Here is a 71,592-nt window from a genome sequence, read left to right as displayed (position 1 = left end):
TTTTCCAGATCAAAAGCCCTGGTTCAAAGTGGAAATACATATGAAGATCAGGAAACACTGCTCTCAAGCCACTGACCCTAATGAAGTATAAGTGTTCCTGATATGAGCTACCAAGTTCGATTATTTTCTGTAAACAAGGAACACTCCCAAAGGCTTGAGAGCTGCTACATGGATAACAAAACACCGTATGTGACATGTCTCACATTAAATACAGGAGAAACAAGAACAGGACCAAGACCCAAGGCACCACCCTGTCAGACAACCTCAACAGTTGACAGACTGACCAGAGGCATCCTCTCAAAATCCCCCTGTAGCCCCGGAGACTGCACTGCAGGTGACACACATGTTCTTAGAGCTCTGAAACATTTTCCACAGGTTTTCAGAGGTGTTCCTGAGCCCATGTAGTGATTTCCACTACAGATTTGTGTCTTTTTTTAAAATGCAGTGCCTCCTGCGAGCCTGAAGATCACGGCCATCCTATTTTGGTTTACAACCTTATCCCTTAAAGGTGACTTTGAGATGTACGCTCAAGATCTCCAAGGAAACTCTTCTCTCTCTCTTCTCCTGAATGAGTATGTTGGTCCAAAGCCTCGACTTGTACTGGACGCCTCAGTGTTGCTGCCTTTGTGATGCTTTATTCTGTTGTTAATTTCATAAGAAGTGGCATCTTATTCAATCTATGTAGCCTAGCCAATTACTGTTCTGATAAGAGTTTAATCAGTTCATCAAAGCAACAAAAATGAAATAAATGAAAAACAAATTAGTAAACTCGTATTTTATTGCTAAATGGACCTTGCATCTTTCTTACATAATACAGTGAACACTGAACTTCTATTTAATGTATTTGTTTCTGTTATTTACAAGTGTTCTCATGAATTAAACCACTTGAACTTCTCAGGGATCATTAATTCATTACCTGAAAGCAGAATAACACTTCTCATTGGTCACATTCAGGATTGCGCTGAAGTGCAACTCAATTCACTGTTTACAGGATGTGAAGTCAGCTCTGCACTCCTGTTCCTCTCAATAAATGTATTATTTTAATGGTGTCATATGGCATTTTGATATAAAGCTGTCAACTGTAAATGTTCACACGAGGAGTACTCTGTGGTTCATTATGAAGTGTAGCGTCAGTCCCCATTGAAAGGCCGCCCTCTCATAATCACATGTATCTGACAGTTTACTCTGTTATGCACAAACATTTTCCTGACTGCTCTGAAATGTGACCATGAAACTCTTTGATTCTTACATATTTACCCGGGCTGTGTATCTTGTGACAGGGCAGTGTGAAAGGAGACTTATTTGCTTTTTCTTGTAATCCTTTCCTATTTGATAGTGCTAGTTTCGGCATAATTTCACATTTGATTTATTGCTTGTGAGGTAAGAAACTCATTCCAACAGGATACGAGGCGCGTTGTAGTCCATTTCTAAGGTTTTCAAGTGCTTCTTTTTGGATTTCATCATGACGGATTGGAAAGGAAGTACTCTAGAACAGGTTACAAGGCATGTAATGGTAGTTATTGCAGTCTGAGCATCGATTGATGCGAGGGGAAACTCTTGACATCCCAAGAGGAGTGGAAGTGAAAGCAAAAAAATGGAAATTGAAACAGAGAACAGAGATGCATGCTGATTATGGGCTTGACTAAATGTATAGTGATCTATGAAGCTCTGATTAATGTCTGCTTAGCCATAGTTTCACTGCTACTGTACCACAACACAAACATACATGTCACTGTTAAAGATATACAATGTGAGGAAGATCAGTAGGTAAAAATATGAATTGCATTTCTTTGTTTCTGGTTAAATAGTGAAGAGCTGCTTATTACACTTACACTGAGCAAGTGATTTATGTTGAGGATTCATGGTCGCACAACTGATTCAGTAAAACAGAAGACAATATACTGAAATAGAAAAAAAACATCATTTTTTTTTAAACTATTTGAATGCATGTGCAGTTACGCCTTAACACTCTCCAATGTAAACTGACACCCTTGAACAACCAAAACAAATATTCATTATGTTTCACTGTTTTTGAACTGGCTAATAAGCTGGATGGTCCCTCTCCTCTTTAACCTGGAGGATGCAGCGTCCATGATTTTCAAACAGAATCTCAGATTGTGATCCATCAGACCTCAGGACAGTTTTCCACTTCACATCGGTCCATCTTCAATGATCTCGGTCCAGAGAAGGCGGCGGTGTTTCTGGATCATGTTTCTATCTGGTTTCTTCTTTGGAGAGTTAAAACTCTCCAAAGAAGAAACCAGGTTAAAACCAGGTTAAAACCTGCATTTGTGGATGCAGCGATGAACTGTGTTCACAGACGATGGTTTTCACAAGTGTTCCTGAGCCCATGCAGTGATTTCCACTCCAGATCCATGTCTTTTTTTTAATTCTGTGCCACCTGTGAGGCCAAAGATCACGGCCATCCAATATTGGTTTATAGCTTTACCCTTTGTATACACAGATTTTGTCTTCAATACAGAAGGGTGGGTAAGAGAGGCATGTACTTCTTTTCTTTTTACTTGGTAGCTGCACTGTCACATTCCTCGGAGAAAGGCCCTTTGGAAGATATTGTGAATTGAGAGGTTTCCACAATTTGTTCTTCAGTGCCTTCTATCAAAGCCCTCTTCTGAGTTTGTCATGTTTCCTGACTCCGATTTCTGAGTTTGCAGCCATGATTACGGTTCCCAGTGGAATAGCTTCAGATGCAGAGAGACTGCAGCTGGCCAATAACCCTCTCTGGTTTTCGATGCTCCTCAGAGCCAGAAATATAGAAATAGAAATCTCAGTCTGCTTCTAATTGTAGCTGCTCAAAGGCCTGCCCAATTCACGGCAATGCAGGCGGAGAATCAGCGGCATGAGCCAAAGCTCTGACAGACCTTACTGATTAAAAAATAATTACTATGTGACTGCAACATTTTTACATTCCTCCACAAATAGAATGAGTTTTACACTTGCTCATTTCTGTGAATCGAAAAACAGTTTACTTTGATCAGTGTTGTACACAGTGAAAGATAAATGCTGAATTTCAATGTTTTTATAATTGTAAATAGGCTGCAAAACTGAACTAATAGCAGAGATGGCTGAATATGGTTGTAAAGGTGCAGAGCTGCTGTGAAGGTCACCTTGGTAACAAGCTCTAGTTTAATGGCTACAGTGATTTTCTACAGGTGAAGTATAATTTTTACAGTAGAGTGTATTTCATGTTAATGGCATTTAGAGATTTGAAACTTATTTGGCTTTTTTGTTTCTGCTCACGTCAAAATGACCTTTTATTTTTAATAGATAAGTTCAGATTGAGTTGAAAAGTGTACGCCTGACCTGTGCTGCTTTCATATGCTGCTGAGAGGCTCTGAAATCTGAGAATCATGAGAGTTGGCTGCTGAACAGAGTCCTATTGACGAGCTCTGCTGTGGGAGAAATAAACGTAGCAGACATACATTATGGAAACATGGACACCATGAAAAAAGGGAATAAAGGCGGCTTAAAAATCCCACCGAACATGAATTTACAAACAAAAATGTGGTTTATGTGTATATGTATATTTATATTAGAGTTCACTCACCCACAGTTTTCTTAAAGATGTTGTGCTTTTTTTTGAGAAAACTGTCCATACTGCAGGGAGTTTGCCTTTGATTTATTTATATTTTATTTTTGCTTTTAAAACAGTATGTTAGCCCTTTTTTTAATTATTTTTTTTAAACTCTATTAAACATCACAGGAAGAGGTCAATTAAACCACAGGACCCCCCAGACTTAAGAGACTTGTTGGAAAATGTCCTTCACTTGGATTTGATGAATGGCTGTTCGCAGCACTGCTCATTTCACACTGAAGGTCAATTATATTCTGTGATATTATAGGCATAAATTAAAGCCCCGTTCATTCTGTTCACACGCTCTAAAGAGGGAGAGCCGCCATCCTGTGGATATTAAGACCTGATTTAGAACACCTTAGTCTGAAGCTACTGATCAAAGACAACGTTATTATGTACAATAAAAAAGAAAAGCGTTTTGAGGAGAGTCCTTCAGTCGCTGAGCCGAGCATTTCTATCCACAGCTGCCTTCTTAGCACCTTCACACATCAATAGCAGGCTGAGCCAATGTCAGTTAGGTTTGTTCAAGGTGAAAAATGACCAGATAATGTTTATCGTGCGGATAATTACTTCGGTCATTAGCCATGATACAGCGCTCCTGGTGCATCAAAGCCTGTGTTTCTGGCTGTTCAGGCACTCGAACGCCTGCAGCCAAGCAGCTGTGAGGGGGAAAAAAAGATGAAAAGGGAACAGAAATCGATACTATATTACCTCAATTACACCCCCTCCCCACCCCACACACACACCCCTGCTCCACTGCTCAAGGTGCACAGCCTGAAGTGCAGCACACCGGGCCCAAGGTGAACAGGACGTCAGCTTCAGACCTCCATCGACTGAACAGAAAGATGTCAAATTAAAAACGTCCTAAATTAAAGAAACAGATGATCAAAGCTTATCATAAGATTATGACTGTGGGCCACCAGCTCACCAATTTTAGCAGTCAAATCCTTGTTTTGAGAAGAATATGGTCATTTCATCTTTTACTGTAAATCATATTTAAAAACACGGGTCAAATTATTGTGCCTTTTCTCCTGAGTCCATGATAAAACATCACATTATAGTGTAATATTAATTAGTTGAAAAACATTTGTTTAGATTTATGGAATTAAAAAAAGAAAACGAACACCTCTCACATGTTAAAAAGCGCATCCAGGCTGAAAAACTGTTTTGATCACAGAGCCAGCAGTGATTTATCACTGAACTGAACCACACAATGAAATAACTGCTGAAGACGGTCTCCTGTTTACTGCTGTCTGTTGTGTCCTGCTGTGCAGTAATGTTCCCGCCTGCTTGAAACTGTCAATTTTACTTTACCGTGCAATACTGTTTATACCTTTTTATGCACTTCTTTTATAAGTTTTTACGATGCACCTGTTTTATCTTATTACGTACCTTCTCTGTCTATTTTTATTCTGTTATTATTTCTCCCTATGATGAGTGCTTGTGTATGTGTGAAATTTTTTTTGGAGATGAATGGCAAATGTGCAATAACAATAAAGGCATTAAATTCTATTCTTTATATTTTTGAACTTTATCTCTAAGTCCACTAATAACAGGAGTCCAATACAAACACAGCAATGTTCTACATCACTGTTTGATTTATTTTTGAGTGCATCACATATGAAACATCTGAAAACCACATGAGCCTCCAGATACATCACAAGTGAAATGTCCACGTGAAATATTGCTTCACTATCTAACTGACATCTGTCACTGCATGGCTAAGAGATCCGGGGAGAAAACGATGTATGAGGGTGAATATAATGTGGAAAAATGTGCCATTACCAGAAATAAACAGAAGCAATCTAGCACTGGTGTAAGAAAGAGCCAACACGGCAGCTTATTTCTGATCTAGTCTGCTCTAGCTCTATGTTCTGGACCCGGTGTTTCCACACCGGTAAATCTCTGCCTCTCCCACATGTCCTGCCACAGAGCTTCACTTCATACTACTCACCTTTCACCACTGACTTTACAGACCGCCATACCGCATCAACTTTACATTTCCCTTTTGGGTCAACATTGATTTAGTTTAAATCAACCAGATAGCTGGTTACTACTAGCTACTTGTGTATCCTCAGTTTTTGTCATATCTTTTTGAGCCAAGTCGGACTCAACCAGACGACCACTTCTTGATAAGCTAGTGTTTATCAAAGCTTTATAAGTAACATATCATGTAGTGTGCTTGTAAGTCTTAATAAATCATGGGTTGTACAGTCTATCAAGCCTGCAGTTGTAAATGTTAATGAGCAGGTTATCAGTGGATCTCAGTCCAGATGTGTTGCAAAGTGGTCAAACAGTCCACTAATTAATAATAAAACAATAGAACGACGTGCTGAGCTCGAGGAGGATTTTCCAAAACCTGACGAACCAAAAGTTATTCTCATTAATATCTTATAACCGATTTATGAAACATCAGTTAATGATGTATTTATTATTAACCGATGAACAATCACCTAACTTGCTCATTTTACTTTACAAGTTACTTTTTCTGTCCCTGTCAAAATACAAAGAATGAAACAAAACTTTTAAACCTATTATAAATAGTTTCTGATCAGGAAGCAGTCATTGATGATTAATGATGGCATTTTAAAAAGTAGTTTCAATAAAAAAAAAAAAACACACCACAGATTCCTTTATAAGTAAATTAAATTGTTGCCACAAAGAAAATTAAATTATAATAAAACCAAGTCACATGATAAAATGTGTTTTTGGTCCAAACGGAGCCTTTAAGTCGCCCTCTCAGCTCTTAGAGGTGCAGTCTTCTGTTTTCAGACTCACCACAACAAAAGCACAACTGGGATGTGTGGAATTTTTTTTATCAAATGCTGTGGTCACATTCATATTGAATCCTGGAGACAAACAGAGAGAACAGAGAAATGATCGTTGATGAATTATGAATAAATATTGCCTGTATTTAAATGAGTACATCTTATAAAAGAATACAGCCCTCTGTTTACAGTTAATTGCAGCTGATTAATGAGAGTGATTAATGACCAAATAGCCATTCAGACTGTGATAATATTCATCCATCTATTTTTCTAAATATGTGTTCATCTGTAATGGCTTCAGTCTGACTTCTCTTACCTGATATTTGTCGATTTGACAATACTGTTCAACCTCCAACGCTGCATGATGAATGGGCAATTTGTGCATAATGATACATGCTAGAGATTGCTTTGCCTAGAAACACAGCAGAAGTATTACTTTTAATTTGATTTATTGCGCTTTAATCTGAGCATATGTGCGGGCTAGCAGAATCCACACCCACGCAGAGGAGCACCTGGCACACACACACACACACACACACACACACACACACACACACACACACACACACACTTCCTCTGATAACAGCTAACTACAGACAGTAAACTGTGCAACACAACTGTCCAGGTCACGTTTTAATACCCCGTGTGGTCCTGAACATGTTGTGAATATGTGGATGTGCTCGCTGCTGCAGAGGAACACCGTGTTGTGGGACACCAGCTCGCCGCTCGGCCTCCTCTCACCGGCAGAAATGCCGCAGCAGCAGTTTGTCCTTCTCACTGTGGGCCGAGCAGCTTCCTTCTTTATGGGGAAACATCTCCCTCAACACGTCCACTGTCATGCTCACTTCAGCTGCTGCTTGTCAGAGTGATATCCTCCTGGGAGATAAGGAAGGGATGCCCGATAGAACGACAGTCTGTCAGGCCTGCAGGCGGGAGAACAGTGGAGCTGACCAGGAGGAAAATACAGAGAGCTTCCTGCTTCTCTGCCTGACTCCATCTGCCTTTGATAGAGGCAGTGATGGAGCTTGTAACACGCCACATTTGAATATTTTAAAGAGGCTGCTGCTGACTTTTGATGTACAGACCTTTATGCAAATGAGTAGGAGATACAGGTCCCAGCAGGGAGCACATCCCTTTATTCTTCACTTTGGATTTTTTTTTTTTTTTTTTTTTTTCTATAAATCGAAGTGAACTCTTCACACTCCCTTTGAGGACCTCCTCTCCGATGAACTGCAGAGAGGGGAGTCAAACTCTTGTCGCCTCCCACAGATGGGTGAGTGTATCCGCCGCACCATGACTGAGCAGTATGTATGTGCACTCCAAATACACCCACAAGGAGAGAAATCAAAGAGATAATTGTGCACGTTGTCTGAGGGTTAACAGTGAGGAGCAGCATATTTATTGTGAGGTTGCAGGTATGGAGGTTGGGTGGGCAGCGGGGTGACTGCGTTAGTGATAGATGAGTGAAGACATAGATGAGTGAAGAGGTCAACTTTCAGCTCAACAAACATTTCTTGGAGGCTAAGCGGCAGAACTCCCAGGCGATGAAGATCTGCACAAACACATTAAGAAACTGAAGGAGTGGAAGCCACTAGAACAATCAATTTCATGCTTTAGGTATTTTTTAAACATTGTGCAACAATAAAAAAAAAAAAAGTGAATTCTTTCAATGAATCTGGTTGGTTTTGATGCTGTAAATGACCACTTTCACATTTAAATTAGAGATCTGATGGGTCAACCGAACAGTTGGAAATCATCATGACATCACACCCTGCTCGTCACTAGAAATATAACTCCGCCTCCTCAATGGGAATATAGAATTAGAATAGAATTTCATATAATATGTCATATAATGTAGTTTTACTTGTTATAGGTCTATTAAATGACCCCAAATGGGTCATTGAAATCAGGTCTTTTTTAGTTCTTTTTTTTAAACATCTTTGTTCATCCGATATCTTTGTTCCAACCAGACTGAGCTAGCTGAGCAGTTTAGTTTTTCTATGTTCTGTAATTATTCAGTTGGAGACTAGAAATTATCTCTGTTGCTAGGTGGTTGCTAGGGGGCCGACTACTTCCTGGAGTAGAAAACGCTGCGTATGTTACATACCAGTCTACTGACGCCACTGATTGTTTTCCAGTTCTTAGTCATACCCCATGTGTTGCCATGGAAACAGGGCTCACACTAACAAAACTAATACATGTAGATTACATGTTTTATGTAGTTGATCATTTTTTCTATAATCCCTATATTACACTGGAGGGTGTTTTAATGTCATTATTGGCCCGACAGTGATGCGTTCAGGACCGTAAGCATTGCTGAAATGTAAGATGACTTATTTTAAACAATAAGCATAATTCTTTGGAAAGATTTGGGCTTCTTTATTTTTTTCAAGGGAACCTGATCACAGCACTTTACAAATATTTACCAGGCACAACATTCAAAGTAAAGTTGTGTTATCTAAGAATGAGCGTACTGAATAATCCTCCACATATCATGCCATAGATTTCAATAAATGTCTAAAATAATCCTGACGGTGAGGACAGCGGTTACGAATACGTTCCTGTATTTCATTATAAATGGCAGATTCATTGCCAGTCCGTTCCCGCTGATGAAAAATAGATGGCGGCTGAGTGGACGAGCGGAGATAATGGCTTTAATGTGAATCAGGTGTACTGCCAGGACATTTCGTTTAGCCTGACATTCTGTTTTGGGTTCACTGACTTCCGCCCGTCCTCCCACAGGACAGCCAGGAGTCTATTTACAGACACTTGGACCACAAGCTTTTCTCGCCACGCAAAAAAGATCTTAGCTAAGGCCCAGTCATGCATAAACATGAAGCCCGAAAGTATTGCCACATTTTTATGTATTGATACAGGAGTTGTAGAGAAATAAAGTGCCTCTGAGAGCTGACCCGTCCATTTCTGACAGTTAGCCTGCAGCTGCACATGTCAAATATACTGTAGGTTAGCATGCAGAGCGCGAGAAGTGATTGTGTTCTTTTCCCCGGTCCTGGAGGGGACGGGTCTTCTGAGCGCAAACCACTCATTCTGAACTCTGTGAACTTTTCGAGATCTCCATTTACATAAGTGAGTTTAAGTTCACAACTTCACAGAGAAAATAATATTTCAGTCTTTTCAAAATAATCCTGAAATTAAGAATTTGACCTTGAGTTATTGAGGGCTCCAAAATGCTACACATTCCTGTCTGTATTTCATTACCAGTCCCACATCATGCAAAACAAAAGCTTGAAGGGAGTCTGAAGCGGTTCCTTCTAACTGCAGGGCGAGGAGTCAAAAGCAGTGTAGTGAGAGTAATTACAGGTATTGATTCACAGCCTCAATTATAGAAGGAAAATCTGACCCTTGCAGACGAGGCTAGTTTTCTATTAATTCCCTTTCAGTGTTTTCTTTTCCACCATGTAAATGATTCATGAAGTCGTCACATAGCGTCGAGTAGGAGTTGGGTTTTATTGTCTCTTTTTACAGGCTGAGAGAAATCTTGTTTTTTACCACCCAGTCAAAAGAAAACTCAGAAGTTCATACACGTTATAAGACAAACATGGAAAAGACCCCCAAGAACAACAGACCCTTCGTGGTCGTTTTGTGTCATTTTATGTCTCTTTGTGTCGTTTTGTGGTCGTTTTGTGTCTCTGTAGCAATTTAGTGTCTTTTGATTGTTTTTGCATATCTGTGCTTGTTTTACATCTCTAGTCTCTTGGTGGTTATCTCTCATCTCTTAGTACTATGTTTCTGTCTTTGTGGTTATTTTGTGTTGTTTTGTGGCCATTTTGTGTCCTTCGTTGTTGTTTTTTGCATCTCTTTGTGCTGGTTTAATGTCTCTTGGTGTTGATTTTTCATCTCTTGGTACCTTTTTCTTTAACTTTGTGGTCTCTTTGTGCCTCTGTGGTCATTTTGCATCATTTTGTGTTTTGTTGGAGACATTCAACATGTCTTTGATGCTTTGCATTTCATTTTCTTTCTTTTTTTTTACTCGTCGTTGCTTTATTGAGTTTCCAACAAGAAATGTTTAGAGGCCTGAGGGCTCTGAGCCCGGTAGGTCTGTTCAGTAATCCGACCAGGTCATCGTGCCACAGAGCCGTATGACTTAAACATGAGAAACTCTGCACTCGGCAAGCTAAGCATGTGCACTGCCACCTTAACAGGCATGAAAATAGGAATGTTTGTTAGATGTGGACAGAGTCTTTCTAGCTGCCCACACAGCCGATCGACAGAATCCTTCAGTAACGACATGCAGGGACGGAGGCAACGGTGTCGTCACATCAACGATGTCGTCAGAGAACATCTAAAAAGTCTTGTTCTCAGTAAACGGCCCAAAAAACAGGATTCCTGTGGCTCATGATTCAGACTGTATGCTGCACAAAAAGAAGTGAACTCCTAAAACCTCGAGGCTCTGAAACTAAAAGCCGGTATGTTGTACCTAAGACACACACTCTGGTTGTGATTAGGTTGCCCTGATCTGGGATTTTCAGATTTGATGGTACTTTCGAGGCAGCGGCGTGAAAAGGAAAATCTCCAGGGCTCTACCTGGTTCTATAAAGGTTAGATAAACGCAGGAATATCAATAATCTGGGGACGATAGATGAGGTTACGAGCAGCCCTGCTGTCCTCAGGAGGCGATTGATGAGTCTCTGCGCTCACATTCATTCCTCGCCCCGCAGTTAATTGTGCACCTATAAAAAGCGGGTGTCACAGCGCCTGTAGCCAGTTATCAGACCGGCTGTCCTCCAGAGACTCAGGAGTTTGTGAGGGGTGAAACCTCAGAGCAGGCTTTTTACTCCCCAGCTGTCAGCCTATGAAAGGATAACTAGCACCTCAGAGTCCCTGCTGTGTGGGAAATACAACCCGAGTGAGAGTTCATGCTCTTCCCCAAAGACGGAATGACAGCTCACCCTAGAGGCCAGCAACAAATTAATAAATCTACTGGATTGGAGGGAAATCATGCATTTTTATTATAAGATTAAACTTGGCATGCCATTACTACTAGAACAGGCCTTTTAATAAAACACATGTCATTTGGGTTTCTCTTTGGGTGTAAAGATGACTTATTTAAGGAATTTCAGTGATATTTGAGATGATAATTAATAAATGGTCAAGTGATGATTTTTCCACTTGGTCCAGTGTTTCAAGATGCCCCAGAGGTTTTCAGGGTTAGTCTGAGGAGAAGCTTGACTTGTGTTTATACAACTAATGATTCAACAAACTCGCAGGATCTCTGAAACATCTCTAGTATTTAACAGGATGGTTTCATGGATTCCTGTAAAGATCCAAAACTGAAACACTTACAAACGATGAAACCAAATCACGTTCAAAAAGCTCTTTGGCGTGACACCTTGACAACCTTCCACATTGACTGTCCATAGTCCCGAACAGCAATAAACCGGGAGGCGCATTCCTCTGGTCATTAGAGATTGAGAATATCACGCAGGGTATCAAGGAACATGATAATATGAGTTGTTATGTGGGTGATGTTGCCACGGCACGCTGCCTGATGATGCTTCACCCACGGCATGTTTTTAAATAGACTGAAATCAACCTTATCGATAAATATCGAAACAGGCTGGTCTGCAGCATCTTCTTGCTCCATGACACTCTGACCGACACTGTTGTTGAGCTTTACCGAGGTGCCGTTGATCCAACTCCATGAAACACCGGTGACGGGAGGAGCCCACTGGTCCCAGCGAGATGCTGCACACTCCCACCTTGCTGCACAGGCTTTGCGCTAGCCAGCGTCTTACTTTGGTGCGTGAGCACTGCATGCAGTTCGCTAGTTGAAGGCTCTTTGTGTGTCCTTTAAAACCAAAACTCTTTCAGTGTCTTTACAGTTGCTTCATCTGAAGTTGATGCCCCTTCAGTGGAGAAATAGATATATAATAGAGAAATAGTTCGCTACTAATTATTACACAGCAAATGTCCAGAGTGAAATATCCTGGAGTTAAACAAAGAGTTTGATTTTGGGAGTTTATGTTCTATGTTAGACTCCAGCTTGTGTTCAGTGTTAATCTCTGGTGATATTCTGGTGTTCATTCTCTGAGTGTTGAGGAACGTGATTCAACAGCTTTGTTGCTGTATTAGGATTTCTCAGCATGCCTTAGTTACTTACTTATTTTTGAGAAAAAAGCAATTAAATTAAATCTAAGTGATGAGCAGAAATTATATTTAGTTTTGTTAAAACATGCTGTTTATTAATATTTCAATGAAGACATAATGATAAATAAAATGAGGCTGTCATTCTTAACCATAAGTGTACAAGGGAGGAATGCAACATATAAACCAATCACAGCGGCATTAATACATTGGTTAGTTAGTAAGTTGGTACACAAAGATTTCTTGTAGCATTGATTGACTGCAAATAATCACACTTCATATAATTGTCAAATATATATTTGTTAATGACTATGTTATCTTGTAGTCAGTTTTACCTGAAACCTTTATAGTGTGATGACATTTTAACTCCATGGATGTCAAACAATTTACACATTTAAGTGTTGACTGTTAACTCTGCCAAGAGTTCATATTCAAATAACTCAAGGTTAAAGTAGAATTTACTCTTCATGGGAGTTGAGTTTTAACTCCCAAGGAGTTCAAGTTCAACTCCTGAAGTGTTCAAAATCAACTCCTAGAAAAGAGTTCCTTCCACTGTTGAGAGTGAATTCGATGGTCTCACATGTAACAAAGCAAAAAGAGCTGATTTGAGTTTATTCCAAAGAAGATTTTTGAATTTGCTGTGTAGTTAGAGCTCAACTCTTTGTCAACGTCACCTTCCAGACAGAAACTCGAGTTCCCCACGTTTTCAACAAATCGCAACACACATGTGATCACGTGAGTTTTTGCACATGTTGAATTCATGTGTTTTTTTTATGATGGTGGCAACAGAACTGAAAAGAAACCAGCAGAAACATGTGTGTAAAGTCGATAACCATGTTTTGTTATTTACAAAATGTGTTCTAGAATTTCAAACTTACTTTAAAGCAGACGATGATTTCTTTAATACCCCGTCGTTATGACAACAGACTACATGAGATAGCATTTAAAAAAATTGTGTCACAAGTCACAGATTTTTTTTTTGATGGAAACATTCACAGTTTCATTTACACACTGGTAGCTTTAAGTGCCCTTTTACAGTTTATTTTGCACATTCACAACACAAACAGAGTGAGATACAGTTTCATAATTCTTCATTCATTGTAAATAGTGGCTATATGATGTTCTGTAGAAACAGGAAACCTGTAAAGTGAACAGCTCCATACTCACTGTATCCGTTGAAGTATGTTGGTACAAAATCGGAGCCACAACTTTCTTTTGGAAGAAGCTTTTACATCTTTTGGGGCTTTTTGTACAAACTTCTACAAGAGGAGATCGTTTGAGGTGCTAAAGTTTGTAGCTTCATCTTGAATGGCTGATTTATTAAACCAACCTTTGTTAACCCAGCATTACTTAAGCAATATAAATGTAGTTTCTCCAAATAATGAGAGAGGTTGATCAGTTCTTTAAGTTAGGAGTTTATTGATCGTGGAGGAGGAGATCAATCGTTACAGGAGCTCGGGGAAGAGGCCAGAAGAGGTCCTCGTAACCTTCAGCTTTAATTCTCTACTATCATCAGCAAGACGGGTTTAAATCAACAGTTCAGCCTCACTGTGCTGTACATTCACACTCCAGTATGCACCATCACGGCCACTTCAATTCAATCTTATTCATAGTGCAAAACCACAGTGGAACATGGGACCAATCACAAATATAAATGTTAAAGAAATATAAAAACAACATGTAGCCCGAATCACAAGCATGATCAAAAAGGAAAGTTTCTTGAGAATAGAGAACGTTTCTACGTCATGAACCCAAAATGGCAGCTGGTTCACTGGAGAGGGGCCTGATAAATTAAGGCCCTTACGTTGGACATTTGATAAACTGTCCATGAGTTTGCGTCGGCGGTGAAGTGTACCAGAATAATAAAGAAGACATAAGAATTGTATTCATGTTCATTAACATTTTTCCTTTAATAGGTGAAGGCTGAGAGAACAAGTTGTTGTTGATGCTGTTGATGTCTGAGAATAAAGTTTTATTATTTCTGTCAGACGGCCATCTATTTTTTTATTAGATGTTTCTTAGGGCTTAAATATTAGCTGTGTCTACATTTACAAAGTTATGGAAAAAAATGTATGCAAACTATAAAAAAGAAGCTTTTGTTGGATGGCCAGATTTGGGCCATGGACCATTACTTGCGAACCACTTTTGTAGACAGTTGAGCTATGTGACCATTACAGCATACTAATTCTAGACAGTAAATTCTGCCCACAGCACAAACAATGTATGTGTAAACATGCATTGTTTGAATTCACTTTATTTGATCACTGTGCATACGATAAAACACCTTAAATTCTGGGGCCGGTCTTAAAAACCTGGACGTAGTAATGGCAAGCTTTTATCTTTTCCTCCCTTTTCGCCCCTTCTGGAATTAATAAACATTATTTTACTCTAACCACCATAAAATAAAGTATTGCTGGTGTTGTTAAAAGTCCAAAGGCAGTTGGCTAAATCTAAAGATCATGGACTTTGAGTTGTGCAGAAATTGAGTTGACAACGAAAGAAAGAAAGAAAGAAAGAAAGAAAGAAAGAAAGAAAGAAAGAAAGAAAGAAAGAAAGAAAGAAAGAAAGAAAGAAAGAAAGAAAGAAAGAAAGAAAGATAGATAGATAGATAGATAGATAGATAGATAGATAGATAGATAGATAGATAGATAGATAGATAGATAGATAGATAGATAGATAGATAGATAGATAGATAGAGCTGTATGTGATCTAATATTTTAACCTGGTGGTCAGTACAGTTCTATTGTTTCAGTGTTATTGTAATTTATTATAATTGATTAGCAGTAGATTGTTTCGGCGTTCAGTCCTCTGATATTCCAGCTTTCTTCAAGTAAATGTTTCACTGTGCTTTTGGCTCGCTTTCTAGTGGGCTGTATGTGTGACAGAATAATATGTACCCATCATCTAAAGTCCCTTACCCACAACACTACCATGACATCTGCTGATGGAATTTGTCTCTCGCCCAGTATGACACATCCAAGCAATCTGGAGCCCAAGGACACGGGACATGGACCTTGCCAAAGGAGGATGATCGACTCATCCTCTCATGAACTGGGACTGAACCGGCAAATCACATTAGAAAGCCGTTCCTTTGCTTTTTCTTTCCTCTCCATGCCTTCTTCAGACATGTTTTGCTGTCCTTTCCTTTTCTTTCTTCCTTTTCCTTTTTCCTTTCACCATCTTTACACATCCTCCATCGCCTTTCCTTTCTCATGTTCTTACTTTTTTTTTCTCTGACTTGCCTGCTGTTTAAATTTATTGGGTTCTATTTTTACCGGATTTATCTTCCCTTTGATAATTTACTGCAGTGACGGGAGGAAACAAAGAACGCACACAGGTTGGGAAAGCTCCAGATAAAATCTGATCATTGTTGGGAATTGACGAAAGCTACAAATTTCAGCATCTAACGTCCCCTCAGAGTGTCCAACTGGAGCACCATGAAAATGCAGCGTGAAAGTCCAAAACCTCCCACAGAAATGTTGCCCTGACCTTGAAACCTGTTCATGGGTTTGGGTGATGACATCAGCAGCTCGTCGCCAAGACGACTGGTTCTTTAAGGCTTCCTCGGGTGAGCTGGTACTCGGAGTCAACTTGTATGAAATGAACTTTTAAGAAGCACTTGTGTTTCGTGTTGTGAGGTCACACTGTGTTCCCAAACAGGAGGAAGTTCAGTGAACGTATTGGAGCCTGTTGGACCGGTGGTCAGTCTGCTGCCCCCTCATTACTCTTGGCAGCAGTGCGGACGCTCGTAAGCTCTCCAGCTCTCCAGCTCTGGTCGGACTTGGACAGCAGACGAACTCTTCCTGTTGTCTCCCTCCGACATGCTGCTTCACAGCCACTCTGTGATTCTGCAGATCTGCTCCACACATTCAAATATTGTTTAATCAGCTAAGTATACAGTAAAATGCTGCTGTTTATAGAAGGCGTGACGTTAAAACACCTTTTTATATTGCAATCAGTGAAATTAGCCCGAGGCTAACGGCACTCTGGAGCTTTTTTTATCCGTCTGACCTAACTGGGGCTCTTAGCCGTGAGGTAGCAAACATTTTGCACTGCTGTCTTTTGAAGTTGGTATGAAAGGACCTAAATTTAACTTGGTTAAAAGCTCAGCCTCTCATCAAAACCTACTTTAAAAGGAGCGCTGCAAAATGTGTTTTCTAAATGTTTGTTTCTGCACATTTTTTTATAGACGTAAATGAATGCAGTTTGTGTCGGCTCTGTAATAGACTGACTGGCCTGAATAAATAAGTTGCACTTACATGTGGCCACCATGAACCACTTTGATCACTCAGAGAGAAAGCACCGCCCACATCCACCTCCAGGGATCAGAGACCAGGACGGAGGGTCGACGCCACTGGAAGGCAAGAAGTCGGAGAATCCACCTGGAGCCGCCGGCTGTCACTATCAGGCCGTGAAAAGACGGGACACAAGACTGAGTGTGATTTATGTTGGCTGAACTTTCACAACTTGTGTATTATGTGTGTTAAAAATGTGTGTTAACATGGACCTTAAGGATAACTGAGGTAAATAGATCTGGGGTTTTTGAAGCACCAAGAGTAACTTAACATTAAAGCAGGGATTTGCTCAACTCTCTCAACACTCACATTCTGTTTATTATTATTATTATTATTATTATTATTATTATTATTATTATTATTTTATTATGTATAATCACCTTATAATGCTGAGTTGTAAAGTTGTGTATATTATTTCTCCATTATTGTGTTACAGAGTGAGTTTACTCTTCACACAGTTACTTGGGACATCATAGATGGCTTTGAAGTTGTGTACCTTCATGAATTCACATGAAACATCCTGTGTTGCTTCTTTCTATTTGAGCTGGAAAGAACATTCACAGTTGAAGCTGTCCAGCTGGCACTGTTGCAGGTTTTATACATATTGGATGAACACGGGTACGTCGCCAACTTTAAGTCATATTCACACACTTTAAAGTCCGTCCACAAACACTTTCAGCATCTCTGATCTTAGATATGACAAAACTGACAAACATCAAAACTCGCATCAACTCATCGTTCAACTGCAGCCAGCAGGCTGAAGAATGCTGAAGACAGTTCAGTAGAGACAGACAGTAGAACCAGTAGAGTCAGACAGTAGAACCAGTAGAGTCTGACAGTAGAAACAGTAGAACCAGTAGAGTCAGACAGTAAAACCAGTGGAGACAGACAGAAGAACCATTAGAGACAGTAGAATCAGTAGGCACAGACAGTAGAACCAGTAGAGACAGTAGAACCAGTAGAGACAGACAGTAGAACCAGTAGAACCAGTAGAGTCAGACAGTAGAACCAGTAGAGTCAGAGAGTAGAACCAGTAGAACCAGTAGAGTCAGACAGTACAACCAGTAGAACCAGTAGAGACAGAGAGTAGAACCAGTAGAACCAGTAGAGTCAGACAGTAGAACCAGTAGAACCAGTAGACAGACAGTAGAAGCATTAGAAGCAGTAGAGATAGACAGTAGAACCAGTAGAACAAGTAGAGTCAGACAGTAAAACCAGTATAAATATATATATATATATATTATTCCATTACCTGATTAATTAACAGCAAAGGATGTACTGTTGTATGTAGTATGTATCCAAATGAGACATACTACTTCATCATTAAAATAGGCCTTGAACTTTGACCCTCTTAGCCGCAATCTGTAGCGCTATGTTTGAAGTAAAAGGAAAAAGGATGCGATTTGGAACAAGTGCGCTTCTTTTTAATGCCTCTTCTTCTTCTTCTTCTTCTTCTTCTTCTTCTTCTTCTTCTTCTTCTTCTTCTTCTTCTTCTTCTTCTTCTTCTTCTTCTTCTTCCTTTTGTGGGCAGCGCATTATCACCACCAACCGTCTGCGAATGAAACTGCTGAAGATAACACTTTTTATGTGCATTTAAGAAAACCAAAAGGATTCATATTAACAAGCACCTGGCGTTTTGTTCAGTAACACATTCAAAATAAAGGCTCCACACGATGAGCAGCAGAGTATCTGAAGTTCAGCTGTTTGAAGTCACAGGAGAAAAACTGCAGAAGCAAACGTGTTTACTCACCGACTTCAACTTGATTACAATTCAAAGAGGAGCGTTGCCATGCTTATTCACTGAGGAAACCTAAATTTAGTCAGGAAAGCTGTGCTTGGAAGTTTGAAATTAGACACGGGAACTTTTATTTATATTTTAAGAAAAAGGCGCTTTGTTAAACACGAATTTAATTGTCTGTTTAAAAGCTTTTGAAAACTCAATTAGGCCCCATCGGCGTTGTTGTCATAAATAATCATCTTAGATTTGATAGTGTCACAGCGAACAGACGATGGATCTGTTTGTGAAGCGTTAGAGCTCAGTGATGACATCATCGGATCTGTTTGTGAAGCGTTGGAGCTCAGTGATGACATCATCGGATCTATTTGTGAAGCGTTGGAGCTCGGTGATGACATCATTGGGGATGCCAGGGCCGTCACCATGGCAACATGAACCTGCAGCACCAGGTCCTTGGGCGAGTCTACGAATCCAAAATCTGTTAATCAGAGTTCTCTGGTTACACTGCTGCTGTTACACACACACACACACACACACACACACACACACACACACACACACACACACACACACACACACACTCAGCAGGGGCCCTCAGACAAGCAAATTGTACTCTTTATTTAATTCTAGTCTTTAGTTCATGTTTGCCATAATTTAAGTCCCATTATAACATTTGTAAGATTTTGCAAAACTGGTTATAAGGTTAATTTATTTTCTTTCCTAAAGTAAAAAAAAAACAACCTACAAATGTACTTTTACATTGTTAATAAATTAAGTTGATTTTATTATTTTTATTGTGATTTTGTGATTCAAGTTCAAATATTGAGTATAAAACCCCAATAAAGCTTTTTATAAATGTATTTCCACTTCACTATTTGTTGGAAAACAGTTCATGGAAAAAAAAGAAGTCAAAGTCAGACGGGAAAGAAATGAAACATATAACATTTGTACAATTTGAGGTCTGTGTGTTTTATTCAACTATTAACACATTATGCTTTTAACTGGGCTTCATTCATTCGAGTAGCGAATTTTACAAGTGATGCATCGCTACTGTAAAATGCTGACACATTAATTATTAATTAAAACACCAAATTATATAATATATCATCTAAAACACATGTTGAATACACACACATACATTTTAATTTTATTAATTTTATTAACATATTTAATTTTATCATGTTGATAATGAGTCATTTTAATTGCAGTTGGTTATTCATTTTTTTAAATAGTTTTTGCCTATGACAATATTAATAAACTTTGTGTTTGATGCATAATTATGGCACATTCATGTACATATTTCTAATAAGTGTAGTATTAATGCTTCCGCATTCACATGGAAAGCAGGTCTGAGATTCATGGAGGCACAAACACGTAATGCTCCTCTATAAAGCAGCAGCAGCGTCATGATTAACCGAACACATTCATCTTTCCTCAGTCAGGCGGGTCCGCTCCTGAAACACCAGCTTTATGTGTGCTGGCCGCATCGAGGTGCTGGAGGGGGATGCTTCATCATCAGCCGGGTCAAACACAGTCAGACCTGTTTGGAAAATTCTATTAAAAGGCCCGAACAGTGGAGAATTCTGCAAACGCTCATTACACGTGATTTAATATCCTGACGGAGAGGCAGAAATTATATGGCGAGGGAATCATATAATATATCCTAAAGTTTGAACAAATCTACTTACAGCTTTCCTCCTGATTCTGAAACGTAGCTGGAGGCTGCTGATTAGTTTCTACTTTACGCTCGTGGAGAGTTCAGTTTCATGGAAGTGGCAGGCCGAGCTGCAGCCGCACGGCACCGACGTGGAAGATGTGTTATGAAGACTGTTTCAGGAAGTTCTTCATGGCAGCAGCCTTGTTAAATCACACGCGAGACAGTGAAAGAAATTAGCACTTTTTTTCACATATATTGTGCTTTTAATTGCTTTTTTTTTTTTTTTACATGCAATTAATTACTTGTAGGCCTGCAGTGAATATGTGCATGACATATAATTACAGTATTTCACTCCGACCAGGTCTTCGCCGTCATGATGGAGCGCTTCACACAATACAGCACTATCTGTTCAGCGCCTCTAGAAGGCGTCTGATGGCTTGTAGTGTGCTGCCCCCCAGCGGTCACACACTTACACTGCAACATGTTTGTTTCAATAACGTCATAGTTTACTGTGCAACAGTGGCACAATCTTTTCCTTTTTTTTGTATTATCTCGAAGTAGTTGAGTACGGTAGAGGAAGTTTTAAAGGGTCAGTTCACTCAAAAATGCAAAACCAAAAAAGACCAATGCTGACTCTTACATATCTGGTTTATTATGCTATCTATGCTCTTAATTGTCAGATAATGTTGGATTTTTTTTTTAATATATATATATATATATATATATATATATATATATATATTAAAACAACAAATTAATATTTGTGTTCCTGACCTAATATTTATTTTCTATTTTTCTTAATTATACCTTATTTTTTGTGTATGGCTGTTGCAGTAGTCCTCTGTTAATGGACCATGGCACTGTGGTCTGACGCCGTTGTCCTTTTTTTTTACCTGTTGTATGTTTCTAATCTTAGTTTACATATATATATATATGTGTGTGTTTTAATGGTGTGACGTCTCAGCAGAGAACGTCTCACTTCAGAATCCTCTCTGCTGTTACGTCATACACCGGAATGCGTCTCATATCGTGACGTCAGGGTCGGCGAAGGGTCGGAATAGTAGCTTTGGACCCTCTGGCGCACCGTCCTACGTCACAGTGTGTTGACGTGTGGCGGAGCGGAGCGGAGCTGCTGTCACGTCAGCCGGCTAACAGTTAGCTGAGTCCTCTTGAAGCGCGTGCTTCGCTGCATTTATTAACACATAAACTTGTAATAATGGCGGCGGACTGGGAGGAGATCCGCCGGCTGGCCGCCGACTTCCAGAGAGCTCAGTTCGCGGAGTCGGTTCAAAGGTAACCGGCGTTAGCAGCGGAGCTAATGTTAGCTACGATTAAAGTTTGACGTAAAAGTAACGCAGCCGGCTGTGCATCGTTTGTTGTTCTGCAAACGGATGTCGTCAGCAACAACAAGAAGACGGTCAACATCTGCAGCTGGTCGTGTCACTGACGCCTCTTTCCTGAAACTTTCCCCCCCCACACAGGCTGTCGGAGAGGAACTGCATCGAAATTATTGCAAAACTGGTCCAAGACAAGCAGCTGGATGTGGTGCACACGCTGGACGGGAAGGAGTACATCACCCCGGCCCAGATCAGCAGGGAGATCCGGGACGAGCTCTACGTTCACGGAGGTCAGTGTCACGTGTTGAAAAAAAAAGATTTCCCGCTTTCACTTGGTCACGTTATTTGTCTGTCTGAGAAGTGGAAGTGCTGACCGCGAATTTCACTCGGTTTCACAGGGCGGATCAACATCGTGGACCTGCAGCAGGTGTGTGTGTGTTTTGGCATGTGTGTGAGCAGCTGCTGCGCGTCATGTCCCGTCAGTATAATCATCTTCCTCACTTGACCTTCATCCTTTCAGATCATCAATGTGGACTGGGTCCACGTTGAAAGCAGAGCCATCGACATTGCGAAATCTGATAAAGGGGTTCAGCTGGTTCTGGGTCAGCTGATCGATGAGTGAGTATTCACACTTCATCACACCGCTGCTGCTGCAGCTCAAGGAAACGTCGGTTCATTAAACAAAGCCAGGCGGATCCTAAGAATCGGACACGAAGATTTTAACCCGGCACATTTTGAACCGTTCTGCAAAAAGACCTTTCGCTGCGTGTTTGTTCGGATGCACTCTCACACTGTTCTCCAGGAGAACTGGACCCGAGGTGTGCCGTGTGCTTTTACGTTCAAAGAACTCGAACTCGTCTGCAGAGGGGGGGAAAAAATACAGATTCAACTTCACAAAACATAATGAAAGACTACATTTAATCGGAAGACCAGATCAGATCCGGCTTCCATTGTGATGGACAGCCATCAAAAATGCATCGTTTTTACATTTGTTTGGCATATACATTAAAGTACAGATATGCATTCAAACATAATGAACCCTCTCAGCCCCAACATACGCAGGTATAAGTATACATCTATAACAGCAAGTCAATGAATGAATAAGTAAATGTCGGGCTTTGGTTCAGGATTTAACTTTGAATATTTTTGTAGTTTCCGAATAAAACTTGCCTGATGACATGAATTGCAGTAGTGGCATAAAAAGAAATGACAATAATAAAGTGAGGAGTTCTGGTACAGAAGCACTAGTTTCAGTCTTATATGTACAAACAGTAATTTCACTCTTCATTTTACTTTCAAATGATTATTGCAGTGAATTCCAGTTTCTTTTGTTTATATTGTTCCAATCTAAACGACTGTATTAAAGAATCGAGGCGTGAACGGGTTCATTCTGAAGGAATCGCTAACTGGTTCCATCCGAACTGAGCTGGAAACGCTGATCTGAAACAAAGAGAAGTGAAACATCTCCTATCTGCAGCTCGTACCTGAACCGTCTGGCTGAGGAGGTGAACGACAAGCTGCAGGAGGCCGGGCTGATCAGCGTCGCTGAACTCTGCAAAAGCTACGACCTCCCAGGAGATTTCTTAATGGAGGTGAGTCGGTCTGCACCTGCTGATTTGATTTGATTTATTTGGATTTAATTAAAACAGAAATTCAGTGCAGAGCAGGAAGAGGCATTAAAAAAAAAAAAAACAGCGGGCTCATTTGAAGCCTCCACCAAGATAATTGTTAAAAGTTTACAGTTATAGAAAATACAAAGTTTACATGCAGAAATAATATCGCTTCATGAAAATAATGGAAACAAATAACAACAGAATATAAGTCACAACAATCACAGCAAAAAAAAAAGTCACGAAGCAAAAAGATCTGCATATGGTGATGGATGAGAGGTTATATATGCGTGTGTTACAGTTATGAAACAAGTTAAATGGTTTTTTTTTTAAGCACCTTTTCTAGCATTTAATAGAGGAGCAGCTTTTTGTCAGATGGGAGAGGCCATCCCATAATTTGGTACCCAAATCTATCGAACCTCTGCAGGTGAGACTGAAGATCTGAGACTTGACGGGTCTCCAGACTCTTTCATCATTTTAGATGAATCCTTAGAAAATGCTGCTTTTTTTTACCGCTGAAGATGACAAAAATTAGATTTGTTTAATATTCAAAGATAGTTATTTAATCCAGAGCGTAGGAAGTTAAACCAACATTAGCATCCTTTATCAGTGAAGTGACATTTGAATGAGAGAACCAGGGTTGTGTCATCGGCAAACAGATCACTAATATAGACATGGTCCAACAATAGACCCCTGTGGAACTCCACGTGGGTCGTCTACCTGTGTTGCCATAGCAACCCTTTATGCAAACAAACTGTCTTCTGTTGGTGAGCGTTTTTTTGTTTTTTTTAACCATTTGTATGAAGTATCATGAAACCATATTTGTGCAGTAAGCTCGCGTGTCGACGTGACGGATTCCTCTTCAGCCTCTTCATGCTGCTTCCCTCCGTCCACCGCTTGACCTGCGTGTGTTTTCTCACGTCTCGCAGGAGTTGTCCAAGCGTCTCGGGAAGCTGATCCAGGGAGAGATGGACCAGTACAACAGAGGGGTCATCTTCACTCCTGCCTTTGTTGCCCGACACAAAGCGAGGATACGAGGACTCTTCAGCGCCGTCACCAGGTGAACGTCCGGTTCTCTCGTTAAAACCGAGGTCTTGAAACACATGAAACAGGGAACACGTTTAATTGAGGGAGGAATGTGTAAAGAGCTGCTTCGACGTCTGACCAGACGACGACGACAGCAAGGTTCCTGGTGAGCAGTGGTGAGTTCGTCCGGCGGTTGGAGGACCAGCTGCAGCCAAGTCGGATCTCTGCGGGCTCCAACTCGCCACTTACAACACTTTCATCACCTGCCGCCGCTGCTGTCGGTCATCACGGGGCTCCTCAGGTCCGCTGGAGTCTGCAGTCTTTGCATCTCTCTCCTCAGAACGCAGCGAGCAGGTGAACGGCTTCAAATCCTACACGAAGGAAATGGGACACCACTCGTAGCGTCAACAGTCGCCTCAATTCTCCGAAGATTACGAATTTATGCAAATATAGATGATGACAGCAGGTTATATTGGAGAACCTGAGAGCCTCCATGCAGCTCCTCCAGACCGATGCTCAACTCTCCCCCTTCACACATAAACTCTGACCTCTGACCTTTTGCACTGTGGACCCGTATTTGCTCTACGTTGTACTTATACGTTTATAATATATATATAACCTGACCTGAGGTGCATGTTTTTGGATGATGGGAGGAAGCCGGAGAACCCGGAGAGAACCCACGCAAGCACAGGGAGAACATGCAAACTCCGCACAGAAAGGCCCAGGACCGGATTCGAACCCGGAACCTTTTTTGCTGTGAGGTGACAGTGCTAACCACTGCACCACCGTGCCGCCCTTTTAGTTTTAGTGCCCCGTTTAGTTTGTCCCTTCTGGACTCCTGTAGACACGCCGCAGTGCAACATGGAGGTCGATAGAAATTACAGACTAATGAAAACAGAGTTACGGATTTTATGTTCCACTTCCACCCATAGACCCTCTGAATCTAACACGGGACCTGTGGTTGTATTGTTTGGTACTTTATTCTAACAGCGTTGTGTTGCTTCACTCTGCAGGCCGACTCCCGTCAGCAGTATGATCGGAACGTTTGGATTTCAGGAACATCTTCTGTACTGTAAGGAGAGACGGTTCTGTTGTTTCACCGTCGTCACTCAACATACAACACACTGGGTCGTAATGTAACGTGTGTTGTTGTGTTCAGCTGTCCTGGAGGAGCTGGTGAACTCCGGGCGTCTGAGAGGAAGTGTGGTCGGAGGCCGGCAGGACAAAGCGGTGTTCATCCCCGACATCTACTCCAGAACTCAGAACGCCTGGGTCGACTCCTTCCTCCAGCAGAACGGATATTTAGGTTGGTTTGGGGTCTATTTTCAGCTCTGAGTCTTCACCCCGAATGTCTCAACACCACATTTATCACATGGACATTTAACCGCGACACTGCTTACATCACTCGGTAAAAAGATGAGCAGGGCGAGGCAGAAATGAGACTGTAGGAGTTCATAGAAATTCAAACCCCGCGTAGCTTAAAAAGCTTTCAGTTCTGTGATTCCCCTGCAAATGTTCTGCAGACGGACTTTGAGATTCCTCCTTAAATAATCCTATTGAAAGAACAAACGGACTCACCTGCACATCCAAACATGACGTAATCAGCAGCTCGTGCTCATGCTCAGTTTACAGCTTCAAACTTCTACATTCACCGGTTCCAATGTGCTTTTATTTAATGTTACCTGGAGGAAAACGCTCTTCCATGTTTGAAGCTTGAAGCTTTAATAATGTTGGTGCAGTTCAAAGTGCTTAACAGATGATTGACAGACCAATAATAAGACAGACAGTTGTAGACTAGAAACCAACAAATACATTTAAGAACAACTTGGAGACAAAATAAAAAACAAATGAAAAGAAGAAGAAAAAAAGACAAGTTAAAAAGCACTGAGACAATAGAGATAATAGAAATGTAAACGATAGATTAAAAGCTAAGATAACAATAAAGATGGTAAAATAGAATGAAATAAGAACTAGAAAAGTAAAAAAAACAAGAATAACAATTAGGACAATTAAATGCAGTAAAAAGATGAATGCTGTAATAATAAAAAGTAAATAATAATAACAAGTTGGAGTTAAATAGGAGCTAGGATAAAAGTTTAGATAGGTAAAGGCAATAAAAGTATGTAAAAGTAGTTAAAAGGACGACAGAAGGTATGAAATAATAAAAATGTAAATATAATGACATGAAAATATGTCAAAGCCAATCTTTCAAAGCCATTTTAATTAAAAGCCAGACTGAAGAGGTTTTCATGGACCAAGTAGAGCTTCTCTGTTGGCAGATTACTGCTGGAGAATAAACATGTTCCTGAGCCCAAATGTTGGTGAAAATGATACACTTGTACAAAGTTGGACATAATTTGAGTCCAACAAAACCCTATTCATGAATTAATGATGTACAGTTTGGGTATGTCACGTAAAAACATGCAAATATTAAAAAAAAAAACAATTCAAATTCAGCCTAAAAAGTGCTGCAAGCTCCACCTGTCGTAGTTAGAGGTATCAAATAAAAGTGACACGGCAGCAAAATGTTTACTTGTTTTTGTCCCTCAAAGTTTGAGATCATGAACAAAGACAGATTTCACTAAATGGAGCTCATTGAATCCTGCCGAGTCACCGATGAAGGAGGAGCTTTTTAATGACAGTGACTGGTGTGCTCGGGCCCGCTTTACTGCAGCTGATGCCAGACCAGCTGAACGGCTACTCTGAAGCTGCTTCTGATGTTCTGTGGCTGTTTGTGGAGTTGTTGACGAGCCGATGAGTCGTCCTCCTGCAGAGTTCGACGCGTTGGTCAGACTGGGCATCCCCGACCCCACCGGCTACATCAAGAAGCGCTTCAGGTCCAACAAACTGCTGTTCCTCCGAGCGGCCTGCGTGGGGAAGACTCTGGTGGACCAGGTGGAGGCGTCCGTGGAGGAAGCAGTCAACTCGGCCACGTGGACCGACCTCCAGGTCATCACCATGACAACTGTCTTAATCATAAAGTGGTTACTTAGGAAGAGTTGATCATGAACTGTGTTTCCGTGCGTGGTTTAGCCGATCCTGCCCTGCTGCCTGTCCACGGAGGACGTGGGCATGCTGATCAGCCAGGCCATGAGGAACACCAACGTCCAGACCTCCGCCAGAGTTTTGGGAGGAACCGTCGTGGTCAGCGAGAAGTTCATCAGCAGCTGCCTCTCTCTGTTCGATGAGGCCATGCAGCAGAAAGCTCAGAAGGTGCCGCTGCCTTCCTCGCACATCTCCACATGAAACAACTCTCTTCGCAGCGGGGAAGCTACTGAACAGTGTTGTTGTTGTTTTTTCCTGCATTGTGGTTTTCAGGAAGTGAAGAACAATCCGGTGTTTCTGATCACCGAAGACGATCTGAAGCAGGCGTCCATCATGGCTGAGAGCTCAGCCACTTCCAAGAAGGAGAAGAGAGAAGCAGAGCGCAGGAAGAAGGCTACAGGTCTGTTAAACCCTCCCTACAGCTCACTCACACACACACACACACACACACAGCCTACAGTTACTGCCAGTGGACACTCGGCGGTTCATTGAATATCTGCCTCGTGTTGCTGCGCAGGTCAAAGAGCAGAGTGAAGAAATCGTCTTGTTCACTTGTAGGACGCGGGACACTTTTAACGGGATCTATTCTCTCTCAGCCAAAATCTACATTTATAGTTGATTGGATTTCTAGAAGTTATATTTGATGCAGAGTGCAGTTCAGAGAAGACAAAACTCCCCTTTTTACCGACCTGTCTTCATGCCTGATGTTTCCATAACCCTTTTTAAAACGTATAGGGTCTATTCTATACTCATACTCTTATTTTATTCAATGAATTATTTTTTAGGGGATTTCCCTTTTGCCAGGAGCCTTGAGCATCTCTATCAACATCCCTCTGACCTGTTCTTGAACCTGCAGTTACACTCCTCTCCACCGTGCTGATGCGTATCAGAGAATTGATGTAAATGCATTTTAATTTACCAATAGTTTACTGAATGTGGAAAATAAGACCACAATGTGCATTTTGAATCGACTCTCTTCTTCAGGACTTAGAGGCCTAAGATGAAAGAATAGGTGGTTTATGACCTCCTCGTGATGTATTTGTTCATGTTTTGAAACTTTAAAGTTTGATCACGCCTTTAAACTGATCAGGTATTGGAGGAATAAACGACAATATGTCCTCTGTTTGCCTCCCAGAGGGCAGCGGCAGTGTGAAAGCAGGCGGAGGAGGCAACGCCAGAGAGATCCGGATCCGTAAAACCAAGAAGAAAGGGAGGAAAGACGAGGACAGCGATGAAGACACCGGACCTTCACAGCAAAGTAACGCCGAGGGCCGTCTCGTCTTCTCAGGAACACGACGTCTCTTTATCCACATTAAACCTGCTCACTGAGGCTTTTTACTGGAACACGAGCGGAGCGGCCGCTTGGCTCCAATCTCTCCTCTGGGTTGTTTCAACCTGTTTTCATGAAGACGAAGGTAACTGGAATCCCTCTGAGAGTAATTAACTGCTGTTTTACGTTGGCCCAGATCGCAGCAGACAGACCGAGGCTCCCTTCATGGCTCAGGAGGAGATCGAAGCGGTTCTGGAGCAGAGAGTGAGCGACTGCCCCGAAGAAATCCTCTCTGAGCTGGCGGAGCACTTAGTGAGGTAACGCAGGTTACCGAGGTTACGTGTCTTCTGCTCACAGCCATCCGTCCGTCCTCTCACTGTTCCTGTCTCTGCAGGCCGCTGACTAAAACCTACCAGGAGGTGCTGAGGACGGTGTTCATGTCCTCCAGCAGCTCCCCCTCAGGGGCCAACAAGAAGAAGAGCATGAAGGACCTGCAGGAGGAGATCACCAACTTGTACAACAACATCCGACTGTTTGAGAAAGGCGCCAAGTTCTTCTCTGGTCAGTTCTGCTGTCTGTTCCTCTGCTGAAGTGACACCAGGGCTGTATTCAGAGCAGAGTCCCCCTAAAGGGCACTCAGAGATCCTCCTGAGGCCTGCTGGGAGACGTACACACTCAGCTTCACAGCCTGAACACATGTTGTTTGTTTGTTTGTTTGTTTGTGTGTGTGTGTGCAGATGAGACGCAGGTCCACATCTCCAAACACGTCCTGAAGACCGTGTGCTCCGACGTCACCAACATCCTGGTGAACTTCCTGGCTGCCGACCTGATGATGTCAGCGGAGGATCCCAGCACCATCACTACCGAGGTCTGTCGCTGCGTCTCCTCCCAGTGATGGACGAAGAGCTGAGATCAGCCAGAACAGGCTGCAGTGAAGCAGCATCCACTTTGTGTTTGGGAAGATCTGGTTGGTTCATCCTGAACGTCTCTGATGTTTGAGATGATCTGGTTGGTTCATCCTGAACGTCTCTGATGTTTGAGATGATCTGGTTGGTTCATCCTGACCGTCTCTGATGTTTGAGATGATCTGGTTGGTTCATCCTGACCGTCTCTGATGTTTGAGATGATCTGGTTGGTTCATGTTGAACGTCTCTGATGTTTGAGATGATCTGGTTGGTTCATCCTGACCATCTCTGATGTTTGAGATGATCTGGTTGGTTCATGTTGAACGTCTCTGATGTTTGAGATGATCTGGTTGGTTCATGTTGAACGTCTCTGATGTTTGAGATGATCTGGTTGGTTCATCCTGAACGTCTCTGATGTTTGAGATGATCTGGTTGGTTCATCCTGAACGTCTCTGATGTTTGAGATGATCTGGTTGGTTCATCCTGAACTTTTCTGATGTTTAAGATGATCTGGTTGGTTCATCCTGAACGTCTCTGATGTTTGAGATGATCTGGTTGGTTCATCCTGAACGTCTCTGATGTTTGAGATGATCTGGTTGGTTCATCCTGAACGTCTCTGATGTTTGAGATGATCTGGTTGGTTCATGTTGAACGTCTCTGATGTTTGAGATGATCTGGTTGGTTCATCCTGAACGTCTCTGATGTGTCTCTGCAGGTCAGAGTGAAGATTTTGAGCAAACTGTCTGAGGAGACTAAAGGACCTCTGATGAAGCTGCACAACTGTCTGAATGGAAAAGTAAGTACAACTTTCTCTGTTTTATTAAATGTCCATCTGAAAAGTGCTTATTAAAAATCCCTATAATGAAATTTGGAGATGAATTGATCACATTGACCCCGAGCCTTTTACGTTACATATACAGAACCCAGTTATTCTTCATGAACCATAGATATTCATAACTGGAGGCTTTATTGTTTCAGGTTTTCTGTCCTGTTCTTGTAATCTCGATATCTCAATGACGCTTCGAAGGAATTACTTAAAACTTGGCAGAAAGATTCACCTGATAGCAACGATTAACTGATGACGTTTTGGTGGTCAAAGGTCAAAGGTCAAAGGTCAGCGTCTCATTACATTGGCCTATGCTGGTGAACATGATATTTCAGCAACATCTGGAGGGATTTTTTTTTTTTCTTCAAGTTTCTCACAATTTAACTGGAGGATGTACCGATAAGATTTTGGTGCTCAAAGGTCGCCGTGAGCTCACATCGGTTTCCCACTATGAACGTGATATCTCAGGAAGGCCTTAAAGAAGTCTCCACAGACGCGTCACAAACCAGCTCTCGCTCACGACGGCTTTAAATTCTGCAAAGTTCTAGAATTTGATTTGCTTTTGATGTCCGCGATAGAAAACATGAAAGCTTTCTTTCCTCCTTTCTTCCCCTAGAGTCAGACTTTATCTAAGATCAGGACTGGAGGATGAGCGCCATGAAACCACGGTGCAGAGACATGATGATAAAAGAGAAATAAAGATCTACAGTGACTGCAGAGCGAGGCAGACCTATTGAAAAGGCCTTTTTATCTTTGTGCGGAATTTACAAATTGATGTTTTCTGTATTAAAGACTTGAAGCAAAAATATAAACAACTTTAACTTGAGGGAAAAAAAATTCTGAATCGGAGAGTAAAGCCTCATTTAAAGGATCAGCGAGGCTGACATTGAAGCTAAATGATCCGTTTTGATCTCGGTGGCTCCAGGCAGCCGCTCGGCCGGGTCCAGCGGAAAGGCTTCAGGATGAAATGTAAATACAGACATGAAACCGGGTCTCTGTGTTTCTTACAGACCATTGAAGACTTTCTCACCAACATAGAGACGTGTGCCGAGGTGTGCGGGTTCATGCTGAAGAAAGGAGACAAGAAGAAGGAGAGGTAGTGAGGTTCTGCATGTTTTTAACATGTATTTATACTTCACATCGCGTGTCAGTCCCGAGGCGATGTCCCGTCCCTGACGTTGTGAGTGTGTCCTCCAGACAGGCTCTGTTCCTGCACCGCCAGGCCCTCTGCGAGCAGCTGAAGGACACCGAGGACCCGGCGCTGGTCCTCCACCTGACCAGCGTGCTGCTGTTCCAGGCCAGCGCCCACTGCATGCTGCACGCTCCGGGCCGCTGCGTGCCGCAGATCATCGGCACGCTCACCGGACGGATCCCCGCGGTACGTCTCCCTCCGAGCTCCAGAACCAGTCCGGGTTTAGTGATCTGAACGCTGGAGGACAGAAAACGTTCGGTGTTTGCGCACAAATAGTTACATTGCAGCTGGAAGGAGAAGCCGAGAGTCCTCCGCTCCTTTCTCACGTCTCGGCCAATCAGAGCGAGGGGGGCGGAGACTCCTCTGAATGGAGCTCATCGAATAACGCCGACCGTGTCGGCAGACCTCCTGAGTCCAGCTGGGCTTCAGTATCTGGTTCTGCGGTGAACGTGTTTGCCTCTCTGTGACGAGCGGGTCACTGCATCCATCAGGCGATTCTTCCTGCTGCGGCTCAGAGTCACAAGCAGCATATAATATATGCACAATATGTATCTCCATATTTTGAAATATTCTCTAAAGCACTTGAGAAATGCTTTAAGCATTTGGTGCATTCGAATAACACCAGTTTGATGATTGTTGTTTAAATTCATTTCTATTGGAACAATTTTAAACTGGCATGTAAAAAGGTTTTAACAAAACAGCTTTTTTCAACGACAGTCCATTTGGTTCTTTTGGATTTTTTTAAGAGAAGAAATTATATAAATTTACAGTCTTGAGCTTCGGTGTAGAAAAATGTGAGGATTGTTTTCAGAAGAAGCAGCTGCAGGTCTTCATGTGACAGTTCAACAGCTGGCTGGCTGGCTGGCTGGCTGGGTGGGTGTGTGTGTGTGTGTGTGTGTGTGTGTGTGTGTGTGTGTGTGTGTGTGTGTGTGTGTTTGTTTGTTTGTTTGTTTGTGTATGTCTGTCTCTGTATTTATTTGTCTTTCCCTCTGTGTGTCTCTGCAGGACCAGCAGCAGCTGCTGTCCTCCTTCCAGTCTCTGGTGGTGAAGCAGCTGGTGAGTCAGAGTCAGAGCAGGAAGCAGCAGGAGGTGGAGGCGGAGGCGGAGCAGGACGAGGAGACGAAGAGCGTCCGCACTCAGCTGATGTCGCTGACGCCGCAGGTGAAGGACCTGGTGCTGTCCCAGAAGAAGACGTCCGTCTCAGAGGAATGAATGAACGTCTGGCTGATCTGAGGTGGATCGGATGATAATGATTATTCATAATGATTGTGATTTCTCCACGTGGACATCATTTTCAATTCTTAAATTAAATTCCTATGTGGGATGTCTCCCTGTACACCCGGTGAACACGGAAGTCCTCGGTGAGGTTCAGATTCTGCTACCTTCATTAAACGCTCTCCTCTTCCTCACGAGACTCACTTCTTTGCTGTCCCAGACACAGACAGGCGTTGGTTTCACCGCAAATGAAGGTTTTACATTTAAAACATTGTGTGAACGTTTAGTGAAATCTGATTCGTCCGCCAGAACGCAGAATCTCAACGTTGACCTTTTTTTTTTGTCCTTATTTAAATCCCGACGCACACACACTGTCCACATTCGACCTCCTGAGCTCCTCAGTATTCATAGCAGAGACACGACGCACGCGTCACATGAAAATGCTTCGACTTGGTCTTTTCAATCACGCTCGTTGTTCCTCTGAGAGATCAACTGTCGGACAGAAATCATTTTAAAGTTGCATAAAACGGAGATAAAGTCTGCATGCAGCTCTGCTTCTATCGTGTTGGGACTGCAAAAATAAAAATAAAAAAATCACATGACAAGGAAGAGCAGAGCAGCGTTGTCGTGATGCTGGTCACACATTAGGAGGCCAAAGTCATCGTCTTATAAGGACGGAACGAACGTCTTTCGGGTTAAAAAAAAAAAAAAAGCCGCACGTCAATAAACCAGCTGAAACTCCTCTGTGCAAAGGCAGAACCATTATTTCCACATCATGGGGGGGGGGGGGGCGGTCCCAAATGACATTTGCCCCCAGTGACCCTGCTGTTTTGGTATAACGTGAGGTCATAAATGTGAGAAATATAATGTTATATGTTCAGCGATGAGTCCAGATTCTGCCTACGGAAGTCGGATCGTGGGGTCAAAGTGTGGAGGAGACGGGGAGGACGCCGTGCTGATTGCTGCGCCGATAGAGTAACACCTTTTGGTGGAGGCAGTGTGACGGTGTGGGACGGCATCTCCATCCGCCGGAAAAACGAGGCTCGTCTTCATTGGGGGCAATCTCAATGCAGAGAGATATCGAGATGAGATTCTGCAACCGGCGGCAATCCCATTTCTCCACAGTCTGGGACCGAACTCCATCCTCCCAAGATGACAACGCTCGCCCCTCCACAGAGCGTTGTTTATCAGAGACTACCTCCAGAATTTGGGCGTAGAGAGAATGGAATGGCCTGCCGACAGTCCTGACCTCAACCCAACTGAACACTTGTTGGATCAGCTTGGGCGTGCTGTTCGTGCCAGAGTAACCAAGACAACCACGTTGGCTGACTTGGGACAAATCCTGCTTGAGGAGTGGAATGCCGTCCCACAGCAGAGTGACCAGGCTGGTGACCAGCATGAGGAGGAGGTGCCAGGCTGTTGTTGTTTCTTCCTTGTTACTGATAGACTCCAATCATCCAATCCACCAAACAACACCAAACAAAAGTCAATAACAACAACAGCAGAATAAGCTGTTTGGCGTTGGCAGAGAACATTTGGGGAATTTTTCATGGGCGCAACTAACATACTCAGCTGTGCTGCTCATCACACAAATGCATGTTGCTCACAAATGGGGCTCCATTTAGAAGGTAAATGAACAGGCTTTCCAACAGTATACAATGTATTGCCAAGAAGCATTGTTACAACAGAGAAATAATCTACCAAACACAAATTTCCAAACTTCGATGTTTATGATAAAAATGTCCTAAATATGGTCATTCTGTGTAAGATGTGATTCACTGCGTTTCTGACGGCTGACGGAGAGGAGGACGGCGAGCAGCTTCAAAAATGCACGGAGACAAGAAAAGCAAGAAGTGACTGACAGGATGTTTATTAATTCAACAGAGATGTCAGTCAGGATTTCAAAATAAAAGAAATAATTAGTCAGCAGCAATTTATTTACTTAATTCTCTGAGTCCTTATCATGGAATGGGTTCATTCAATGTATGTTTACGCTTTTATGATATTAAACTGAATATCTTGCATATACACGTTAAAAGTTTGCTCATATTTTACTGTTCTTTGACATTATCATTATCTTATTAATTAAGAAAATACTTAAAAGATGAACCAATGACAGTAAAGGAGAAGAAAATAGCAGTTGTTTGTCTCCATCTTGTGGCAACTCATGTCACCAGCTGTTAAGCAGAGAGCGTGTGTAATTCTCCTTTTTAACACTGGGGGGCACCAACATCCAACACTGAAACAAAATCCCAACAGAGCACTGAGTCCATTTATCCTGCAGAGGAGAGAAAAGACAATTATGTTAACAGCATTGTTATGTGAAGGGAAACATATCTAACACGCGTGTGCGACTGGCAGTGATCTGCTGGGATTCACTCCTAAACACCAGTCGGTCTCAAGGAGGTGCCGAGGCCTGCGCGGGCCGGTCCCGGTGCACGTCGGGAGGATCTCCTCACGAGGCCGGTTTTGCTCCGAGTGTCCGGGCGCGTTGAAACAGGAACGCGTCCTGTTTTTGTCTAAACAAGCAGTTTATGGATGTTGTAACAAACCCAGACAATGAAACAGCGGCAACGCAACGCCTGAGGACCCGGCGCGTGTGGAGTTCGTACGTTTGTTGACTCCCGCAGCCACAATCACAAGACAAAATGGGAAATGCAGAAAAACACCAGCAAACGGTAGCATTTGTAGAAAAAAAAAAGACATTAAAGCTGCTCTGATCAACATTTATATCCCAACAGTAGTTCAAATGATTACGCGTCGTGTCAAATGGACCGTCTGCATTGATAAACACATAATTATCACCCAACTAAAAGCTTTGCTCAGCTTTTTTTTTTTTTTTTTTTTTAGCATCTTTCAGCCCACCGTTTAGTTTTTTCTTTCCGTTGAAAAAAATAGAAATCTTGCTGTTGCTGGGCAGGTTTCATCCAACAGCATCACGTATATCATCATATCATTATCATAGAGGAGCATATCCGCTAAGATGCCGACATTTTAAATCAAAACTGGACTCAACGTTAATAGCAACGGTCACGTAAAGAAAGCGTAAACGATAAATCAGCGTTTGTGTTTAAGGTTTGTTTTGTTGCTTTAAAAAAACAAAAAACAAAAAAAAATCTTTGAAGTTTTAAGCGAACTGATTCGGTAACATCGGTGAACCGATGCACTTTTCAATTCTATTCGATTTCACGTTTACGGCGGCAAATCACACGCGCGCGACGTGCGGGGCGTCTCGGGGTGTTTTACGCGACGACGATACAGCAAGAGAAGCAAAAAAAAAAAAACGGCCCGCGTTCAAACCGGTCCGGGATGTGAAAAACAAGCCGTATTAAAACGTGACGTTTTGGCAGCCAGAAGCAGAAACTGCCGGCCGATGAAGCGTAAACCTGCCGCTTCCCTCCGCTGCGTTTCTTCGCCGTGCGACGCGTGGAGGCAAGACGCCGGGAGGAAGGCCGGCCGCCACGACGTGCGCGCGTGAGGCGATCATACGCGCGTCACCATGGAAACAAGCATCTTCCGCGCAGGGACCAGATTCTTTTCTCTCTTCTGCTTTGCTTTCTGTTTTTTTTTTTTTTTTTTTTTTTTTTTTTTTTTTTTTCCGCTGCGGCCTCCGGGTTTGGCAACTGAGAGAAGTCAAATGAGGAATTTCATTCTAAAATAAGAGATAAAAAAAAAAAAAAAAAGAGCCACCTACTCTCAGTTTCTGATTCATACCTCAGAAAAAAAAGCTATTTTTTTTTATTAAACAGTTGATGCGGAGGGGGATAACGTACCATTATCCATAAAATCAGCAGGTTAAATATTAAAACACTCCTAAAAGAAGTAAACCAGTAGAATATATAAGTTTCTGTTGTTTGAAAAAGGTTTTTTTTTTTCTCAAGCTATTTTTCTTAGAGTCGTCAAATCCCATCAAAAGACCAATAAAAGCACACCAGCAAGTCACAGTGTTGTACAGGATGACATGTTGCTTCATGGTGAAAAATATTGTTTATTTAAAACAGTATGAAATCATGTTTTTCATAATACTATTATTTTCATTGGCTTAAATGTAACACTGATTTAAGCACACATCCTGCACACGTACGTGCATTAATGAAACATGGACACGACTGCAAATGATGAACTGTTGTTTAAAACATTATGCTTTTGTTTTTTAAATGTTGTTTTTTTTTTTGTGTGCAAAAAAACATGGTAGAATACAGTAAATGGAAGCACTGTAAAACACATTTGGCCCGAGTGGGAATCAGCCGTTGATGACAGCACTTAGTCCCACACACTCTCCCCATTAAATAACACTGGAGTGTGTAAGTGGCTCATACAGTCACTATAATCCATGTATTATTTATTATTAGTCAATATGTTGTTGTTTATGTAGAAACCCTCCTTTCCACATGATCAGAGGAACGACCAGCATCACGTACACGAGCGTTTCTAAACCCACGAGCAGTCTGACGTCTCCGTGACCTTTCAGTTCTGCCCCTGCAAGATTATTAGAATAATGCACGCCCGTCGCCAGGGGCAACGAGACGACGCCTCCGTCCTTCCTGCACTGACTTCGTATATAGCCCAAGGCATCTATGTTTTTTATAGAGGACATGAGCTCACGCAGAGGATTACCCAGAAATCCCAGCGCCTGCTCCTGTTGGGATTATTAAAACGCCTGCTTTGAGACTCTGCAGGTGTGAAAGCTAATCCGTTGTGTTTTTCTTTTCCGGCAGTTCTGCTTCCTGTTAAAGCGGTTAAAACGAAGCACGTTTCAAACGTCACGAATTCACTTTGATACTTTTCCAGGAGAAAGATGAGTAAGTCCTACCGAGGCCAAAGTAAAGAGAGCTTCCCGCGAAACAGATTTTAGGTGATTTTCTAAAACTCGACAAAGTTCCCGTAGAGCCACAAAAGTCTGTGTGACCGCAACTGTGGTGAAGTTTGACATCCCATAATATAAAACCCCTCTCTCCTAAAAGCCAAAACAGCAACGGAACCCGTAAGAATATGTGAACGAAACCGAAGTGAATGCTGAGAACGCAGGCGACGCATTTAGAGAGTAGAACGGTGGGAAGAGTGGCTGCGATTTTTTTTTTTTTTTTTACACAACTTGTGCAGTCTGAGTGACACAACGATGGCAGAGCGACACGCAGCGGGACGACCGAGCGCTCGTCTCCTTCCGTGAACTGCGCTCCCTCCTCCGTCACCGCGTCCCCCCCGAGACATCTGCAAGTTCCCGTTGCTTAGGAATAGTCTTCAGCGCGATGATAGAAGTGAGCTTCAAAGCCCTGGACGCGCTCATTACACGCTGCTGGCTGCATAATGAGTCCCAAGGAGGAAGCCGATGAGGAACGCCACCCTTCATGATCGCGATTGCGGAGCGAATTGGACCGAACTGTCGCCGGCGACTCCGCGGGTCGGTGCCGGGCCCGGCGATCCGCAAAAGGTCACCGCGGGTCACCGCGGGTCAGACCGGTCGGGCATCTGGTCGGGAACGCAGCCCGCTGACCTTTAGCGGACCGGCCGCGTTCTCCCCGCGACGCCGCGAGCTGCCAGCAGCCTCATTTGCTCGGCTTTCATGTCTCACATCCGCACAGATTAACTCCTCTTTGATGTGTCTTTTGGGCTGACATTAAAGGTGGGCAGCTTTGAAAGGCATCCTATCATAAATTAAATATTGACTTGCAAGCATGTCCACCGCATATGCAACATTTACATGAGAAGAGAAGGTAGCTGCCTGCAGGTGTCATAATGGACCTTTATATTTGGATATAAAATGCAGACACAGCAGGAAGGTTGAAAACAAGTTTACACATAAAAACGTTGAAATAAAGCCGTTGGTTTGGAAGCAGTGTTCAGTAGTCAGTATTCACTCCTTCATTGCTGCACTTTATTGTGGTGGAAATTAAATGTTAAACCCTATTGAACTTAATAACCCAACGGTGGATTTAAAAGTCATATTTTCTTTAAACAAAACAAAACATCAAAATTACACAATTTATCAACCAGAGACAATACAAATAACAAATTATTGATGGTCCACCAACTAATCAGGAATCACTCCTCTATCTGGAAAATAACCAAATCTAACCTGAACAATTTAATATTATTTCATTCAATAATATTTCGAGATAATATTTTTTCTAAATCCCTTTATACCCCGTCTCATTAAAAATTTCACCAAAAATAAACAAAAATTTACAGATCAAAATTCTGTTCTCTTCGTGTCCAGATAGAACGTAATTCAGTTACATAAGATGACACCGGTTTTAAGTAAATATCACAGCGAACACAGAACACTCATCTAATCAGGAGCTGGAACCATGTTGATTGGTGAGCAGAAGTAAACTATGCACACTTAAAGCTTCTGATGCGATTCATTTATTAACAACACTGATGAGAGCGATGTGCTTCAAACGTCACTGATGTTGGCGTTAATAAATAAAGTGATGTCATGGTGTTAATAAATATACTGATATTGGTGTTAATAAATAAAGTGATGTTGTGGTGTTAATAAATATACTGATGTTGGCGTTAATAAATAAACTGATGTTGGTGTTAATAAATAAATTGATGTTATGGTGTTAATAAATAAACTGATGTTGGCGTTAATAAATAAACTGATGTTGGTGTTAATAAATAAACTGATGTTGTGGTGTTAATAAATATACTGATGTTGGCGTTAATAAATAAAGTGATGTTGTGGTGTTAATAAATAAACTGATGTTGGCGTTGATAAATAAAGTGATGTTGTGGTGTTAATAAATAAACTGATGTTAGTGTTAATAAATAAACTGATGTTGGTGTTAATAAATAAATTGATGTTGTGGTGTTAATAAATATACTGATGTCTGCGTTAATAAATAAACTGATATTGGCGTTAATAAATAAACTGATGTTGGTGTTAATAAATGAACTGATGTTGGTGTTAATAAATAAACTGATGTTGGTGCTAATAAATGAACTGATGTTGGTGTTAATAAATAAACTGATGTTAGCGTTAATAAATAAACCGATGTTGTGATGTTAATAAATAAACTGATGTTGTGGTGTTAATAAATAAACTGATGTTAGCGTTAATAAATAAACCGATGTTGTGGTGTTAATAAATAAACTGATGTTGGTGTTAATAAATAAATTGATGTTGTGGTGTTAATAAATAAACTGATGTTAGCGTTAATAAATAAACCGATGTTGTGGTGTTAATAAATGAACTGATGTTGGTGTTAATAAATAAACTGATGTTAGCGTTAATAAATAAACCGATGTTGTGGTGTTAATAAATAAACTGATGTTGGTGTTAATAAATGAACTGATGTTGGTGTTAATAAATAAACTGATGTTGGTGTTAATAAATAAACTGATGTTGGTGTTAATAAATAAATTGATGTTGTGGTGTTAATAAATAAACTGATGTGGTGTTAATAAATAAACTGATGTTGTGGTGTTAACAAATAAACTGGTGTTGTTGTTAATAAATAAACTCATGTTGGTGTTAATAAATAAACTCATGTTGGTGTTAATAAATAAATTGATGTTGTGGTATTAATAAATAAACTGATGTTGGTGTTAATAAATAAATTGATGTTGTGGTGTTAATAAATAAACTGATGTTGTGGTGTTAATAAATAAACTGATGTTGGTGTTAATAAATAAACTGATGTTGGTGTTAATAAAAAAACTGATGTTGTGGTGTTAATAAATAAACTGATGTTGTGGTGTTAATAAATAAACTGATGTGGTGTTAATAAATAAACTGATGTTGTGGTGTTAACAAATAAACTGGTGTTGTTGTTAATAAATAAACTCATGTTGGTGTTAATAAATAAACTCATGTTGGCATTAATAAATAAACTACATCAGGGTGATGTGAATAATTTACTTTCCAGTCATGAATTAAACGACCTAAAGCTGCCGTGTGTCAACGGATTCAACCTTTCGTGTGCAACTGATGTCACTGATAACCAAACCAGATAAGTAAGTAAAACGGCTTTTGAATTCATACTTCTTTATGTCTAATTTAACACAAATTATTTTATTAACTGCAGTGCCTTTTTATAATTTGTATAAGAACTCTGGAATTTAGTCACAATAAAGACGCCTTAAAGGCAACCATCAAAAGCAATGTGAAAACACAAAGACCTACGTAACACAAGAAACAGGACAACTGATCAACTCAACTACCAACCAAGCTGAACTTTTCTCGCTGCTACTGGGAGAAACTAACCGACTCTGGTCCACAATCACTGGGACACTGATCAAATTTCTGTGTGGAGTTTGCATGTTCTCTCTCTGCCTGCGTGGGTTCTACTCGGTACTCCAGCTTCCTCCCACCATCCAAAAACATGCACCTAAGGTTAATTGGTGGTTCTACAAATGGCCCTTAGGTGTGAATGAGAGCGTGAACGGTCTTTGTTTCCGTCTGTCTCTATGTGTCCCTGTGATAGACTGGCGATCTGTCCAGGGTGTACCCTGCCTTCACCCAAAGTGAGCTGGGATAGCCCCCCCACCCCACCCCCCCACCCCGTGACCCTGTTCAGGATAAAGCGAGTATAGATAATGGATGGACAGATTCAAAAATAAAAAAAATAAAAATTCAAACAGCAACAAATATGCAACAAAGGTTTGTCCTCTATCAAATAATGATCTGGTACCTCACATATAATAATAGCTTCATCACTGTCTTTACAACTTCACTCTTTGCTTTGTCTCGACACAATGCAACAAGCATGGATGAAGCGCAGCTGGAAAAGCTTCTGTGAAAAAGTCCCTCGTGACTGATGGTTTAAGACAAAGCAAACATTGGCTATCAACGAACTAAAGGTGGCCAACCCTTTAGTTTGTACAGCAATGTACAATTAATGCTTCCAGCCTGTTTATCAGTCTCAGGCACTCATGGCGGCCAAACACACCGTCATATATCCAAAATCCCTCCATAGTGCAGCAGCAGTCACAAACGTGACTGGAGATTTGGAGATTAGTTGGAGTGTGATGAGTCTGGTGGTGAGCGCCAGTTATGAACTGCCCGAATTTGAATAAGGTTGTTTTTTTTTAAGATGTCAGCGGAAACACGTTATCACATCTGCCTCTTAGAGCTTTCTAACAAACGGGAGCAATGTGGTGTGTCGTTAATTAAAATGATCCTCTGAGTTGTTCAAATTCAACCGTGACGTGTTTGTTTTCAAAGAGCATCTGGAGTAGGTAGTTCCTCAAGTAGCTTTTGAGTAATTGTGAACAAGAAACGTGTTCGAGCGTCAAAAACAAAGCGGTGAAGAGTCAGCGAGGCCGAGTTGCCGGTGCAGCCCTGAACCGGAGATGGACCGAGCTCATTCACACGAACCAGGAAGGACACATGCCGTTGCTGAGTTTTTCAAAAGCATCTCTCAAGGTTTTGAGCACCAAATTTAGAATCCCATTCATCTCCTTTATAGAAGCAGATTCATGGCTAAACTGAGTGAGATTGTCTTTGAGCCAGAGATACTTTTACAGTTTGATTCTCCAGAAAAGTTGTTTTGCTGCACATTTTTTTAGAAAAGCTGGGTCCACTGTCTGATCTCAAAGCTCACCAAACTTGCAACGATCGGTTCAGATACCGATTCCAGTTAGAGAAACCCAGAAACACCTTCACCCCGGGGGGTGGGGGGTAAGACAATCATGCATAAACACACAGCAGGCACATGTCGCCCTCGCGGAGGCATTCGCCGGTGTAATGACAGGAAGTGCGAGTCCCCAGGTGGAAACGGGAGACGCTGGAGACTCGCTGGGAGGATGGTAATTAATGCGGAGCTCGGACGGAGGCACCGTGTAAACAACGGTGGCTCCCCGATGCGACGCCTCGCGCATGCAGCGTGTTTACATGCACAGAGTGCTCCATGTTGCTGTATCCCAAAGAAAGAATGAGTCACAAAGTGATCTGACGTGACGCCCGCATCCTCGTCTCCTAGGAGATAAATCCAGCGGCAACCAGTGTGTGTGTGTGTGTCCAGAAAAGCTGCAGCGCACAATATGTGAATGTTAAACGCTGCACGTGATGGGGGCGATTTGGTGGAAAGAAGCCATGATGAGAAATGAATGAAGTCTGCTTCGGTTTCAGGGTCCTGCTGAGACATGATGGGTCACTTGTTATTATGACTGGTAACATGCTGCTGTTTCAAATGCCCGTTCAGCCGATACACTGCTGCACACGAGAGCATCGTGCTGATGTTTCAGGTCGGATGCTCCTAAAGCTTTCAACAAAATGGTCGTTGAAGGCGGCTTATTTTTCACACTCCAAAGGAAAAAAAAAAAAAAAAAAATGTCAAAGCTCCTGGTTGCTCCTCATTCTGACCCTCGATGGGCTGTTTTGTGCGACTCCTTGTTTCACCACAATGAAGGTGGACAGTTTGACTTACTGAGCCGCGACAGACACATTAGCGGGAAATGACTGGAATTTTCACTGCAGAAGCTTTTGCCACGTATGTTAAAGCGTAAAGAGCGGCGTCAACCATCACAGACAGTTTGAACTGCAAAGAGATGCGCGGCATCAAATACAGGAAAAAGCAGACCGTGTTCTTCAGTCTAAATTCCTCCCGTCGGGCTGCTGACAATAACGTTCTTCTGCTCTCCGGTTTTAAAAGCGAACCATCGTTTCGATCGCCTCAAACTCAAGAGATTCGATTTGACAGACAAACGGATACATGTTTTTGGTAAATCTGCGTCTGTCTGAAGGTGCTGTGAGAAGCGCTCGGTCCGGTCCGTCACCCGCCATCGGGACCCGGAGGCAAGGCCAGCTGCGAGGCTGCTGCTGGCTCCGGTTTACGGTCGTCGACCTCGCCGCTCCATGCGCCGGTCGGCCCGCTGTTATCGATCCAACTGTGAATTCTGCAGCAAATCAAAGAGAGCTTGAACAAAATAACGTCAGGTCATCCGTCTCAAAGTTGAAGTTCAAGCCGACCTTTCAAGAGGGTAATGAGCCGAGAAAACCCACCAAAGGGACGACTGGAAAAGAAGAAATGGAGCGGGGGGGAAAAAAAAAAGAAAAAACTCGATTTAAATGTCACAAAACGATTGAAAGAGTTCAGTCGGAGAGCCGCGGACAATCGTGCAAAACGCCTGCGGGAAGTTCTTCCTGCTGGAGGCGGCGGGGCGACCTTCCGATGCCGGCGGACGGCTGATGACGTCACGGCTTCTGATCTTCTCGTTGAAGGAAGGAAAACGAAATGTCCCCGCGGGGTCGAACAAGGTTAGCGTCTTTATCAAATATCTGCCGACAACTCTTCCACATCTGCAATCCGACGGTTTCATTTTCCACCAAAACAGACGTTAGGTAACTTTCAGTCACCACGGTAACAACAACAACAACAACAACTTTGCTCACGTGTTTTCCCGGCTTCTGCCCGAGCGCCGCGTTTGGTTGTCAGATTGGTGAAAAAGGTTTCCTGCGTTTTTGTTTTTTTTATTTGCGTTTCAGTGCGTTGAGCTCTGAAGGCGAACGAGCTGCAGACATCAGAGGAAGCCGGTCCGTCACCTCGGCTCACCGTTAACCTGCTGCCGCCCATTGTCCTGGAAACTAGTGGAAACGCAGCCGGGACACCGAGGTCCCATCCGCTCGGGTTGTTTTTGAGACGCTCGTGGCCACATTTTCTGAGCGGTGGAAATTCAATTCAATTCATTTATATAGCGCCAAATCACAACTCAGGTTATTTCATGAATCTTAACACATTAAAGTCCTTACAGCAGAACTTTATAATATTATACAGAGAAACACAACAATTCAACAATTCCCACATAAGCTAGGAGGGAAAAACTCCTCTTTAAGGGAGAAAAACCTCCAACAGAGGGAAGAAAAACTCCCTTTAACAGGAAGAAATCTCCGACAGAACCAGACTCAGAGGTGGGCGGAGCATCTGTTAACAGAACCAGGCTCAGAGGTGGGCGGAGCATCTGCCTCGACCGGTTGGGGTGAGAGGAGAGCAGAGAGAGAAAAGGACAGCATAGAGATACAAGAGAAGAACTGTTGGTGAAATACGCGTCTCCTCAGCCGGCTGATCTCTGAACACGCGGGTCCACGTCTCGTTTGCGTTCCGACCCGATGTCCTTGTCACGTTACGGCACTGGAGACGCGCTGGACGGATGAACTAACCCGACACCAGCCATCAGGTCCTCGCGTGTCCGGCTGTGAATTTGGTTCACCAGCTCCAGCGTTAAGGACTTTTCTAAACGTTTAAATTCATTTCTTAAAAAGACGGGAGAATTCAAATGAAGCTCGGTGATTAAAGATGTCTGGATTTGTTGAATACGTGTTGCTTCAACTCCTTCTCGTGCATCCGTTCGTGCACTTGTCGACTTGTAGACGTCCGTGATGCAGAAGGTGAGCTCCGATCAGAAGATCCCAGACGGCTCGAAGCTCCAGATCCAAACTCGCGCCGACGAAAGCTGGAAAAAAAAACAAAAAAACTCCACGACCGACTGAACCAGCAAACTAAAAAAAAAAAACCCCACTTCACACCGTTTACCAAGGTAAGAAATGTTTATTTCTTTATTACATTCAACAGTACAGTACACTGAAATTGCACATTTTCACCAGATGTAGCAGCATTCGGACTGGAAATGGACTAATCATTAGGCACAATCAAAACATTTAAATACAAATACATATTTTCAAAAGGCCGCTTCTCGACCGCGACCGCTTAAAGCTGTTCATGTACATGCCCCGTGAAACGGGTCGTATGAAGCGAGACGCTGTCCTCGGCTCCAGTGGCGAGAGAAGAGGTGAGCTCGATCCCGGCGGTCTCAGTACGACAATAAGGAAACGACAACAAAAAAAAAAAAAAAAGGACCTGTCGATACTCTCGCGCTCATATTTTACCTTTCAGTGCATTTCAGGAGTGATAAAAGTGTTTTCATTGATGGTTTCCTTCGGACAGGTTTCTCAGCGACAACGACCCGGTTCATCCAGGGAGGAAACGCGTTCCGGTCTCGTCGGGCCGGCCGGGTCTTCATTTTGGATGGTTTCAAATGTTATTGGTTTCGAATTTCTGTCACGTTTTAGAGAAATGTTGGGAGTAAATCTGGTTTGTCTTCTTGAGAGCTTTGGTAAAAAAAAAAAAAAAAAAAAAAATAGGATGGGTCTGGTATTCGTCCCGAGACGGGACTTGAATCTGCACGAGTATCAAACATCGCTAAACAAAAACCCAGTGTGACTAACTGAAGCTGCTGCAGGTGGAGATGAGCGGTCTCCACCTCCTCAGCCGGGTGGAGATGAGCGGTCTCCACCTCTTCTGTAAAATGTACACGTGCTCGTCTCCCGAGTACCGCATCACGGGTTCGGTGCGTCTCCACGGTCCGAGGGTCTTCACGGGCTCTAAAAAAAAAAAAAAGGTAACTGGACTTCCAGTGTGGTCGACAAGATCAGCTCAAGTTTCATTAGCGAAGCCAAAACATCTGGAGAACCACCTGACTGCTCACACCCCCCCCACCTCCCTGACCTGTGTTCGGATGTCCACGTTTCTGCTGGCTTGGTTTTAGGTTGGTTCTTCGTCAAGCGGGCGTCCGTCGTTGTGATTGACAGCCGCTCTGAATAAAGCCGACGGTTCCTTTCCTCTTAATTAATGCTAACGTTACAGCTAACAGCACAACCACCGTATCGGGAAATAATGGGCTCGATGGACCGGTCGCTACTTATCAGCAAGTTTTTTTTTTTTTTGCCAGATGTTGGCTTTCGTACAATGGAGGGAACCTCTCACCACATTTATACACAGTCTACGGGCCGGACCAATCACAAGCCACGACAGGAAATTCAATATTAACTTGCTCGAAATGCAACTCCTGAATGTTTCAGAATCTGTTACGATCCTTTTTCAAAATGGGAAGTTCCATCTTTTTTTTTTTTTTTTTTGAAATGCCGGAGCGCAACAACGAATGAATACGGCAGCTTTCACCAGGTCACCGTCGGCGGTAAAATTCATCTTTTACCAAAATGCAATGAAACTTAAGACCGTCACATCTGGAGCAACTGGACAACATATCTACCGAGATAGAAGAGACAATCCTTCCGGGGTCGTAGCCGGTACCGGTCCACGGTGCCTTCCGACTTCTGACCGTCTAACGCGGTGACCTTCCTACCGAAGGACGGGAAGTACCGCGAGCTTGAAAAACCTCGTTTACTTATTGTTTGGCCAAACTGAATACGGAGATCTCCCGCTTGTTGGTCAAATAATAATATTGTGACCTCGCGTACTCCTGAACCGATACGGGCATCGTCCGTCTCTCCGTGTACAACCGCGTGTCGTGTTTCACGTTGAAGTCGCGCGCCGGACCTGAAGGTCTGTTTACTGAAGGACGAAGTGGTAGACGGTCAAACAGCTGAATCCTGAGTTTAGACTGTTTTATCATAAAGAGAGTTCCTGATTTGACGTTGAGATCTCGTAGTATGTTCAGGCCAAGTTGTTTTGAGCAACGTTATTGAAACGGCAGGTCAAATGTAACGAGTCTGTTTGTTGTATTCAATCAAAAACGGGGTTTGGTAGAAAATGGTGATCGTCGTCCTGCTTCAAGTCCTCAAGCGCGCGTCTGCAAAAATGTTCTGAACATCTCCCGGCCCCGTTCCTGGGATGTAAAATCCCAGGTTACTGCGGTGTTTCCTCGTCGGACTGGCCTTAAAACTCTGGACCCTTTCAGAACCGGACCCTCAGCCCGGTCCCAGTAACAGTACCCCGCACCTTTCAGCCTCCCCCCCCCGCCCCCCGCCTTTTAATGCAGCGCTACCGTCAGCCTGAACGCCTTCTACGAGACGTTTACCCCCCTCCCCCCCTCCCACACGCACACCCACCACCCCCAAACGAGCCACCGGCCCGGTGACGTGCCGTTGGGGGGTGGGTTCTGGAACGGTGCCAGCTTGCCTTCAGACAACAGAGCGGTGCTCCCCGCAGACGTACACGGCGCTCGGCTGGATGCGCCTCTTGGTGTTGCCCGGCAGCTGAGGAAGAAACTTGAAGTACTTGGGCATCAGGTCGAGGCAGGCGTCGCGGAACTTCTTGATCCGCCAGTAGTAGATGAGCGGGTTGAGGGCCGACTTGAGGTAGCACAGCCACAGGACCCACGTGCTGATCTGGAAAAAGCTGTCTTTGCGGTCGAAGCCGTCGCTGAACGTCGCCACCAGGCTGTAGGCGGCGAAGGGCGCCCAGCACACCGTGAACACCGAGAAGAGGATGAGGATGGTGGTGAAGGCACGGGTCTTGAAGCTCATGTCTATGTTCATCTGGAAGGGCCTCTGCAGGCTCAGCAGGCCCAGTTTGCTGGCCTGGCTCAGGCAGATGCTGTCCGGGTGGCTGTGGATGCGCACGGCGTTGTGGCGGATGGTGTTCAGGATCCCCATGAACGTGTACAGCATGACCGCGAACGGCACGAAGAAGAAGGCCAGCATGAGTATCAGCACGTAGGCGTGGTAGCCGGGCGCGACGCTGTGGCCGAAGACGCACTGGGGGGCCCGGGGGGGCAGGTGGAGGGGCGGGGCGCCGAGGGCCAGGGGGAAGGAGAGGACGAAGGAGAGGCCCCAGGTGACCACGATCAGCAGCTTGGCTCGCTGCGGACTCAGCTTGTCCTGCTTCTGGACGATAATGAGGAAACGATCGACGCTTATTATAAGCAGTATGGCCACGCCTTCCATCACGAAGAACCAAAAGAGCATGGCGGAAACGCGGCAGAAAAGGTCCCCGAAAATCCAGTCGGTGGTCACCACGGTAACCAGCGCGAAGGGCATGTTCAGGACGGCCAGCATCATGTCGGCGAACGCCAGGCTCGCCAGCAGGATGTTGATGGCCGAGCGCATGGCGGACCGCTGGTACACCATCAGACACACCACCACGTTGCCCGACAGCGCCACCAGCAGGATGGCCGCCATGACCACGCAGAAGAAGACCTGCAGGGGGAGGCCGACGCCCTGCAGGATCTCCGGGGTCTCCGCCGTCGGGGTGACCGGCCCGGGTGGGGACCGGGAGCCCAGGGAAACATTCGCCATGGAGACGTCCTCCGCCCGCGGCCCCTCGGAGAGGTTCAGCGGCCCCGTAACGAGGCAGCAGAGACTGGCGTTAACGTCCCCGGCCTCCGGGAGGGGAACCGTAGCGGAGCGAACCATCCTCCTCCGGGGTGAACGGGCATCGTCGAGGGACAGCTCACACTAAACATACCGCCGGGGGAGGGGGGAGGGAGACCGCGTCGCCTCAACGCAACATGGCGCCATCTTCAAGGATGTTGGACCCTAAGACGTCAAACACAAAACACACGTCATCAAACAGGGCCGAGGGAAAGCAGCTTTTACCCGCAGGTCGCGTCGTCACGGCGCTCGGAGTTGTGACCACGGAGCCGGCGATCCCCTCGGTTACTTACGTCATCGCGATCTCACACCGAGAGCATCGACACAAACAACTTTTAAAGCTAAAAAAAAATTTAAAAAAAAAATGGTTTACAATCGTTTCTGCGATGGGAGTGATTTTCAAACAACGAGGGGTTCGTTTTGTGCCGTCGAGGCCGAAAGGATCGGTTTCAACCATTTTGGGAAAAACAGAATCACGTCAGCTTGAAAACACAACCGGTTGTAAATCAGATGAGGAGAAACGAGAGCGACATTTAGGACGGGAGGCGAAGAACTGGAGCTGCTCCTTGGCAAACGACAGCCGGGCGCGTTGACGGCGCGGGGCTCCCCGGAGTCTCGTCGCCACGGCTACGTTCCCGTGTTTGGTTCCCGTAGAGACGAAAACCAAAGACCTGTCCCCGCTGACCGCGCCTGGAAAAAAAAACCACCGCGGGGGGCCCGCCGGCGGATGAACGCGCAGCTTAAAAAAACCAAATTGTTTCCCCGGTCACGCTAAGCTAAGCGCTTCCTGCCTCCGGCTGCGCACTCGACGCAAAGGCAGCGGCGAATCTTCTCACAACGTCTCGGACAGGAAGAGCATCGAGCCTCGTTCCAAAAACGTTGACTTCACAAGATACATGACAGCAGAACAAGAAATGTGAAAAAAAAAAAAAAAAAAATCTCTTTTGTTTGCCTGAAACGTGATAAGACATCCTGCTAAAGTGCTTTTTTTTTTTTTTTTTTTTTTTAAATCGACAGCCGGCGAACGCAGCAATAAAAAAAAAAAAAAAAGCCTTATCGGCAGTATAAACATTGGAGGCTGTTATTTCGGGCCGCCTGATGTCGTTGCTTTGGCTCCGCAGCAAACGGTTCAGAGGGAACTCCGTTTGAATGCCGTTTACATTTCATTAGACTTTCCCCCCCGGTGGGGGTCAAAACACAGAAACAAAGCAACGAAGCGAGAAGAGCTGAAGCTGCGGGCGAGACGACGAGTCTGTCGGCCCAAAGAGCAAACAACGGGCCGGTTTAATGGGAGGCTCGCTTCCCCCTCCAGACTGCACGTCACAGTACTGAACATCCTGTCCACCCCCCCCCCCCCCCACCACCACCTCCCTCCTCCTTCAGGGGCCGCAGTGACCTGAAATGCTAAAATAGCCACTTCAGCCTCGACGCAATCAAGTAAAGCTGCTGCACAGAAACGACTGTCGGGTACTTGGCGTCCCCGACAAAAAAAAAAAAAAAAAAATTGGCGGAAATGACGGGATAACAAAGCGGCGGCAGGATTACAGGACAGAGAACCGCGGGGGGAAAACGACGAGAGCTTTTTTTTTTTTTTAAAACGCATCGTGGAAAACTCGAACGCACGAGGTGGAGAGTCTCCGAGGGAGTCGGTGCAGACGGGAGAGACGCTGGTTTACTTCCCCGTTCACTTCCGTTTCCCCGTAAACATCGGATCTGATGGGAGGAACAGACGCAATGAGGATCTGGACAGAAATGCATTTTAAAATGAACTCCACCGACTTGTAAATTGAACTGCAGAGTAAATAAATGATTAAATATGTGATCAGTAGTTGTGTGTTTGAATCGAAAGTCTGACATGAGATGATACTTTGGTACCACATCATGATAACGCTGTGTCGGGGGGGAGGGATGAAACGAAGTTGGTTTTGCATTTGACAGGCGGGACTTTTACATTTCGTACAGGGAAATTCAACACGGTCGTTTCGTCTCGTTTGGCAACATTTGAACGCATCGACCTGCAACAGCTTTAATCATTTTACCCAGAAATCAACGTGTGTTTGTTCCCTCTGTTTAACGCCGCTTCCAGATGCCTTATTTTGAAAATCCCTCAGGTCACTGGCCCCGCCCCTTCCTCTACGTAGCCAAGATGGCGACTGTTTAGCGTGGAAAGTGTTCAGTTTCACACTTGACTTTTTTTTTGGACCGTTTTTGAATGCATCATGTTTTTAATTCTTAAAGGCGTGAACGCTTTAATGCGCGAGTTGGATACGCAGCTCATTTCTATCAATTATCAATTAATAATGTTTAAAATTTGAAAATTAGATTCTGTATTTTTGGTTTCACAAATTCAGACAGAAAACTCAAATGTCCGGTTTGCAGCTGATCAACTGAACGCCTCTTTCTGTTGTTTATCGTGTGAATTTCTTATCTTGAACTTTTCTCTCTAAATCGAATAAATACAACGTGATTACGTCCACTTGTAAACCGTGCGTATTCTTAACAGATGAAATCAACCTAACAGAAATAGCGACGCTGTTTTCAATTAGCAGAACTCGCACCACGTGAAAGCAGATTTTCAGAGTAAAAGCCTTAATGGCCTCTGAGGTTTGTAACCACAGTTTGTGCTTGAAATGCAATCAATTCATTGTTTTAATTGAAAAGTGTTGACGTCAGGCCCGGTTTACATTCAGGTTTTGTTTTTTCTCAGTGCGTCGAAGACATTAAAAACATGGAAATCATTTGAAATGTTCTGATTACTAAATGTCCTCAACAACCTATCAGGTGGCTGGAAGTTAGAAACACGGCGGTGGTCTCACTGGTGACGGATCGGAGATCAATCCCGACAGCTGCCTGATAAATGACACCCTCCCCCTCCCTCGACTCTCGGAGCCCCGCAGGCCGAACCAGCAGCTCGCACCACGAGCGCTTATTTTGAAAGGACTCGGTCCGCGGCGGCGGTTCCGCTGCTCGACCACCAAAATGGTTGAGACGCTGGAGAGTTTCACATCTTACCGTCTCGATTTATAAAAACCCGTGTGGTTGGATATTCTCTCTGTATTTAATGCTGGTAGGTGTTGTTGTTTTTTGTTGTTGTTGTTTTTTTTTTTACCTGCTTCTCGCTCCCATGTTGGAGCTCCGGAGCGGCTCGACCGTTGGGAGCTCAGTCCTCCAAATGGAGCATCTCACCGCTCGCCCCCCTTCTCCCCCCCCCCAAAAAAAAAAAACCCCGGCTCCTCCTCGTCGGTGTAGACAGAAACACCGAAAAAAATAAATAAATAAACCTTTTGTTCTTTAGAAACAACAACAACCTATGACTCGCTGCGTGTATTTCAGCAGCGCTGCGACAGCCTCCTCCTACACGTCTGAAGTGAAATCCGCATTTGGGTCCAGCGGCTTTGTTTCCTCGCGCAGCTGCGCTCCTCCACGTTTCTGACGGACACCGTGAAGGGAAGACGGAGCTCTCGCGCTGCCTTCTTCGTTATTTTCCATCATCCAGATGTGAGAAGCGCGAGCGGCCCATCCTCCACTGAAATGTACCGGGATCACTGCGCACCGCTGGCCACTGTACGGAGCCCCAAATCTTCATCTGTTACAAACTCACTCTTACTGGCGCCGCCGCGAGGCAAGACACCGACACCAGTACCGGCCACTTCCGGCGTGGAGTTTCAAAATAATAGCCCTATCTATCTAACTATTATCTATCTATCTATCTATCTATCTATCTATCTATCTATCTATCTATCTATCTATCTATGTATATATGTATATATATATATATATATATATATATATATATATCTAAATCAGATAGATTTATGTGTGCAGCAAGATGTTGGAGATGTTCTACCATCTATTGTGGCCAGTGCATTGTACTTCGCTGTGGTCTGCTGGGGGCAGCATTGGAGCTGGAGACACCAACAGACTTAACAAACTGGTTAAGAAGGCCGGCTCCATCATCGGCTACAAACTGGACAGTCTGGAAAAGGTGGTGGAGAGGAGGACGCTGAGGAAACTATTATCCATATTGGATAATCCTGACCACCCTCTCCACCACCTGCTGCAGGGACAGAGGAGGACGTTCTCCAATAGACTCCTCCAGCTCCGCTGTCACAAGGACAGATACAGGAGATCATTCCAGATCCAGGAGATCATTCCTGCCCACTGCAATAAGACTGTACAATAACTCACCTCTGGCAAAATCCATCACAGTACAATAACACTGTTGACTGTGTTTCTTGGTTTGTTTGTATATAATGTATGGATATATAGATATATAATGTACTGTATATACTGTGCATTTTATATTTTTTTGCTGCTATTTACTGCTATTTTATTACTTTTCTATTATTCTATTCTATTCTATTATTTTATTCTATTATTTCTATTATTATCTTATTGCTTCTGTATGCTGCTGTAGTGAAAAAATTTCCCCTCGGGGATTAATAAAGTAAATACCTACCTACCTACCTAAATGTACACAGTATTTATTTTTGGTGAACAGTCTTTGCACGAGGTCACCAGGAAGGGACTGAACAATGTTCGGATAACTTGCCTGACTAATTATAGGAAACTACAGATTGTCAGTTTTCCTTCATTTATTGAGACGAATTAAACAATTTTCATCACCTCAGTAAGAAAAATCAGTGGCGATTTAAATCGCACTTAAATCAAAGAAACCTTAATAAACTTGCTGCAAAAAGCTGCAACTAACATATGAAATGAGATTATACTTACCCTGCATTCCAGTATCCATACTGCCACATTTAGTATGTCCCAAGACGTAGTATGTTAAACGTAGGATGCCAAAAGTACCAGGATGTTCGACTACATCCGGTCGTGTTCTGCAGACACTCTGGAAGTTAACTTTAGTGGTTGCTGCAGTGTAATGATGACTTTTGTTGTCACGATGCTTTAAGTATGTATTGAGTTGAGGTTTTACATGTCAATTTAAATACCAAATGTTTTCCATAAAATGATGGAATTTTGATCTGAAGTATTAATACGAAACGTCGCGCAAACACCAACTTGTTTTTTGAGATTATCTTTTTATTGCCTGGATACAGATAAAAAAAATGTTTTCTATTAAATAATTAAATTCAGCAAACAGATTGGTATTATTCTATTTTTGTTTGTTTGCTTACTTATATAAAACATCTACCTTGTTCTGAAGGAATTACGAAACCACTTCCGGCGGTATCGGCGCTCTCGCTGTCTAACACGAGGCAGCTTTCTCCTCGGTGATGACTGACACCTCCGGCAGCCAGCGGCGTTGGAAAGAGGAGGTCACGCCCATTTCAAGCGTCCTCCCAATAGAAACGACAGAAAATGTACACGGGGCGTGGCTTGGTTTGGAGGAAGCGCTGTTTTGGGCACGTGCAGATGCGGGCAGTGGGTGGTAAAAAAAAAAAAAAAAAAAAAAAAAAAAAAAGACAAATGGAAGCAGTTACTGCAAAAGAAAGCTGTGATTTCACAACGTAATTTACTCAGTAATGCTGGTGGGGCTGTGGATATTATTGTAATAACACTGATTACTTGAAACACACATGAGGCTCTTTATTATGAAATTATTATTAAAGGCCACACCAGACAACAAGATTCACAACAACATATTTTATTTTGGAAAAGTGTGCGTAGTTGCAGCGAACCGGTGCTACAGGATCCTTCTCATTTATAAATGTACTCACTGTTTTCCTCCTTGTAATATATCGACGTCCCGCCACCGACCCTTTGGACCAGATTTTCAATACACGCAGGAAAGAAAAAAAAAAAAAAAAAAGGTTTCACGTGAACCTAAATATGTTTCACAGCTGCTGTCAGTACTTCACTGGAGTACCGGCAAATTGCACTTTCCAAAGCATTAGAATATCATATCGGTTGCACTTGTAACGGCGAAATGTTGATTTTAGGGGCACGATACGACGCAGCGGCGAAGCACCCGACGTCGCCTCACGTTCAAGATCGCGTGAGCGCCGGACGGGAACGCGGCGGCGTCCGTCCACTTCCTGTCTGTCCGTCCACTTCCTGTCTGTATGAACGTCCGGGCTCCTGCTTCGACCCAACACGCAGACGCGAGGCCGTGGAACTAAACCACCGTTTCTTTGGACATCTGAACCCACAAACGTGAGTGTGTATGTCGCTTAGTTCTATTTTTTTCTGGAGGAATCACCCAAAAGATTTACAGCAACAAGCACCAATGTCTGCACTGTTATTTTCAATACATTATATATCCCATAATTCCATCTACATATCAAAAAAAAACCTCCTACTGCGTCCACGCTGGAGAGACTAAATCAGCTCACTCGGGTCATTCTTCCATTGCAACACACTGAAGTACATAAATAACTGGTGCCACCGGGCTCCGCCACCTACGAGGCCTTGATCCGTTTGGCGGTTCCGGTCTTGGGCGGTATGATCTCCACCTTGAAGGGGATGAAGAAGTCCAGCAGAGCTTTGGCGTCTCTGGGCTCCAGAGAGTACTCCTGCGCGATCCTGTCGGGCGTCCAGGTGTTCGGCCGGTGCTGGTGGCTGCCGAGCGCCTTCAGAGCCTCGGCGATGGTCAGCTTCCCCTTCGGGACGTCGGTGAGCTCCGCCAGGCCGGGGAAGTTCCCCGGGAGGCTGAACCTGAGCGGCCGCCGCGCCGCCGCCGCTTCGTCCGCCGTCACCGCCTTCGACGCCTGTCGAGAGGGAATGGAGCAACAGAAGACGAACGTGTATCAACTGTTTTGACGACGTTGCTGAAAATCGCAGCTCAACCAGCGATTTGTTCGAAGCCTCAGAAGTTCCCGCAACCTCAGATACCAACTGGGAACCTCCGGGGTCAAGCTTCATCTGAACCGGGTGAATCTGACACCGTACGAGCCGTCCCCGCGGTGGAAACACTGACTCGTCTCCACGGAGACCGTGTGTCCTGCTTCCGGCTGTGCGTCAGCTGTGCCAAAAGGTGAAAAAAAAAAAAAAAAAAAAAAGCTTCACCGATGATTATTTTGATTTCCCGTCAGCGTGCTGCGAGCCTGCGGACCGGATGATCGGATTAGACGTCGAGTGTCTGGCTGCATTAAATTTCATATTAATGAAACAGATTTTTGTACCGTCGCAGCTCTCGCTGATGTCGTTCTCAGCAGGAGCCGGAAGATGTTCCTCCGACTCTGAACGTCCAGAACACCACGTGGCTCTGCTCGCACGTTAAAATGCACCATCCAGTTTAGAAATATCAAAAGCTCTGATATCCAGCGGTCAAACTTCTGGACCAAGACGGGTTGACGTACCAGTGTTTCACCAGCAGGGGGCGGTGATGAATCACCACAGCTCAGCTCAACCCAACATGTTAAAGCTGCATATAAAGTGGCGTCGGATTATTGATGACGATTATCAGCGTTCAAATTTGAAAAATATAAATCTGAATTTTCTTTCATCATAATTGCGGCATAAACAGAAACATGGTGATTCCACTTGAAGTGATGTGAGCTGAGTCAGCTGATGAGAGGTAGGACGACGTGTGTGAGTGAGAGTGTGTGTGTGTGTGTGTGTGTGTGTGTGTGTGGGAGAGGGGCCCCATTTTTTTTTTTTTTTTTTTTAAATCTCCCACCATTTACGTAAAGTAAGAAATCACCGATGTGAATGATGAATTTCAAAGAAATAAAAGATTCTTATTTTCTTGTTAAAAGGTGTCAGCGCCTGTCAGTGGTGTCGGACCGGGCCGCGGACCACATGTCCTACGTTATATCACTCCACTGATGTCTCCTGTCTCCGAATACCTCTCTGCTTGCAGCTGGACGGACGGACAGACAGACACAGACAGACAGACACTGATGATTAAAAAGCCTTATTTTAAAGCCCATCTATCCATCCATCCATCCATCCACCACGCTGACCTCTGCCGGAGCTGCCGCCGGGTCTGTGGACTCCACGTACACGGACCTGAGGAGGGCCAGCAGCGGGGCGTTCCTCTGGTTCACCGGGTCCGCTTCTGAAACACACACACAACACGGGCGGGTCAGCTGAGGAACCGGTACCGGTCCCGGGGTTGCCGTGGAGAGCTGAACTCAAGCCTGCCCTGCCGTGACCCCCGCGGATGAACAGTTGCTCAGGTCAGCGGAGCGTCCACACACTCACCGGGGGAGCTGCCGGCCGCCGGCGGCAGGGGGGCCGCGTGACGTGGCGCCGCTTTCGGCTTCTCCTTCGAGATCTCTCGGTGCGCCCGGTTCTCCAGGTTAAAGTTTCGGAACATACGCGCCACCCGTCCCCCCATGTTGGATAAGACCGCTATCAATAAAGTTCCTTCAAACTGGGGACGGCGAGAGAGAAGGTTGTTTTCGCAACGGACAAGGCGAACAGAGCAACTGTCAGCGACACCTCGTGGTTGGAGGACTTTATTTTACCTCGCGCGCTCACTGTCCAACACGATGGCCAAATGTGTGGAAGACGAAAGTAAAATTAAATAAACTATGGTGGACAAATGATGAATTAAGTAAAAAATAAATTAACTGTGGAGGACAAATGATGATTTAAGTAAAAAAAATAAAAATTAAAAAAAAAACTATGGAGGATAAATACTAATTTAAGTAAGTATGAACAAAATAATCTATGGAGAACAAATAATGATTTGTATAAACATTATAATGATTTAGTTATTTGGGGGAAGTATTCAAAAGGTCCACTGAGGCGACACTCTTCCCTTTCCAATGTATTAGCAGTGACTGCAGAGCATCCTGTTCATTCTCACATTATTTTTAAGTTGTGTTTTTCTGCCTTAATGTCTAAAAATGAGCTGTAAAATGAAAAAAAACAAACAACCACCAGCTGCCTCAAAGACTGAACTACATGGAGCGTGTTCTACTCTTCTGGCTGCTTACATATTTTTGACAACATGTTCAGGGCCTTAGATTATTGTGCCACATCGCTGCTGCAGAGTAAACAGCGCTGAGAAAATACCTGATCTGATAAGGTCAAAGAGTGTGTTCGCACACGTCTGAAGCAGCAACACGAGAACGTCAGTGTTCTCCGTCATCTTGCAGTAATGAGAAGACGTGCACTCTTGTTTTTTTCTCAACCCGTATGGATTCGTCAGGAATACTTTCGGTTTGTTGCAGGTTGGTTCGGCACCCCATCGGCATGCTTTCCCGGGAAACGTTCCCGCAGAGTGGATCAATCAAACGCTGCAGCAGAAGGAGCTCCTTTAAACTCGAAGCTCCCGCTGCCATCCTCCGAAAGGCCGGATTCACCTGCAAGCGTTACCGTCTCACAGACGTGGACGACCGGCGGTCATGTTTCGATGATTTGTCTGAACGTCAGGACGTTAGTGTCAGCAGAATTTCTGGGGGTTTTCTTTCCCCTCTCGAAGTAGGTAGTTTGTCTTTTTTGTGTGTGTGTTCTTGCTACAGTCGGAGAATCTGCAAGCCTCGGAAAATCTTCTGTAATTATATTCTCACAACGAATAGATCCCAGAGTGTTTTTTTTCTCTCTTGTTTTGTCTGACTAAAAGAGGCATCGTTATTGGGCTGCTGTCGGAGGCTGAGCTGCACTTTAGCATGAAAGGTGCAAAACCACAGCATGCGTGGATTTTCTTTAAATTTTCTTGTTTCATTGAATTTTATTTCATTTCATATTACTTCGTTGTATCTCTCCCAATTTGAGACATGTAAACAGTCCTTCCTGTAGGAAATCATCCAATACATTCTCACTTAAAGGATTTTTGGGGGGGAAGTTTTCCTTGTAAACAGGGGTGAAATGTCAAACAGAGTTTTTAAACACGTGCAAACCTCAGAAGATATTCCCTGTTTTGTAAAACCTCGTGAGATTAGGTTCAGTATTTTCAGGAACGCAGGGAGGCAATTTCTCCTAATTTGGAAGAAATGTTCTCCTTGACTCGCGGATGACCTGAAACACCAACACTGCCGTCTCCATGTTAAGACCCAGAGTGGTTAAACAGTCATCCACAATGAAAAACTTTGCCACTTAAAACATGCAGATTGTCAGCAGGGCAGAACAATAATGTGGATGACTGGAAGTCTACTGGGAAGCCCTGGTTTAGGTTTGTGGTTATTTTTTTGGGATAAAAAAAACTCCAGATGTCCCATTGTCAGGAAGCCTGTTAGAGCATTTATTTTTTATTTAGCACAAATGTTCACTTGGACTCAATGGATGAACTGACTGTTGAACACAGAAGAGGCAGCAGGGTTTAATAGCTATCCAATAGTATCGTGTCAATGTTTTTTTCCCCCGCCATAGTAACACTGAGGCTGGAGGTATCAAACAAATGCCTTTCCTACAGAAATACTACGTCTGTTGTCATTCCCTTCAGATGCGAAAGGACCTTTTCTCTTTTTTGACGGGCCCCATTTACACCCCTCATGTTCAGCTCGGCGGGTGTTAACAAAAATACGAGTTGGGAATAAACCTAATTTGTGCACACACGTGTGGTAAGACATGTACATGTGACGTTTTGAGTGTTGTGTGATTCATGTGTAGGGCATCCGATACAAAGGAAATACAGATGGAACAAATCTCCACCAGAAAGGATGGAGATGTTATTTAAAAAGCCGCTCCATAAAACCCTCAGAATCTCCTCTTTGAACATCGACCCAGAAGAGAAAGAAGGGACAAGTCTCCAGTCTTATATTTACCTCCCAGAACGAGCTGAACAGCAGGTAACTATTATTGCATAACTCAACATATCATCTACCAGTGTTGGGGACTAACTAGCTGCATGTACTTAAATGCATATACTTGTAATCAGTTATAGTTACTAGGAACAAATATGTAAATGAATTGCATGTACTAATCAAAATGTTGGTGATTACAAAGGAGTTTCATGTGAATATGTTCTTTTTTGGTAAAAAGCTTATATGTTGAATATAATATTTATTCTGCTGCTTTGCACCTTTTCACCCAAGAGGAGTGTTTTTTTTTTAAAGACTTGTTTATGATTGGTTCAATTTGCAGCATCTCGCCTCGTCTGCCAATCAAACCAACGTGCACTGCTCTGAGAAAGGTGGTTAACCATATTGTCTGAAAATACAAAGAGGTATTTAAAAAGAGTTATTCAGAAATCCGTGAAAAATAGTAAACGGTAACCATTTATTCTTTTAGAACTGTTACAGCACACACACACACACACACACACACACACACACACACACACACACACACACACACACACACACACACACACACACACACACACACACACACAGTAGATTTAAAGCAGGTGTTTGTTCGGGCATGTCACCCCATCATGTGGTGGAGCTGAGTATTACACCTCTGCAGACTCCAGTATCAGTATGATGTAATAAATCAGTGCAGCTCCGGCCTGCCCACGTCTGTATGAGACAACGTTAAAGTGCCATACTGTGTGTTACAGAGGACACAGACATAAGTATTGTTGCTCCATTTAAAAGAACTGAACTGTGCTTTAAACATTGTGAAAATCTATCAGCGTGAAAACAATAATATTAATGTGCCAAGTAGCACATTTACACTGACAACAGAGCAGTTTGAAGCAGAGTGCAGATTATGAAACTAAAAAGATGAGTTATTGCTGGCTTCATCTACATTGTCATGTATCACATGCTGAATGTAGACATCGTTCAGGCTTTAAATAACCACACAAAGCTCACTGTAGTTTGTGCTTTATATGTGTTGATTGTCACTGTGTTCTTGGTTTTAATGTTCATGTTTTTTCTCTCGTTTTCATTGCTTATGTTACCAATACCTCGTCTGTATTACATGTGCTGTACGTTTAAAATGCAACGCACATTTTTCTGGTGATGTAGTGGGCTTCATCAATATAACTGCCTTGCCTTCAACTGTCGATAATTAGGTATAAAAAAATGTATGATATTTAATGCACTATAGACTGGATATAAAAGAGTTCGTAGCTTCCAGGTCTGAAAAATGGTTCCGATACAGAAGTGTCTTCAGCTGCAATACCAGCGAGTGCCACTAGAGGTCGGCTCCAAAAAGCCTCTGACTCCATAGACTCCCATTCAACTTCTCTCATCAAATCCAAAGTCAATAAAATGTGTCCATCAGTTATCTCGGTATTGTTAGCTAAAGTCACTCCTTCTTATTAGTTTTCTGGAGGTCCATCTGAAAATAATCCCTCATTCATTAGAAAATTCAAAAAGACCTGTTTTTGGGGGCGTGTCTGTTTGATTGACAGGCCTGTGGTGCAGTCAGGTTACAGCTATCGGTGGGCGGGACGTAGTATCGTCAGGTTTCCAATCAGATTGGTCAGATCCACCGCTGGCTCCTCCCCCAGCTCGTCCAAATATGGTCACTTCCTGCTCCAAAATAGACCTCTTCTGCCAGGTCTTTGTGGTTGGAGCCGCATTCTCTATATGCAAATGAAAAATAAGTACATTATAAGTGATTCAGCCCTCAGCAGTTCCTGCTCGACCGGCTCCTGTGTGCGTGTTCCTCCCTGATCCACTGCTATAAGTCGCCGTTGGTCAGCCGTCAGTTCGGGCATCCCGTGCTTGGCTGACTACCAGTTCACAAACCCAAGTCTATCTCACAGGAAGCAGGCTCCACACAGTCAGCTGCAGTGACTGATGTACATTGTGTAGAGCAGTCATAATCCGTGAGTATGACTGACATAGGGGAAGACATCGAGTGCAGCTCTGCATAATTTTGGTTCTTAAACACTGTGCAGAAAAATCCTCGGCTGCAGCATCACAACCGTCCAAACACAAACAACAACATGGTTGACAAGCACTTTTTTTTTTTTTTTTTTTTAACATTTTATAGTTTACCTTTAAGGTTCAGAGGGTAACTTGTTCCAAGCTTTAGGACTGAGAGGACCAGAGAGACTTTATTAAATTAACATCCCCTCAAAATCAAATGTGAAAAAAAAAAACCCAGAAAGCTCACAGAGACATCCTGTCTCTGTTTCTACAATCAAGTTGTTTATAACTAATTTGTCATCGCATGGAAAGTTCCTCCATCAGTTCCATGCTGTGGCCCAAACAGCGTTTTTACATACTAACGGTCACTATTTTGAGGGTATAAGTGCACTCACATCTACAAGTATGGAAACATGCTCCAAATACCAGGATGAAGCTCTCAAACGAGTCCAAAAACTGAGACTTTACTTTCCACACTCAACTGAACAACTGATGTACAATAGATGTACAGATGAAATAACAAACGGATTAAGTAATAGCTGAATAAACGATCATATACCAGGAAGCGATTGACTCCCAAAATTGCAACCGTGCAGCAAATTTACATTTTTACAACAAAACCAGGGACATTGTGTCATTACAACATACACTGCAAACATCCCGCCGCCCTCAGCTGCTGAGGGGTCATTAGTTTCACGGACCAGAGGAAGTTTATCGTCTTTCCACTGATCACTGACGGTTTCGGCGTCTTGCAGTACAGATCTGGTGTACCGTCATTGTATCTTGCGACAGAACAGCATCGCCATTTCAGTCGTGTCGATCCCCACACGCAGCCGAGCGATCAGGAGTTAAGATGAATCACGGGACTCGGCGGCCCGGAGGAGGCCCGGAGGAGGGGAGGAGGCCCGGAGGAGGCCCGGCGGAGGCCCGGCTCAGGTTCGGTGTGCCTGTAAAGGTCAAGCCGCCGATCTGCAGGACTGCACCGCTCCGGCTTGACGGTGTGTGCCGGCTGCTGAACAGACCGAGCCGGGAGTCCTCCGGGCAGAGAGCGGGTCAAACCACCGCCGACTGTAAAATGTCAACTTCTCAGTCTGACAACCATAAATCTTTCAGACCATCCAACTTTTTTTTTTCAAGGAATTTCACGAGAGTCGTAGAAACTTCTGACTTCCATAGCGGGATCACGGCGTCCTTCCAGTCAGACCGGTGGTCGGTCTGTGAAGTGTCGACTGTGAGCGGCTGTCTCAACAGTTTCATCAGTACTCAGCCGAAGCACACAGAACTGCTCCAGACTTTTCCTGAATTCATCGAAGTATTTCTTGCTTTAAAAGGTGATGCCGGTCCGCTCGAGAACAGCCGTGTGCGTCCAGACCTGCGACGTCCTCTGTGCCACGGAGCTGCGTAGCTGGGAGAAACTATTAAAAACATTTTTAATGAACCACACAGCTAAACTAATATATTGTAGTTTTAATCATGTGGAGTTCATCTTTAGAACTTAGATAATAGCCTGCGTCTGAGGAACACTTTGACCTTCTTCCTGTTAGCCTGTGTGGCTTTTTTTTTGCCGTCCATGTTGCAGTTGCCTAGCAACAGTGTTTTTACGAGATAACCACCGAGCACTACGGCGCACACACATTCGCTCCATTTGAACGCAGCGACAGTCACCTGGTAAACCTGTTTACTTTTTTTTTTATCCAATCACATCCAGACGCCCCGCCCCGCCCCTTTGTGACACAAAGTGATTATTACGCCAATCAGTCAGTATTTCCTCGCTGCTGTCAACTTCGGTAACCCCGGAGACGCAGGAAATACAATATAATAATAATATAATGAAGAAATACATGAAGAAAAAAAAGCTTAATTTGAACTGTTGTGATACAAAATGTGTGTGTTGAGTATCAGTTTGTTATTTTTTTCCACAGAAAAGAAGCTGATTCAGCTGGTTTGGGTGGAGCTCAGCCATGTGAATACGTGTTACGAGTAGCTCACAAGACACTTTCTGTTCATCAGACTAGATCTCAAAAGGTTGGAGAGAGAGCAGAGCAGAAAACATTTTATTCATCCACTGAAAAGTGCAGTTAAGTAACGAGAAACAAAAACTACGCAACAACAGAGGAAATACGTTGTTTTATTTTACCGCATATCGACATGCTGTTCGCAAACCGCCAGGAGTGATTTCAAAGTATTGAAAAATGAAACATTTAAAAATAATAAAAATATAAATTCCTCTTGATAGCTTCAATGTGTGTGAATATATAAAACAGAAGATGTGTTGCATTTTAACTTGTCTAAAGTCCAAAAGAAAAGACGGCATCGAAGCACAACTGAGAAAGTTAAAGTCAGCTGCGTTTGTCAGCTGCTCTCCTCAACAGAAGCTGGATTTTCTTTATTCTGTTGTGTGTGCGCAGTGTTTCGCGTTAGTCGAACTCGTGTGGACTCTGACAGGTCTGACCTTTAGGGAACAGAGTGCCTGTAGACTCTCAACAGAGACGAGGTTTAGTTTGAGTCCAAATAAGTCTTTCCAAATAAATGGTGTCAACGTCTCATCCTATAAATCCTTTCGTAACATCTCTACACAACTAAAATGGTTTTTACAATTACACACAAGTGGATGACGGGTTGTGATAAAACAACGTGAAAGTTAAATGTTGTTGTTGGGAGTTCTACCGTTAAACTATTTCTCATCAGTTGTCAGTTCAGGGGTGTTTAAAGAGGAGAAATTCCTCCACGGAGCTGCCTGGCCGACTGAATATAAAACCCGCTGCATGAGTCCTCCCCTCATCAGAGTTGTGTCATCTGTGGGGTCGTTAAAGATGCCGTAAAGTAGAAATGAAAATGAGTTTTAAGTTCATCACACCACAGAAGTATGTGTTGTTAACTACCCACCCAAATTTAAATGAAAAAAAAAAAACACCGACAAGTTTGTTAAATTAGGCTTTGAAATCGTGAGAAAATCATCAGTCTTCTCTGGTCTGAGACTGAGGGGGCGTGTCCTGAAGGAGCTGAAGCTCCGCCCCCTCGCTGGAAGGTGTTCAGTGTTCTGTCGGACAGTCCTTTTCCCCACTAAGCGGTCCGTCTGACATCCAACCTCTCAGTGACTTTATGCGTGATGTCCCACTGGTCCTCTGTCTCTCTGGTGGACGGAGCAGCCTGCTTTGGGAAAACAGAATAAAATCAGAATTGATTTGTCCAATGAGTGAAACATACAGATGCATATAAATGAAGCTTGTCCCCCCTGATCTGTAACACAGGAGTAAAACTGGACACCAGAGACAGCAGACAGTGAGTCTCCAACTACTTCTAACGCACCTGCATTACAATAGTGGAGATAATAAGAGCGGAGGAGTTGATTTAGTTCTGTAACGACTGCAACATGAACAACGCTGCATTACATCACGTCAGTTCATTACATCACATCAATTCATTATATCATATGTTAATTAATTATATCACATCAATTCATTATATCATATGTTAATTAATTATATCACATCAATTCATTATATCATATGTTAATTAATTATATCATCAATTCATTATATCACATGTTAATTCATTACATCACATCAATTCAAACTTTGAACCTGCTCAGGTCGAGCCGACAGTCTTTCTCCTCCACCTCCACCTCCTCCTCCACCTGCTCTCTGCAGCCTCCTGCACATGTAGTCGGGCTCGTTTATCCGGACCGGTACCGGTACCGGTACATGTAACCGAGAGGGTCGCACACCGGAGTACAACAACAACAACCCTTATGAATCGGGAGGACTAGATCTCCTCTGGTCCATGTTTACCATCACCCCGACATGTAAAATACAGAGTTGCATATATTATAGTTCTTATCGGATAATTATTGAGACGCATAAAACAATCCGCGGTTATCGGAGCGTTTTCCTCTGAACTCTGCTACGAGCTCAATAGAAGCAAATCAGCACGTTAGTTCCCATTTCATGAAAATAAAGTTATTCTACACCGAATAAAATCACGTTAGCGGTTTGCACCGCGGATTAAATATAGCAGAGTTACTGTGGAAAAGTTATCTGGTATAATTATAACAAGCACAGAACTTATGCTGAGTGGTGGACTGCTGGCGGCGGTGGACGAGACTGCCGGCGGACACGGCTGGCGGTGGACGGTGCCGGTGCGACCGGAAGATGAACGGCCGTGAGGGTGAAACTCGCCTGCCCGCTGCAGGAGAAGCGGTGCGTCCGTGAACTCCGTCCGTCTCCGGTGGAAGATGAAACAATCCGCCGTGAAATGGTCCCTGCAGACGCGGCTGTTGGTGTTAATCCTAAAGTCTCCTTTTAGCGCTTCATGAAATCAATCCACCTCTTTTTCCTTCATCAGTAGGACATTTAAACAGCGCTGCAGGGCTGCTTTGGAGGTTCTTGCTTCCAGGAAAGATTCCCTTGCGGGTGGAGGGAGACATCCTGTAGCAGCCGGCTGATGTACAATAACTATCTGACTACCAGGAGTTGAACTGAAGTCCAGTGGGATGACCTCTTATGCAAATGAGCTCCAGGCTTTTATAGTTTCACCGTGTGAGAGGAGGAGCCATGCAGAAGGTTATATAAACCGGCTGTGATCTGACGGAGATAGGTTGTTGTGACGTAAGGTTGTTGTGACGTAGATAGGTTGTTGTGACGTAGATAGATAGGTTGTTGTGACGTAGATAGATAGGTTGTTGTGAGGTAGATAGGTTGTTGTGACGTAGATAGATAGGTTGTTGTGAGGTTGTTGTGACGTAGATAGGTTAGGTTTTAGCTCCGCCTAAAAAAACCCTGAGCTGAAGACGGGTGAGAAACTGTTCAACGGTTTAACTCCACATTTCAGTGCGACAAAGTTTAAAAGCTTTGCAGAATCTTTCAGCGACTCATTTCACACGTATATAATGTACTGAGAAGCAAATCATGGAATTTGCTTTACAGCATCTTTAAGGTCAGGAAGGTCGAGTTTATGTCTGAACATGAAGTGCAGCTTATTGTTCACATCAATCAGGACTGTTCGTCTGCACTGTGACACGCAAACGTGACAGCTGAGGTGGAGCTGCTGCTTCTGCGTCTTGTTCCAGCGAGCAACAGAAAACCACGTAACTCCACTTTATTTATATGATATGTTTATAGCCCTTCACTGTACACACAGCACAGCGGACAAGGTCAGTGTTCGTAAATGCAGTCATTGAAAAAAACAAAACACATTTGGATCATTTTGGAGACCAACCTGATCGAACTCCAAAAGGTTTTTTGTTGGATTTGGTAAAATATACTTTTGTTTTTCACCTGTTTTCCATGTAAAGCACCACCAGTGGGTTCAATGCACAGCCAGTAGAAACCTCAAACAACTGGACGTCGAATGACTTCTTCTGTGGATGCAACCTACGAATGACACAAATGTTATATGCATATATCATTTTTAGGTTCTTTACTATTAATGTCTTTTACATTGTTCAGGATTAATAAGAGATGTTTGTTTGTTTGTTGAAGAAAACGTTAAAAAAAATTGGAAAATAACTAATGAAGTAGAAATACAAAAATTACAGACTCTGGCAAAAAGTAATTTACACAACATATTCTTAATATGTAAGATAATTTAAATAAGTATTTTAATTTAAATCAAACAAGTAGCTAAAGATTTTGGTCCAGTTAAAGTAATGCTTTTGTCTTAAACAGAGAAGACATCCTCGACTCTGTAAAAGCATTCGACAATCTAACAGAGGTAATAAATTGTCACTTTGCAAAGTTTTGTCACTTAATGGCATTTATTATTTATACATAAAGTGGAGGCTGGTAAAGTTAACCAACATCTAAATATACCTTTAATATTATATATGTATATATATATATAAATATATATATATGTATAAATATATATATATATCTATATATATATCTATATATAGATATAAATATAGACATATATATATGTATGTATAAATATATATATGTATAAATAAATAAATATATATATATATCTATATATATATATATAGATATAAATATAGACATATATATATGTATGTATAAATATATATATGTATAAATAAATAAATATATATATATATATATATATATATATATATATATATGCACACACACACAGAGGAGCTGGAGAGAATCATGCAGACTGGGCGAGTGTCCTTCAACCGAATGTTTCCATGGAAACAGGAGCTTCAGTGACATGAAGGTATGTCAAGTTTTCTATATTTGGACAAACAACTACTGGTCTTCAAGCAATACAAAATAAGTGTAAGTAACCGCAAGATATCTTGATATCATGAATATTTTCAAATCCTATTTCATATCCAATTCACAATCTTTAGAGGACAATGCACTACATGCTTGAAGCAAGATAAAGTATGTTGTAATGTTGACGGGGATAAACAACATGTTTTCACATCCACAGCAACAATATCCAACTTATTAATTACTTATTAATAGACTTATTGTTATTTGCTCGTTAGCAGTTTTCTCACGGACCTTTTTAACGCTGCTGTGTTTTTCCCTTCTGCTGCTTCTGAGTTCAATAAATCTGAGAATGGAACTGCGGGAAGGACGAGGAGGTGAGACGGGCGTGGAAATATTATAAGTAACTGTTTTAGAAAATATGCAGGCACGTGATGTGGCTGGCAACGACCCTCCACCGCTGGATGAATATTCATGTGGGTTTCACCCCTGCTCCTCAGCTAATTAGTGCTGAGTCATGTATATTCATCTGCCTATCTCCCTGCTCCAGCTCATCGCGCTGCACCAGTTCACTCTCCTTTGATCTAAGAAAATGGGCCATTTACTCTCCTATCAGCGGCAGCTTCTTCCCAGTGCACCCCCATTTTTCACCACATATTTCCCCTCAGTTTGGTATTCGTAGATTACGTTTTCATCTTCTTCCTCATTGTTTTGTCAGTTGTCGAGAAAAGTTTTACCTGCAGAAAAAGTTCCACTTGGAAAATGTGTAATTTTTTGAAGACTTGTCTTTTGATTCACTGTAAAAGTTTCTGTTCTCCATTTAAAAACTACGTATAAGTCCGTATTTTCAACACTGAATTGTTTCAGTGCTCATACATTAGTTTTAACTGTAAAAAAAATATATGATATTTTGAAGTATTTAAATGTACGGAGGCCAGAGAGAGAAAAGAAATCCTCACATACAAAGCTCTCCATGTTCCCGGACCGATTTACATCTCCAACTCTCTGATGAACTATCAGCTTCAAGAACACGGAGATCATCTGCTGCTGGTTTATTGGAGGTTCAGCAGCAGATGAAAGGAAATTGGGATTCAGCTTTTGTCAGCTGTGCTTCAAATCTGCGGAACAAACTAGCTGTTAGATATCAGAGAAGCTCCTCAGTTAATGCATCTCATTTATTTTCTACATTTTTAAACGTTCCTTTATATCTGTTTTTATGTCAAACACTGCATGTCATTTTCTTGCGTTGAAGCACTTTGAGCTGCATCTCTTGTCTGAAAGGTGCTCTACAAATAAAGTTTATTATTATTATTAAAAAATAATGTAAATTGTGCGCACAAATGACTACATCAAAACTAAATCTAAGTTGTGGCCACAAGATACGTTTATATAGAGAGAGACAGCACAAGAGGCTTCCTCCTCCTGCTTCACCAGTCAGCTGACCAACTATAAGATGGATAAAAACATAAATATACTTTATTGATCCCACGAGGGAAAATTGATTAAAGTATAAAGTTGCAATCACGTATCTAAAATTCAACAGCAAGGCCCCTCCAGCTCTTGACTTCCTGACTTTGAATTGTTATTACTTTGATGACTGCTGCTGGACAACATGATTAGAGGACCCACGTATCCACACATCTCTCTCCTGCAGCGTTCAGGATCTGATGTTTCATATAAAGCTGGGTTGTTTATTTCATGAGAAAACACTTTTAAACTGCTGTGGCTGGTTACACAACAGCCATTATCCCACGCCTCGCTGACACGTGCTTATTTTAGGACTAAATTGCTGTTGTTTGAGGTGATGATGTCCAGCAGGGATTAAAACAAGTGTCAGACAGGAGTTATTATTTGTGGAAAATGATGACGCAGTGCCACTTTAGGTTCTCCGGCGAGTTCGTGCTTTGATTTTCTGCCTCTCAGCTTGTTCCAGTCTGACCTGAACATAATAACAGTGTTAAAGCTTCCCTTCATTCAGCTACTACGAGCTTAGAAATGCAAACGGCCTTTAAAAGCAACATCAAATAAGACAAACTATATAATTAACAGTCTCATTCTTGGCCTATGTACAGAAACACACTTTATGTTGTGTTAACTGGAAGTGTCCTGGATTGAATTTGGTTTAATAATAATCATAAATCTAAAGGCCCCACAGCGACTCCATAACATGAGTCTGAATTGGATACCGTAGCTGCAAGCTGCTCGGTCGGTTCCTGAAGTCTGGACCTCGGTAACTTTCACCACAGGCAAGTCTTTTATGAATTTCACTGTTTAAACAATTTGGTTGTCCGGGTAACATCATCAGAAGTGTCTCCGTGGATATCAAGTCATGGTCCGACCGCCAAATAAAACGGCGAGAGTCAAAGATGTGCAGCGGCCTACACACCTGTCTAAAGCATAAACCTCAGATTCCAATCTTTGTTCCACCTGAGTTACACCGACATCCAACCTTTACCCAAAACATGGTCACAAACTTCGATGTGCACTCTGCTCAAGTTTCAGCTGCAGGCTGCTCATCATGTGTAACTCAGGTGCTGCCCTCCAGTTCTGGACCTCGTGTACTCACTCAAACAGCTACCTCAAATCAACGTGTCTTAATGTCAGAATTATTTTGCCTTTATCAAACATTGCTTCTTTTTATTTTTTAAATCACCAGCCGTCATGTATTTCAAAGGAGAGTGAAGCTTCATCTCTGGTCTCCAAACTTTATCCTGAACTGAAGAACTTCCTCTCAACCTGACAGGAAGTTAAATGAAGTTGAATCAGATGCAGTGATATTGTTAGGCGTGCAGGGTATAAAGTGTTATTCCCAAAGACTTTGGATAATCATGATATGATGAAATGCATTTCATGTACAAAGTTTGCTATATTACGATTCACAATATTTTCTATGTCACATCTCATACGATGAATTTCTAAACCTCTGGGACAGCCCTGGAAAAGTTTGATTTGAACACGGCGATCTGCTAAAAGCAGCATCAGCACAGACTTTTCACTTCAGTCCCCAGCTTGAACTCGAATCACCCATCAAGGCTGACGGTCGACCTGTCGGAGTAATGTTGGTGTGTGGGCAGAGAGTCCATATCCACTTCATAGTTCACGCTGCTTGATATCATAAAGGCTCAGCAGCGGAAATCTTTTAAGGTTTCTGGCTTTGAATTTGAGGACATTGTTGAACTGATCGAGCTCTCTGGACATGTAAGAAATACCACTGAGGCAAACAGGGAAACATGAGCGCGAGTAAAACCGAAGGCCAGATGACATGTTGTGTTTACAGTTAAAGCTGTAAATGTCTTAAAAGGGATTAACTGAGTAAAATATTCAGAAATATCTGTACAGCTTCATAAAACACATTTTAATCACTAAGAAAGCCATGAAGTTATTTTTTTTTAGGACAAAGGAGAATTATTTGAAATAACATTTTCACAAATTAAAAGGAAACACATGCACCAAATAGGATGTAACACATATTAAGGGTCAATATTTATGAGCATGTCCTGCAGCTAATATTAAACCATCTGAACTCATATCTTGAATAACCTACGCTGTTGACCTTTGCTGTCATGTTTACAGTGATTCATTACTGCGATGCAACGGTGGAAGTTATGAATTACATTTACTCTTGCTTTCGCTAGTTTTTCTAAATGTGTGGTGTATTTCATGCCGGCATCGTTCTGATAAACAGGCCCACAGTAGATCTGTGGGTTGTGCTAACTCGGTATTTTCCACTTAGATTGTAGAGCTTCAGAGGAACAAGCATGAACAGCAAACATGAATCATTCAACATGCTTGTCTCTGAGTCAGATTGAAAATGTACGTAGAAATTAGCCACCTGGAAAAAAAAACACTGACGGCAGAGAAATCAGGAATATCACACCGCTTTATTTTGAAATTAAAAACACAATCTGCTGGTACAGACCTCAAAAAGAAAAATACATTTTGGGGCTCAGACACCCGGTGATAGAGGCGAGTCAGCAATATATAAAAAGCAATGCAAAACAATTTTGGGAAACATGATTTTGGAAAAAAAGAAGGGGGACTTATTGTAAGTCGCTTTGGATAAAAGTGTCAGCTAAATGAAATGTAATGTAATGTCTGTAATAGTAATTTCTCAGATGACCTTACATCATCATGTCTTAACACAGTGTCTCACAT

General features: G+C 42.9%; 3 protein-coding genes and 1 long non-coding RNA gene across 5 annotated transcripts; 1 reads left to right on the top strand and 3 right to left on the bottom strand.

The window, feature by feature from the left end:
• The first annotated feature begins 21,251 nt into the window (after positions 1-21,251).
• Positions 21,252-32,772, top strand: ufl1 (UFM1-specific ligase 1). Its single transcript, XM_069161684.1, has 19 exons — positions 21,252-21,445; positions 21,634-21,779; positions 21,888-21,916; positions 22,010-22,107; positions 22,967-23,081; positions 24,029-24,159; positions 25,139-25,197; positions 25,285-25,431; positions 26,899-27,074; positions 27,159-27,338; positions 27,444-27,570; positions 28,306-28,428; positions 28,637-28,757; positions 28,835-29,001; positions 29,178-29,308; positions 30,061-30,141; positions 31,182-31,267; positions 31,369-31,549; positions 32,369-32,772. The coding sequence occupies exons 1-19, from the start codon at positions 21,369-21,371 to the stop codon at positions 32,573-32,575; spliced, it is 2,382 nt and encodes a 793-aa protein (XP_069017785.1). The 5' UTR covers positions 21,252-21,368; the 3' UTR covers positions 32,576-32,772.
• A 12,280-nt stretch (positions 32,773-45,052) lies between these two features.
• gpr63 (G protein-coupled receptor 63) lies at positions 45,053-52,240 on the bottom strand. 2 transcript variants are annotated; one of them, XR_011178888.1, is made up of 4 exons: positions 51,745-52,240; positions 47,443-48,800; positions 45,818-45,905; positions 45,053-45,784 (listed from the first exon to the last, which is right to left on the bottom strand). XR_011178888.1 is itself a non-coding variant. In XM_069161713.1 (3 exons), the coding sequence occupies exon 2, from the start codon at positions 48,675-48,677 to the stop codon at positions 47,445-47,447; it is 1,233 nt and encodes a 410-aa protein (XP_069017814.1). In that variant the 5' UTR covers positions 48,678-48,800; positions 51,745-52,240; the 3' UTR covers positions 45,053-45,905; positions 47,443-47,444. The 2 variants fall into 2 exon arrangements, 1 of the variants encoding a protein (XP_069017814.1); XM_069161713.1 differs by having other exon boundaries at positions 45,053-45,905.
• A 1,908-nt stretch (positions 52,241-54,148) lies between these two features.
• On the bottom strand, positions 54,149-56,916 carry ndufaf4 (NADH:ubiquinone oxidoreductase complex assembly factor 4). Its single transcript, XM_069161711.1, has 3 exons — positions 56,748-56,916; positions 56,507-56,601; positions 54,149-55,309 (listed from the first exon to the last, which is right to left on the bottom strand). Exons 1-3 carry the CDS (start codon positions 56,881-56,883, stop codon positions 55,001-55,003), a joined length of 540 nt encoding a protein of 179 aa, XP_069017812.1. The 5' UTR covers positions 56,884-56,916; the 3' UTR covers positions 54,149-55,000.
• A 6,454-nt stretch (positions 56,917-63,370) lies between these two features.
• On the bottom strand, positions 63,371-65,745 carry LOC138205622 (uncharacterized). The gene is made up of 2 exons (XR_011178889.1): positions 65,323-65,745; positions 63,371-64,408 (listed from the first exon to the last, which is right to left on the bottom strand). It is a non-coding gene; the product is annotated as an uncharacterized lncRNA (long non-coding RNA).
• Positions 65,746-71,592: the final 5,847 nt, after the last annotated feature.

This window comes from Embiotoca jacksoni, unplaced genomic scaffold (genome assembly GCF_022577435.1).
Source record: "Embiotoca jacksoni isolate LCO1_2020_lvr unplaced genomic scaffold, fEmbJac1.0.p SCAF_29, whole genome shotgun sequence".
NCBI classification, from domain to species: domain Eukaryota; kingdom Metazoa; phylum Chordata; class Actinopteri; family Embiotocidae; genus Embiotoca; species Embiotoca jacksoni.
The sequence above is the reverse complement of the archived record's forward strand: the minus strand, read 5'-3'. Positions and strand labels throughout refer to the sequence as shown.

Coding starts and splice junctions, on each gene's coding strand:
- ndufaf4 (XM_069161711.1), bottom strand. CDS start 56,883: ATGGGGGGACGGGTGGCGCGTATGTTCCGAAACTTTAACCTGGAGAAC. Junction 56,602..56,747: donor GGCGGCCGGCAGCTCCCCCG/GTGAGTGTGTGG, acceptor TGTGTGTTTCAG/AAGCGGACCCGGTGAACCAG. Junction 55,310..56,506: donor CGGCGGCAGCTCCGGCAGAG/GTCAGCGTGGTG, acceptor CCCTCTCGACAG/GCGTCGAAGGCGGTGACGGC.
- ufl1 (XM_069161684.1), top strand. CDS start 21,369: ATGGCGGCGGACTGGGAGGAGATCCGCCGGCTGGCCGCCGACTTCCAG. Junction 21,446..21,633: donor TTCGCGGAGTCGGTTCAAAG/GTAACCGGCGTT, acceptor CCCCCCACACAG/GCTGTCGGAGAGGAACTGCA. Junction 25,432..26,898: donor CCAGCAGAACGGATATTTAG/GTTGGTTTGGGG, acceptor GTCCTCCTGCAG/AGTTCGACGCGTTGGTCAGA.
- gpr63 (XM_069161713.1), bottom strand. CDS start 48,677: ATGGTTCGCTCCGCTACGGTTCCCCTCCCGGAGGCCGGGGACGTTAAC.